Raw genomic sequence first — 72,089 nt, 5'->3', positions numbered from 1 at the left:
AAAACAAAACAGTTTCTTCTGTGTCTTCTCTTGTGTATACTACATTACCTGACTTAATAAAATATAACAAACATGTTGTCTTTTTCAGACTTTACTTTCCCTCTGTACTGGGACCCCATGGCTGCCAATGAGACTATGAAGGTGGTTTCTCTGGAGACTTCTTCTGCAGAGTATCACACAGTAAAGGAGGCTTTCAAACGAACTGTCCCCAAAACTGTGATGAAGGTGGGTGGCTTTTCCTGCACAAGTACAAGTACATATATACACAAGTACATGCATACAAGCTGAAAAAGTTGATTGTGGCATTACAGTGCAAACTGGTGAGCATTACTGACTGTAATGTGGTCTGCTTAACTGGTCAGCTATCATGATACATGTTAACATTCAGGGATTGTATTAAGTGCACCAGACTTTATATCAGCAGCGCATGTGGTCATTATTTACATTTTTTGGTAATATAAAAGGTGTAACAAAAAGGTATTTCTTTTTTTTTAATCTAAAAATGGTAAAAATATTTTTCCATTGGAATTTCTTTTTCCTATATGAAGAAAGAATGTCCTGTAACCCGGGGCAACTGCAGCATCATCACATACCTGCTCTCAAATAAAGATGGCGCCGGTGAGGTCGGCTGCCGTCACGACTGCTCCGACCACTTTTTCTTTGTCTTTGTTTTTTAAGTTAGTTTTCAGCGTTTCTAAATCGGCAAAATCATCACCATTGGGTACATTAGGTATGACAGTGACACTCTTGTTTCTATTGGTATACAATGTACTCACAATTCGAAGTTTTTAACTCCGGATCCGAGCTGGCCGAGTGAGATCTCGAGGGAGAACAAAGGGAAGCGGCGGCGGCCTAGAGGGAAGCGAGCCGGCGTCAGGAACAGACTGAGAGCTCGTGCACACCGCACACCTCTGCCTAGCATCCTGCTCGCCAACGTCCAGTCACTGGAGAACAAGCTTGACGACCTCAGGGCCAGGATAAAGTTCCAGAGAGACATTCGGGACTGCAATCTCCTCTGCTTCACCGAGACATGGCTGAACCCAGCGGTGCCGGACCACGCCATCCAGCCGGCCGAGTTCTTCTCGGTTCACCGCATGGACAGGACACGGGACTCGGGGAAGTCAAGGGGAGGCGGCGTGTGTTTAATGGTGAACAACAACTGGTGCAACAGTGCGAACGTTGTTCCTCTCACACGCTCCTGCACACCAAATCTGGAACTACTGTCCATCATGTGTCGTCCTTTTTATCTACCTCGGGAATTTACATCGGTCATTGTAAGTGCCGTTTATATTCCACCACAAGCGGACACGGTCACCGCCTTATGCGAGCTGCATGAGGCACTCACACAGCACCAGACACAACACCGGGACGCTGCGCTTATTGTGACGGGGGACTTTAATAGCGCCAACCTCAAACGCGCAGCGCCGAACTTTTATCAACACATCACCTGCCCCACCAGGGGTGAAAGGACACTGGACCACTGCTACACTATGGTCAAGGACGGCTACAAGGCACAATCCCGCCCCCCGTTTGGCAAATCTGATCACGCCGCCATCTTCCTCATGCCAAAATACAAACAAAGGCTGAAACAGGAAGTTCCGGTTCAGAGGAAGGTCGCGCGCTGGACGGATCAATCGGTGGCCGCGTTACAGGACGCACTCGATGACGCAGACTGGGGCATGTTCAGAAACAGCTCCGACGATGACGTCAACGTGTTTACGGAAGCGGTTGTGGGATTCATCGGGAAACTAGCGGATGATACCGTGGAGACAAAGACTATCACAACGTTTCCCAACCAGAAGCCGTGGGTGGATAAAACCATCCGCGACGCTCTGAGATCCCGCACCGCTGCCTACAACACGGGACTCATGACGGGGGACATGGACCCGTACAAAGCCGCGTCATATAACGTGCGGAGGGCGGTGAAAGAGGCGAAGCAGCGCTACGGGAGGAAACTAGAGTCACAACTCCAACAGAGTGACTCTAGGAGCCTGTGGCGGGGACTAAGGACAATAACGGACTATAAAGCACCAACAACCGGTATGACGAACGCGGCCGTGACTCTGGCAGACGAGCTGAACACTTTCTATGCTCGCTTCGAGGCTGCAGCTAAGGTCTCTGCTAGTGTTAGCGGCGCTAACGGCTGCAGACAGGAAGATACTGCCAGCACCGGAAACGTGCTCGTCATCTCCGAGCATGAAGTAAGGAGAGCCTTCAAGAGAGTGAACACCAGGAAAGCAGCAGGACCAGACGGCATCCCAGGTCGTATCCTAAGAGACTGCGCATACCAGCTAGCTCCTGTGTTCACTGAGATATTCAACATCTCTTTATCTCAGTCGGTGATCCCCACATGCTTCAAAGAGTCCATCATTGTTCCTGTCCCGAAGAAACCCCACCCTGCTTCTCTCAATGACTATCGCCCTGTAGCCCTCACCTCAGTAGTGATGAAGTGCTTTGAACGCCTGGTCAGAGACTTCATCATTTCTTCACTACCAGACACACTGGACCCACTACAGTTCGCTTACCGTCCAAATCGTTCCACAGACGATGCCATCTCTCATCTCCTCCACACATCACTCACTCACTTGGACACTAGAAGGGGGAATTATGTTAAAATGCTCTTCATAGACTACAGCTCTGCATTTAACACCATAATTCCCTCCACACTCACCACCAAGCTGGAGCATCTGGGACTCAGCTCATCTATGTGTCAGTGGATCTCCAACTTCCTAACTGGCAGACCACAGGCAGTAAGGATGGGCGGACATGTCTCAGCCTCCACCACTCTCAGCACTGGAGCCCCCCAGGGGTGTGTTCTGAGCCCCCTGCTGTACTCTTTGTACACATATGACTGTGTGGCCACTACCAGCTCCACCACCATCATCAAGTTTGCTGACGACACCGTCGTGGTGGGCCTGATCTCTGATAACAACGAGACGGCCTACCTGAAGGAGATTAGGAATCTGGAGAACTGGTGCCAGAGGAACAACCTCCTTCTAAACGTCAGTAAGACAAAGGAGCTGATAGTGGACTTCAGCACTAAGCAGGAGAGGAACTACCAGACCCCCGTCATCAACGAGTGCCCAGTGGAGAGAGTGGACAGCTTCAAATACCTCGGAGTTCACATCACGCAGGACCTGTCATGGTCCTGTCACATCAACACCGTGGTGAAAAAGGCCCGACAGCGTCTCTACCACCTCAGACGCTTGAGAGACTTCCAACTGCCCTCCAAGGTGCTCAGGAACTTTTACTCGTGCACCATAGAGAGCATCCTGGCGGGAAACATCTTAACCTGGTTCGGGAACAGCACCATGCAGGACAGACGAGCTCTACAGAGGGTTGTGCGGTCAGCTGAGCGCACCATCTGCTCCGAGCTCCCTGACCTGCACTCAATCTACAGCAGGCGGTGCTGGACCAAGGCCAGGAAGATCGTGAAGGACCTCAGCCATCCCAACAACAGACTGTTCTCTCTGTTGAGGTCAGGAAAGCGATTCCGCTCCCTGAAGACCAACACAGAGAGACTGAGGAAGAGCTTCTTCCCGCAGGCGATACGGTCTCTCAATCACACCACCCCACAGTACTGACCCACACATATGGTTCTTACACACACACTGGACTTTCTGGACTTTGTTTTTGCACAACACTGGTCACTATATTCTTCATTTCCGGTTAATGCTTGTACAGCTGCTGTTATTGTGTATATATTTATTTATATTTAGATTTCTTCATACATTCTTATATAGTTCTATATTGTGTATTGTGTATTTTGTTGTACAGTTATTTTATTTTCAACTTTAATTTATATATTTTATCTTATTCTTCCCAGTTAAATTTACCCTTCATTCTAATTTGTGTTGTACAGTTATTTCATTTTTAACCTTAATTTATATTCTATTCCTTCCTAGTTAAATTTACCCTTTTTAATTTTTCATATTTATTTCCTATCTTATTCATAGCCTTTTCCTTTTTTGTTCTCTTTAGGTCACGAGCAGTTGTCCAAGCATTTCACTACATATCGTACTGTGTATGACTGTGTACGTGACAAATAAAATTTGAATTTGAATTTCCTACTAACCTCTGTAAATTTTGTATATTTTACTTTATTTAATTTTATATATATGTATACACACACACAGACACACACACACATATATGTATACATACATATTTGGTATACATATTGAGTAATGCGCATACATTCTTATATTTGTACATATATTTATTCTTATAATTCTCAGATTCCCATTCTTATAATTCTCTTTGTTCTTATGTTATTGTATTTTGCACACATCTGTTGCTTGTGAAGCTTGCACACAAGAATTTAACTCGCAGGGTCTATACCAGTGTACCTGCACATAAAAACAATAAAAGTGATTTTGATCCTTTTGTGTCCACACGTAAAACATGATTGGATTTAATTAATTTATTTAGTAAATTTATATATTAAAATCAAAATGAAAAAAGAGAAATACAGGAAATTAAAGAAAACAGAAATCAGTCACATTCTGTCAACAAATTAATTGCCACATTAAAAAAATAAATACATTATATTTTATTTTATCAATCAATTTATCTATCTATGTTGGATATTTGCAGTTTCCGGCCACCATATCTCTGTGGTCCATTGAACCGATGTCAATATATTTGCTCAGAAATGCTATGAAAAATTCAAACTCCCTACCTGAGAAATATCATGTTTCTAAAGTGTTTTTAATTTTTAAGTTTCTAAAGTTTTTAGTTTTGCAGTAAGAAAGTCATTAATTATTAACTGCTGTAATCTAAACTTCTCATACCTGAAACACATGCCTCAGTTTATGGTTACCACCATAAAGACATGAACTAAGCCATCAGATGTAATTAATATCCACACTGCTTTGTTTGGCATCTCTTTGATCCTTTGGCTTCGGTCTCTCTTGTCAGATTGAACGTTTGCAGAACGTTCACCTGCGGCGCGCCTATGAAGCCCAGAAGAAGCACATTTCTGATAAGAACGCACACGAGGGAGGAGCAGCGGAGAAACCTCTGTACCACGGGACGACCCAGGAAAACTGCCACTCCATCATGACAACTGGATTCAACAGGAGTTTTGCTGGACAAAACGGTGATAATTGTTACTGAACAAGACAACATTTTTCTGTTGCTTCAAAACGAATCACTAGTGTTGACTTTGTCTTAGAAATTATTACCTCCTATACACCAAGGTTTTACATATACATGTAAGTCTTTACCGCTCTGATCACTCTGACATTGTGTCTATATTGGTCCACCATTACATGGTGACAGATTGATCATTTGCAGACTGCTTCAAGTATTTTATGGTCTTGAATGTGGTTGTATTTAACCATCATTTATAGACACAAACAGGACTCTTAGGATATTAAATGCAAGACTTACAATACTTACGTAATATATGTTGGAAGTCACCATGTTTTATCAATTCAAATCAATTCAATTCAATTTTATTTATATAGCGCCAAATCACAACAAAAGTCGCCTCATATGATAACCTATTACTAATTCCTTTTTTTTCTTCCTACATTCAGCAACTGCATACGGTCATGGGACCTACTTTGCTGTAAACGCCAGCTACTCAGCCCAGCCCACCTACTCCAAGCCAGCTGCTGATGGTTCTCGGTTAATGTTCGTCGCCCGAGTCCTCACAGGCGTCTTCACTCAGGGCCAAGCTACCATGAAGGTGCTTCCACTCCGAAACAGCCAGCAGCCTCACAACCGCTTCGATAGCGCAGTGGACAAAATTGATAACCCTGCCATGTATATTGTGTTCCATGACAACCAAGCATACCCCGACTACCTCATCACATTCAAAGGAGATTAAGGGAAAAGTATTTTCTACTGTGGAAAAATGAAGGTCCAAAAAGAACAATATTAAAGTTATATTTCTAACTACATAAAGATTTATGTAGTAACTGGAAGTGTGTGGAAAAGTTACATTTGTAAAGGACCCAGAAACTTTATCATAGTTTACACTAAATATTTAAGAAGTTTTGCACACAAAACTAAATTTCCCTGTTGGGTACCTATGTGGTAGGTTTCTCTTACAAGAAGACAATGCACTTTTCATACTACAAGCAATTATATTTAATGCAAGCACGAGTTTATTTCTTCAGTGTTAAAGGATATCTTATCATAATCTAGTTCTGAAAGCTGTAAGAATTATGCCAACAGAAGCTGCTTATATATGAAGTATATGAAATATGAAGAAATATGACACGTACATACATACACACTAAAGGCATGTCACACAATTATGCAGTTTTTAATCTTTTATTTGATTGATATTTGTATCTTACATCTTCACAAGATTTACTGTATGCTTGTCTGGCACTTTCTTGTACAAAGAAAAATTAGAGGAGGTGGGTGATCAACATTCAAATAGAAACTGTATAATTTTAATTGAATTTTGGTCGCATTATGCAAACATCTCAATCATCCAAGTAAGTAAATCCCAAAAAGTTGATTCTGTTCATTTGGATGTAGCATTTTTAGTGGGAGAAACGTTTCGTCACGCATCCAAGTGACTTCTTCAGTCTCAGCTGACTGCAGGTTTCCCCAACCCTTATAAACAGTGCATTTGCATAATGACTGAAACTACCACCAATGAAGGAACAATGGGCTGGCAGGTCAGTTCCTTGTTAATTGCGATTAATTAATTTGAAAAAAAAATAACGCATTTAAACGCACTTTGCATTCCAATCAAACAAGAAATTTTGTCAATGCACAATTTCCTGGTATACCGATTACACTGATGCACACATCAGAGCTACAAAGATGGCGTGCCCAAAACCATAGGCTGCATCCTCCCGAGGACCCGGCCATTGCGGTCTATGTGGGCCGGGTCTTTAGAAGGTCGGGTAGGCCGGAAGTAAACGGCTGTGAAATTGGATGGTCTAGCCTTCAGATTTGCATCACTGCTGTCTCGGTGGAGTTTAATAAACTCAGCCGTCTGCTCCTTGCTATCTAAAATATAACAGGGCACTGGAGTAAATTCTTGACCATCTCACACTTCTGTTTATTCAGTTTTCTTCGTTTCAGCTGTGTGAAAACTAAGGAGGAACCCACCCGAGGGATTAATAAAGTTTTATTTAATCTAATCTAATCTAATAACTTTAATCTCAGCCAAACCGATTTACTCACAAACAAATAAAACACTGAAAAAGCCAAACAGTAACATTTTTAGGTAATCTAAGTGACTTATATATTACGTTTTACCTGAGTAGCGAAAGACTGCGGTGATCTGAAAATGATGTGCCGTTCTCGACGGCTCTAGTGACCCTCGAGCTCCCGGCTGGCTATCGAGCTGGTGGGTAACAGACGTCTCCAACAACGTCGGAGCACTTTTGCAAATATGCGATGTCTTGATAAACCGAGCAGATATTTGAAGATTACACAGCTACATTCTCGCCTGAAAATATATTAAAAGTTTATTTTGTGACCCAGAAAGCGTAATAAGAGTAATATTAAAACTAAGTAGCTGGGCTGGGCCGCGCTATGAATTCTGGGATATGGTGGGCCACGAAAGATACACCAGACTCATCTTCCAAATCTGGGGAAAAGGAGGATGCATTTGTCTGCTGCATTTGGAGGAGTCTATGGTTTTAGACAGCCTTCGTCACCTGGCTGTGACGTAATTGGCCTACAAATGCGTCCTCAGGAGGATGCAGCCCATGGTTTTGGACACCCCCAGAATCAGAGTAAAGCGCGTTGCTAGGACTGGTCAAAGGCAAATTTAATTTCAAAAGAATGGCAGGCGGAAGCCTTGATAAAAGTGTGGTTTTGTGCAAACTGTGCAAAAAGGAGTTTGCATACAAGCACTTTAACCTTATGTTACTATCTAAATGCAGATGTAATGTAATGTAAATTTTAGAATATTATTAGCCTTTTTTACTTCAAAGTGTATATTTACTCCTCTTACCTCAGTCTGAAAGTGTATATTTATTCTTACTCTCTATATTTATTGCTATTCTTTTGCACTGAATGGAACTGGAGCCTCGTCGTCTCCAGTTCTCTATATACTGTACTGTATATAGCAGAGATGACAATAAAGTTTACTTTGACTTTGACTCTGAAAACATGTTGCAGCGAGCACAGAAACTGTGGGAGCTATTAGTGCTAGCAGTTCCAGTTTGAGTACCAACTAAAGGTGTCGGCAGCCCAAACTTGATGAAATGACTGGTTTCAGGACCAAAATTAGTAAGTCAACACCGAACAAACTCACAAATTCTCTTGCAAAATGGACTGTTCTGGACTGTAGAACACTATCAGTGGTAGAAGATAGGGGGTTAGAAAATGTCACATTGTCATTTGACTTTGGGTCCTGAAGAAGACTGAATTTAGGACCCAGATTACTCCGTGAGGCACCTGCCTACGGTAGCTGTAATGCTCCGACAATCCATCAAGTGGCGTGCGGCTTTGTAGCTTACTAAAGTCGTACTAAAACATTTTTTGACAGTTTTTTAAGTGCCGTGTACCACATAAAATCGGTTTGAGGTCAGTAAGCACAACCAGAATTCATACATAAGGCGATTATAAGTAGGGATGGGTATCGTTTAGGTTTTATCCGATACCGGTGCCAAATCGGTACTTTTGAAACGGTGCCGGTGCTCAAACGGTGCTCGAACCGGTGCTTAAAGAATGGAGAACACAAAATTGGTCCAAAAACCTCTCATGTTCAGCTGTTTTTTTTTGTAAAAAGATAACAATGTGTGCCTTTTCTGCAGCTATGTGGCATATATGGCATCACTCTTGGCTGGAAGCAGTGCTTAAACAATGGAAAAAACACAAACTTTGTCCAAAAACCTCTCATGTTTAGCTGTTTCCCACTTTTTCTTTGGTCATTTTAGCCTTTTTGGCCAGGGTGAAGGGAGTATCTGCCATCAAACAAGAGGACAGCCGCATATAGCTATGATGATGTTTGCTAGTTCACCTTACATGCATTAATGTAATAACGTGGTTAGCCTACTCAACGTAAATTACACACGAACAACATGAAGCTACTCATGCAGAGAAGAATGGCTGCTGCTGCCATCATCATCCGTCATCATTTCTGCTACACTGGCAGGGCTAGGGGCCAGGACTCTCCTCTTCGGGTTTTTGGGGGATGTTGCTCCGGGTCCGATAACTGGCAACCCACCCGACGTGCACGGTGTGAGGTCTCGCAGCAAGCTATCAAATACGGCGCATTTCTCGGCTTTTAAAAAAACGCTATGCGTCGCCAGCTGTTTAATCGGATTCTTGGTGTTACCTCCTTTGACAGCATCACAGTATCAGCTTAAAGCACTTGTTGCAGGCTGCTGAGTTTGCATATTTTGCTGTGAAGTACAGCCAGACTTTTGACCCGCTTCGCCTTGGGCATTTTTAATCTGTAGCTCTGCTCTAACAGAACGTACGTACCTGGCCCCGCCTACTATCCTCGGAAACGTAAAATGATTGGCTAGAAGTGTATCACAGCTCAGGAAAAAAAAGCACCGAAATAAAGCACCGAAATGTGCGCTGCTTTTCGGTCTGGTTACTACCGTTTATGTCAGAATTATAAGGTGCACTGTTGCTTTTTGAAAAAATCTAAGGATTTCAAGTGAGCCTTATAGTGCGGAAAATACTGTACATGTCTGGTAATTCCAAAATTTTAAATGTCTCTCTTTTATTTTCTGTTTTCAGTAACTGTATATGGTCAGACCTACTTTGCTATAAATGCCAGCTACTCGTCCAGCCCTGGGTATTCAAAACCAGGTGCTGATGGTTCTCAGACAGTGTTTGTAAGCCATCAATGGTATTTACACTCAGGGCAACAGCAGCATAAAGGTGCCTCTGCCTTGCACCAATCAGCCTGATGAACGTTATGACAGTTTGGTGGACGGAATAACAAATCCAAGCATCTTTATTATTTTCAATGGTAATAATTCTAGAGACTTATTCATCATGAAGAAAACAAGACAATCGATCGATCGATCACTTGCGCAAGGGAGGCCTGTGTCCACCACGAGAAAGACCTCGACTCTGACCTCCTCCTGCACAAAAAACATCAGAACAAAGCCACGCCCACATGGTTCTAAGACAAGGCATTATATGTATATGTGTGAACTTCTGTAAGAATGTGTGTGTGTGTGTGTGTGTGTGTGTGTGTGTCAGACCTCCTGCTGACCAAAGGGTCGTAAACGCAGGAAGCTTACATCAAAAAGCACAAGGATGTGTCTGTAATAAAAGACTACAGCCCCCCACCTAGAACCTCGAGAATCTGGGGGGAAGGACAGTAGAATTCCTTTCATCCCACAGTTAAACAATGTAGAGATGGATGGTAAGCATAAAAATGACAACATTTAACAATCCACTCTAACATAAGGCTTATCCAGATTACCTCATAATCTTCTGTTAGTGCTTCATCATGGGGAATATTTCCTATACAGCTAATACATTTTCAACACCGATTTACCATCAGTGTTCTGAACAGTCAGGCCCCATCTTATGTTAAAGACCTCATAATACTGTATCACCCCAACAGAGCACTTTGCTCTCAGACTGCAGGCTTACTTTTGGTTCTTAGGATATTTAAAAGTAGTGTGGGTTAAGATTAAATTAGGCTTAAAACTTCCATTTTTGATAAAGCATATGTTTAGTGCAGATGACCCCTCAATCCTTCCCATGATGCACTTTATGTTTCTTTTTCACTCATGTTTTTCACTCTCTGTGTGTTTATAAACTACTGTGTATTTAATTGTTAATTAGAATTTCTGGCTCTTCCACAGTGTGTCTGTTTTTCCTCTCTTCCACCATTAACTATTCAACCAGTCACAGCACATGGCTGAGCAGCCAATCAAATAGTCACTCTGTAGGAAAAAATGGATGATTAGCTGCTCAACTACACAACATTAAACAGCAAATAAATCCATCTTCAAAAGTCTCTGTGCTTAAATTCCTGAACGTAAATTCAAAGAAAAGTGGTTTCTCATGATAGCACAAGTTTTACTTTGTGTAACTGCTTCTGCCACAGCGCAGTCTGGGTCCTTACTCAGCAGCTTGAGATGAAAATAGAAGAGGTGGATTTTCCCACCCCTTAATAGGCGGGGCTGCTGAATGGGAAGGACATATTTAAAGAGGCACAGATCTGATTTCGAGACAGTTCAACATAAAATTTATGTGTGGTCACTTTCTCTCAATTTGCACGTAAAATATGACCGTTTCAATAATGTTATTCTAACCATATGTTGAAAAACCATGTAATTATTTCTTAATGCACAATAAACTAAGCTAACTTTAATTTTATGGTAACTTCAGTTGGACACTAAAGATTTGGTTCTGAGCTTTAGATATTTCTAGATTACTGCTTGAAACTACATGTGAGAATGTGGAAGATCACTGTTGGAGATCAAGACAAAATCTGTAACTGTAAACAGACATTCATGTGAAAATTAAAACATTTGGTGATTTATAGGATCACAAATATAAATGCAGTGTTTAATACTAAAATGAAAGATGTGTAATTTCCTCAGCAGTTAATAACAAGGAATTTTGACTTTGTTTAGTAGCTGTAGCTTTACGAAATTTTAAAAGTGTTTTTAAAATGTATTAAATCAGTAATGCTTTTTTGCCCGGTGATTTTTTAGATATACTGTGTTTGTTCTTACAATAAACTATTTGAGAAAGAAAAATCTAAGATGTTTATATAATTTGTTCAGCAATATGATCTTCACAAACTGATGCTTCTTCTCCATTGTTTAAAGAATCAATGTAATGTATGCTATTGTTCATGGCATGACATCTGTCCATAAAGGACCTCATCACATGAATCAGTCACTGCCACAAATCTCCTGAGCTTATTTACCTCCTTCTTAGTAAAAGTCATATCTGTAGATTTTAGTGTGATGTTTTCAGATGAAAATATGAAAACAGCTCGAGCTTGAGTTAATGTCAGACCTCACATAATTACTGGTAAAATGTCTTTCTCAAAACCATATTAAGACATAAATATGATTTAGAGCAGCGGTCCCCAACCTTTTTTGCGCCACGGACCGGTTTATGCCCATTTTCACGGACTTTAAGGTGTCGCGGATAAATACAACAAAATAAAACTAGTACCGGTACCGAAAAAAGGAAGATTTAAACACACGTGAAAAGACCCAGGAAAACCGAGTTAACGATAAAAACGATAACAAAATAACGCTGAAAACCGATAAAAAAAAACCCCCTGAAAACCATACATTTCACGCCTCAACTCTCGCGGCCCGGTACCAAACGACTCACGGACCGGTACCGGTGACCGCTGATTTAGAGTTATACTCTGACAGCTGAAACACCTTGTAAAATACCTGCAGAGCAGGTGAGCTGAAAAAATCCCCTGAGAATTAAATGCGCACTTTTCCCATTGCTGGGTGTGGGAGTGTAAACATGAGGATGTGATACTTTAAAAGTGAAACTGAAAGAAAAACGGGCACTCAGAGCGGCCAAATGTTTGACGGGCTTAAAGTTCTCATGTTAGTGTAGAATTGCAGATAAAATGGATGAATATCCGTATCCACTGTTTTTTGAAGCCACTGACTTTACAGACAGAGAGAAGGAGAAAGTGAGGAGATACTTTCAGAAAAGGCGAGAGTCCGGGGGTGGCGACTGTGGAAATCTTGAAAAACTCGGAGGAAACGTTTATAAAATCTGTTTTAAGGAAAAAGAAGGTAGGACAGTCGGTTATTTGTAAAATGTATTCCTATATTTGTGTTTCAGTGACTCTGTTTATGCTCGTTTTAGATCAAGACAGAGTTTTGCAGAGGAAGTTTCACACCATCACTCTTCCTAGTGGACAAGTGCGGCTGACCGTGAGCCGGACAAGTTCACCACAGACCTCTGACCAGCCAATGCCAAGCCAATCACTGGTACAGTTTACTGCTCTTTCAAACATGACTTTTGGTTACAGTAAAAACTCAGCGTCAGAGCCGGATAATGTTGCCGAATCAGTTTAAGAGTAGCGAGTTAACCTTTTTTTTTTTATCTAACTGTCTGATGTTTGGCACTATTTACACCCCCACAGAGGAGAGTACTCGTTTTTTCACAGGTACACCACACTTATTCTAGGATGGATTATTTTCTCATCAATAATCGGTTGACTCCATGGGTCCAATCCTGTGAATACCAGGCCATAGTAACATCAGACCATACCCCTGTTGTGTTATCAATGAGTTTTCCAGACGTCCTTCAATCCAGACGACACTGGTGTTTTAATTTAACTCTCCTGGCAGATGTAAATTCCCTGGAATTCATGAATATATATATATATATATATATATATATATATATATATATATATATATATATATATATATATATATATATATATATATATATAATGCATGGAGCTGCAGACTAAATTTGATCTTGATCTGTCAACCTGCCTGGAAGCCCCTTAACTGGCTGGCTAGCATCTTACCCGATTTGTCACTATGAATATAAAACAAACTCTTATTCTTCAGCTGCTGACATTCGATTGAGTGTGTTGAGAGTAGAGATGGACCGATCTGATATTATGTATCGGTATCAGTCCAATACTGACTTAAATTACTGGATCGGAGAAACAAAAAATGTAATCCATCCATTAAATATCAAAAAGCACCTCACAAAACTTGCAACATGGCATAACTCGGCTCATAACCATAGCACGTCGGAGCAGTATGCATCACGTGATAGAGGGGCTGTGTGCCAGACCCGTCTGCGGTCTGGTTGAGCAGTCGGAGCCTCGCTACCAAACCGGCATTTCATCTCCGAGAAAGTTATCCCAGAGAGAAGTAAAGCAAGTGTGTAAGTCCATCTAAATGTTTGTAAAGCATTCCCACGGTAAGCTTGACTGATATATGGAGCGACTGCCTCTTCTCTCTCCCTCCCTCTCCTGCTGCTACTTCAGCGTGAAACTGATTAGTGATCAGCTGATCGGCTTTTCTGTCGCCAGTCTGTCTCTCTTGTTTGTTTGTCGCCCAATTCGCGCCAGAAAGAGAAAACCAGCAGCTGAATAACAGCAGCACGTTTAAGCTTGATAAGCAGTTGTTAGAATTTTTTTTTTTTTTTATAAAAAAAGATCCTGGTGTACAAAGTAATTACTTTGTACACCAGGATCTACTAGCTGACGGCTGGTAACTGTGCAGGGGCGGATCTAGCAAAGTTTAGCCAGGGGGGCCGATAGGGCATGAACAGGGAAAGGGGGCACAAAGACATACTTTTCTTTCTTATTCTCATTTAAAAGGTCTAGCTTTCAATAAATAATTATCTGAATCTTACACCCAAATTTTAATCTGATGTAAAAAGTATAGAAGTCCATTATTGTATATAGTTGTTAAGTCTAATATACCCTAGTAAGCTATAGTACTTTTTCCTTTGGGAAGATACCATCTGTGCAGTCTGCACTTCTGTTGAAGAAAGATGTTGAATCTATTTAATTATTCTTGAAAAATAATTGATTTCTGTGCATTTTTTTTCACACTGCATCAAATTAAAGTTGATTACGTCGATTAAGCATCATTAGGTGGGGGGTGGTTCCCTATTTTATATATTTTTTTGCTGGGAGTTTGCAACCCTATTAGTTAGGTTGCTTACTCTTTAAAATACCAGAATAAGAAGGATTGAGTAGGTTTAAGTTTATTAGATTGATCAGTATTGCTGAACTATGAAATATTTTGGGTGCAGTGTATTTTTTGCATACAGGTATAACAGAATAGCTTTAGTGTTTTTTTTCAGGTTTGAACTTATACAAAATGCAGCAAGATATTAAAAAACAGTTTTATTTATTAAAAAACACACTATATTGGCGTCATGGTCCGGAGTCTGTGACTCCGTGTTTATGTTTTAGTTTATTATTATTCTGTGGTTTTGTTTATTCTGGGTTTCTGTACTCTCCTTTTTTCACGTTTCATGTTCCTATGCCATTTTCCAGTGCCTTCTCCCCACATCTCTGGTTCATGTCTTAAGGTTTCATGTTTGTTTTTGCTTAGCTTTTCCCAGTGTAGGTTACTCTTAAGTTTTGGTTTTCGTCCACCTCGTTCCTGTTTGTTTCACCCTTTTGTTAATAAAGCTCGCTCACGACTTAAGCAGTCTGCATCTTGGGTCCGTTAATAATTCACACACGGCTTGCCCCGGCAACCCGTGACAATCGGATTCATATCGGTATCGGCCGATATCCAAATTTATGATAACGGTATCGGATATAAAAAAGTGGTATCGTGCCATCTCTACTCATAAGCAGAGAGTGCTTGCTAGCACTGTCCTTAGACAGTAAATGTGACAAAACTATTCAGGAAAAAACGCAGCGTATATATTGTTTATCATGACTCTGGTTTTACTGGCCTATCAACACAATTTAAAAACCAGTATATATCACCTTGTTGCTTTGTCATCTTGAAGTGGTCATGTGACTGGCTTACCACGACTACTTTATTCTTCCTCAGTCAAACAGCAGCACTCATGTGATTGCCCCTTAGCTCCAGGTGTTGTGCCAAAAAGTGATTGTCTGCTGAACACATCTTCGACCGCCTGTTTGTGGAAAAATAGTAACGCACTGCACCGCACTTTTCTGTTAGTAATGGTAACGGCATTGTAACGATAGAAATAGTAACTAGTTTACTCGTTACTGAAAAAATGTAACGGTGTTAGTAACGTTATTCCTATCACTGGAAATAACGTAGACGATCCAGTAACGAACACAAGAGAACACACACTGTAAATGCACAGAGGGGAACGAGGAAACTACACACATAAGGGAGGCACAATTGACTGTAATTGACAAGACGAAACAAGCAAGTAACCAATGCCATGTATGTTACTCCACCTCCATACAATCAAAGATAGTGTTTTTTTTTAAAAACATAGGTCATAAAAAGCCAGATGGTAACACTCTCACTGGACATTTTATTAGGTACACTTTGATAGTACCAAGTAAGACTTCAGTGCTGTTTCTTTTAAATCTTTGTTGTTAATTTTGGATTGTAATGTTGTGATGTTATTTGAGTTACTGTTTCCTTCCTATCAGCTTGAAGGAGTCTGGCCAGTAAACAAAATTTTAAATTCTTTGTGGAATCCATGGACACTGCTGCTAGCAAACAGATTAAAAAAAAAACAAAAAAACCTCAACATCATGTTTTAACTGATTCACAAACCATTGTATTCTGCTTTCATTTACATTGTACACAATATCGAAACTGTTTTAGAAACTCGACTGTAGCATATTTCTGTTCTAACACAGTGTCATAGTCAGACATAACAACAACAAAAAAAACATATACAGAGAAATATTAATTTTATGTGTTTTTATTTACATAACAGAAAGGACTCTATAAATCAGTACAACTGAAAACTGCTGTGAAATCAACTTTTTTTTTAATGTACGTTGATTAGAGTTTTTGAATGAAGGTTATGATTCGTTTTTGATTTACTACCCAGGCCTATGTGGTACACTCCAATTGTTCATGATAAGTAGTCTATCTTATAGCATTAATTGACAGATTTGTTTGATTTCTTCTCTTCTTTCAGAGCTCTACAAACCCAAACATAAATGGTCTTGAGAAGACTTTCAGAATAGATGTTTTCCTGCTGTTTTTCCTGAGAGACAACTGTAAAGCATACACATTTTTTGAAAAACAACTGTCGTCAATCGGCTGCACAGTGGAGCTAAATTTCGATGAAGAGGAGGTTTTGGTTAGAGGGGAGGTTGACAAGGGTCCAGGAGGAGGATTAGGTGGTTCTGCAGAGAAATGGGAGTATCAGGTGAATCAGGCCTTCGTCCAGCTAACTGAGAGCTACAACTGCTATCATGTGCTTGAGCCAAAACAGGTGAAAATAGTACTGCAGGACTCGGCCTTTAAGACAGATGATATCAAAGTTTACACAGAGAGTGGCTATGCTGTGGTTGTAGGAGAGGTTGATGCCATGAAGGAGAAGATTGCAATTCTGGAAAAAAGCCTACCCACCAAAAAGGAAGTGCCAATTGTGGAGAAGAACTTCAAGCTCATAGAAGAAGACTTAAATCGAGAAATGCGTGCTAATTGTCCAGAGGTTACAATCATCAGAGGTAGTGCCATGATCACTTTGGAGGGCCCTGACAAAGAGGTGCAGTCAGGAGCTGCAAAACTGGTTGAACTGATTAAGAACATAAAGGAGAAGAGCGTTAAGTTCCCTACAGCTCTGCTAACCTTCATGAAGACCAGTGATGCCATCCCAAAATACCAAACTCGCTTCCTGCAGAGCCTCAGAAACCCTGTTTTCTTTGAGGTGGGTGCAGATCTGGTTCTGTCCAGTTTGTCCTCTGATGCTCTGAATGAGGCCGAGGCAGCAGTAATGAGAGACTTTAAAGTGACCACTGTACAGCTGCAGGGTGCAATAGATCTCAACAGGATGAAAGAAATTCTGACAAAAGCCAAAAACGAGGCCAACAGTAGAGAGTTCAGAGTGGACATCAGCTACATGCCAGGCGCCAGTGGAACCTCAACAACCAACGTCCAACTGGTGGGCTACAGTGAAAATGTGGCCAAGCTCAATGAAGTTCTTCATGACTTCCAGTTGAATCAAGTTTCAACTCAAGAAACCATCAATCTGCTTCATCATGACACTGTCTACTGTTTTAATAAAATCCTAGACTTGATTGGCATGAAGCAGACCAAGGTGACCTTACAAGCCTCACATTTTCCAAATCCTTGTGTGTTTGTGTCTGGTCCTCGATGTCATGTTCAGGAGGCCAAGGAGGCCCTAACATCAACTCTAGACAGTGTTGTAGTAGACACTTTGACTCTAGATGGACCAGGGGCTCAGCAGTACTTCCAGGAAGAGGGTAAAGTGACTAAAGAGCTGATAGAGGGTTCCTGTCACGTCATTATCCGAGATAAACAAACTGCAGCCATCCCAAACGTGCAAAGACCACGAAACACCAGCAGACTCAGCGACACACCTAGATCTCTCAGCTACAGCAGCAGCATGTACAGCACAGTTGGAAACTCTGCAATCAACAGAACAAACCTGAAGATCAAACTCAGCAGTTTAGAAAATGAACAGGTTTGATTATTTCCATTCAATTCTATTTCCCATAGTCTCAAAATAAAATATCAACATTCATGTTATTCAATATTATTTCTGCAGGCGGATGTTCTGGTGGTCCCCATGCTCAACAAGCAGCTGACTTCTACAAATATTGGCAAAAGTTTGTTGGCCAAAGCTGGGAATATATTAAAGTTAAAGTTTGATTCAGTCTTAGCCAGTTGTGCCATCACCCCTGGTGATGTTCAGCTGGTTGATGCACCTCCATCTCTGGGCTGCTCCAAGATTTTCTTCATTGAGTGCTTGCCTTGGGACGGAGTAAGAGGAAAGAGTGTTCAGGTAAAATTAAGGACTTTTATTAACACTTCTAGAGATGGATAAGAGCTTATTCATATTTAATTTACCTTCAGAAAACCAATGAAATGTATCAATGAATTTCCTTTGGGAATAGTAAAGTTTTATGAAATTAAATAAATATCATTGCTGTGTATAGTTGAAAGGTTGGAATAACTTGATGTTATATACCACAAACTCCAAGCCAGGACTTATGCAAACAAATTTAAGTTTTTTGTGGAGCCTCAAGGTTTTCCTTGTGTGCTCAGTTGCAGTGTACAATCCAAGAGTTAAGTTTGAAAACATAGTTAAAAATATGTAACTTTTGATTTGCAGGCTCTTGGTAACGGTCTGCAGAAGTGTCTGGAGCTTTGTGTACGGCAGAATTTTGGTTCAGTGGCCATTCCAATCATTGGGCCAGGAATTGTTTTACAATACCCGCTGAGAGAAGCTATTCAAGTGTTGACTGACATCATTCACCAGTTTGGATTATCTGCATCTTCTGGATCTCTTACAAACATCCACATTGTCATTAAACCTGGTTACCCTGATTCTGAGGAGGTAACCCTTACTTGATGGCCTGTATCTGATATGTAACATGCAGGCATCAATTCTTTATCGTGTTATTCTGTGTTTTTATCTACAGTGCTACCACGATGTCTACAGACAGCTCAGCTTAAATATGAACCAGGGAGGCCAAGGTAAACTAGCACTACTCAGACTGTCTTTATTATGTGACATTAATGCATAGTGAGCAGATAAAAAGCATTCAGCCTGTGCCATATTTTACCATCTTCATTAGTACCCTCAGTTATCAGATTAAATATCAAACAATAGCTAATGTGTGGTGTTCTTCCTCTAAGCAATCTTCAGGTCCCTCACCAGTGACTTGGATGACATAACCATGACAGTGGAAAGTGGGGTTAAACTACATGTTGTGTTTGGTGACATAACCAATGAAACTACAGATGTTGTAGTGAACACAACAGACTTCCAAAATTTTATCCTTGGTAAGTGAAACTGAGGATGCACACAAGTACAGTGGGGCAAAAAAGTATTTAGTCAGCCACTGATTGTGCAAGTTCCCCCACTTAAAATGATGACAGAGGTCAGTAATTTGCACCAGAGGTACACTTCAACTGTGAGAGACAGAATGTGAAAAAAAAATCCATGAATCCACATGGTAGGATTTGTAAAGAATTTATTGGTAAATCAGGGTGGAAAATAAGTATTTGGTCAATAACAAAAATACAACTCAATACTTTGTAACATAACCTTTATTGGCAATAACAGAGGTCAAACGTTTACTATAGGTCTTTACCAGGTTTGCACACACAGTAGCTGGTATTTTGGCCCATTCCTCCATGCAGATCTTCTCGAGAGCAGTGATGTTTTGGGGCTGTCGCCGAGCAACACGGACTTTCAACTCCCGCCACAGATTTTCTATGGGGTTGAGGTCTGGAGACTGGCTAGGCCACTCCAGGACTTTCAAATGCTTCTTACGGAGCCACTCCTTTGTTGCCCGGGCGGTGTGTTTTGGATCATTGTCATGTTGGAAGACCCAGCCTCGTTTCATCTTCAAAGTTCTCACTGATGGAAGGAGGTTTTGGCTCAAAATCTCACGATACATGGCCCCATTCATTCTGTCCTTAACACGGATCAGTCGTCCTGTCCCCTTGGCAGAAAAACAGCCCCATAGCATGATGTTTCCACCCCCATGCTTCACAGTAGGTATGGTGTTCTTGGGATGCAACTCAGTATTCTTCTTCCTCCAAACACGACGAGTTGAGTTTATACCAAAAAGTTCTACTTTGGTTTCATCTGACCACATGACATTCTCCCAATCCTCTGCTGTATCATCCATGTGCTCTCTGGCAAACTTCAGACGGGCCTGGACATGCACTGGCTTCAGCAGCGGAACACGTCTGGCACTGCGGGATTTGATTCCCTGCCGTTGTAGTGTGTTACTGATGGTGACCTTTGTTACTTTGGTCCCAGCTCTCTGCAGGTCATTCACCAGGTCCCCCCGTGTGGTTCTGGGATCTTTGCTCACCGTTCTCATGATCATTTTGACCCCACGGGATGAGATCTTGCGTGGAGCCCCAGATCGAGGGAGATTATCAGTGGTCTTGTATGTCTTCCATTTTCTGATGATTGCTCCCACAGTTGATTTTTTCACACCAAGCTGCTTGCCTATTGTAGATTCACTCTTCCCAGTCTGGTGCAGGTCTACAATACTTTTCCTGGTGTCCTTCGAAAGCTCTTTGGTCTTGGCCATGGCGGAGTTTGGAGTCTGACTGTTTGAGGCTGTGGACAGGTGTCTTTTATACAGATGATGAGTTCAAACAGGTGCCATTCATACAGGTAACGAGTGGGGGACAGAAAAGCTTCTTACAGAAGACGTTACAGGTCTGTGAGAGCCAGAGATTTTCTATGTTTGAGGTGACCAAATACTTATTTTCCACCCTAATTTACGAATCAATTCTTTACAAATCCTACCATGTGAATTCATGGATTTTTTTTCACATTCTGTCTCTCACAGTTGAAGTGTACCTCTGGTGCAAATTACTGACCTCTGTCATCATTTTAAGTGGGGGAACTTGCACAATCGGTGGCTGACTAAATACTTTTTTGCCCCACTGTACATAGCATAGTGAGCAGGAGGATCATGTTGTAACTGTGACATTATTTTTTTTAGCCACAATGGTGGCATAGCTCTCTACGAATTTCAAAGGTAAACACATGTTCATGCATGTTTGCTCAGAAATGGGGATGTCTTTTTAAACATGATCTTTGAACATATTACGGGCGATCGTGGCTCAAGAGTTGGGAGTTCGCCTTGTAATCAGAAGGTTGCTGGTTCGAGCCCTGGCTCTGACAGTCTCGATCATCGTGTCCTTGGGCAAGACACTTGACCCGTTGCCTACTGGTGGTGGTCCGGTGGCGCCAGTGTCCGGCAGCCTCGCCTCTGTCAGTGCGCCCCAGGGTGGCTGTGGGCTACAATGTAGCTTGTCATCACCAATGTGTGTGTGAATGGGTGGATGACTGGATGTGTAAAGCACTTTGGGGTCCTTAGGGACTAGTAAAGCGCTATATAAATACAGGCCATTTACTATTTTTACCATCCAAGTTTTCATCTAGTATTATCAGCAGGCCACTTATTTTAAGATCAAATACTTACTTGTATTTTACATCTCGTACCTATCATGGTTGTAGTTTAATATTTTTGTGCAAGTGCTGACCAGGCAAATTCAGTCGGAACAGGTTTGGTGGATGACAAAATGCAAAGCAGAGATTTATGGGCATTGTTGTCCAATGATGACTTGCTAATTTTGGTCCTTAAGCCAGTCATTTCATCACATTTGGGCTGCCGATATCTTTTGTTGGTACTCGAACTGCTAGAGCTAACAGCTCCCACAGTTTCGTGCTTGCTGCAACATGTTTTGCAATTAGATGGTGCCGTAAAGTTGAAGTGCTTCATGGTACGCAAACTCCCTTTTGCACAGTTTGCATAAAACCATGCTTTTATCAAGGCTTCCGTCAGGTAGTCTTTTGAAATTAAATTTGCCTCCGCTCAGTCACAGCAAGTCACTTTATTCTGATTCTTTTTACCTCTGATGTGTGCATCAGTGTAATCTAGTGATGTTCGATTCGTGAACGAATCGTTCAATACTCGAGAATCACTTTACTGACTCGTAAATCATGATTCACAAGCCCAACTGACTCACTGACTCATCCCTGTTGCTGTTAGAAAACTAATTCCATTAGTAGAAATATATCTAGCTTATAATTAAAATTGTGGGGGGGGGAAACAACAGCCAGTTTCTTAACAAAAGCATTTCTGCTCTGAACTGAAAGAAAAAACCCTGAGTGGAAGCTCACATCAAGAAAATAGCTCCTCGGTTCACAGTAGCATCGCTCTACTAACATGCTAACACCCTCCCTTCCTGTGCTGAATCGTAAGCGTAAGCGAATCACTCACTCACTCACTCACTCACTCACTCACTCACCCCCTCCCTCCTGGCTCACAGCTTCTTCTTCTTCTTGGTTGGCAACCAATGTTAAGGCACATTACCGCCCCCTGGCTCACAGCTCAGAGGACATTTAGATGAGAAAATATATATTTGACACATTTATGGAAAATACTAATAAAATACAAATAAAAAAAATAAATGTTTATTAAGCAGTTTTGATAGGAAATTGCTTAATTTTAGAAATGTTTTTGCTCTTTTTTGCTCTATAAAATAGTTGTTGTTTTTTTAGAATCATTCATCTTAGCAGTGGGATTTACATGAAAAGAGAAACAAATTAACTTTGAGTGAAAATGTACATTTTTTGCACTCTCTAGTCAACTAACTCAGTGAATCAAATGACTCAAAAATCCGATTCACTTTGGTGAGTGACTCATCAAAACTCGATTCAGTAAAAAGAATCAAATTTACCATCACTAGTGTAATCGGTATACCAGGGAAACGAGCATTGACAAAAGTTCCCCTTTGCTTGGAATGCAAAGTGTGATTAAAAGAGCTTTTTTTAACGCGTTAAATTTTTTTCTAATTAACTAATTGCAATCAATGCATTAAAATCCCACCCCTTGTAAAAATACATGTAGGGCAGTTAGCAGGTCCAGATTTAATTATTCAGTATTTTTTTTATTCTTTTTCTCTTCTTCTTCTACAGATGGGGTATGCAAAGATATCTTAACTGTAGCTGGACCAGAGGTGGAAGCAGAACTGAAAGCAGGTGAGAAATAGAGAAGTTGCTACTTATCTTCTCATCTTACTTATCTGCCTCTCACTCATGCTTATTTTGTCACTTTCTGTGCAGCATACGTGGAACGAGGAAAAATATTTGTGACCCAGTCTGGAAATTTCCCCTGTAAAGCTATTTTTCATGTATGTGGACAAAGGGATGAAGTCTACAACTTGGACTTCATCCAACTTGTGTGTAATGTCATTTACTATTGTGAGTCGTATAAATACAGCTCAGTGGCAATTCCTGCCATCTTTGCTGGTACGTATTTTGTTTGGCATTCAAGTCTTGTTGTGCTACACACACACACACACACACACACACACACACACACACACACACACACACACACACACACACACACACACACACACCTAAATGCAAGTGGTGTTTCTGCAGGTGCTGGCGAGTTGGACCCTACTATTGTGGCAGGTGCCATCCTTCGAGTGATCAAGTCTTCTACATCATCAATGAACAGCCTCACCGACATCCGCCTCGTCCTGATTAAGATCGATGTCTTCTTGGCTTTTAAAGAGGAAGCGATGCAGATGTATTCCCCAGCTGTCATCAACAGAGGTGACAGAAATATTCACAAAGTGCCATCTTGTGTGGTTATTTAGTGTAGTGATTTTTAAAATAAAAAGCAGATTAAATTATTATTTTACTGAAAATACTTGCTTATTTGTTTGATCCACCTTCCAGTGTCATTTCAAGAACAACAACAGCAACAACAGTCTGCTCCTAGTGTGAGTGCATACCTCAGCAGTCTCCAAATCAGCTCTTCTAGTCATCAGTCTGTCTTCACATTCCTGGGTCTTTCCATATCCGACATTGATGATGCCATGGAAAAGCTGAAGCATCAATATCAGACGCAGTGCTCCAGTAAAACCTTCTCAAAGGAGGAACTGGAACTCCTCAACCAGGATGACATGATGGAGCTGAAGGATCTTGTGGAGGCTGAGGGTTTATTTGTGCAAACTGATCAGTCTGGCGCCCTAACAGTGAGCGGGCTAAAAGACGGGGTCACCCGGGTACTGCAGAAAATGAATCAGTGCCAGTACATGAACCTTGCTAGAGAGGTGAGAGTGAGGGAGGAGGAGGATGTTTACAACAAAGTGGTTTGGTGCATCCTGGCAAATCACGGTAACTGGGAAAGACTTCCCAAATCAGCTAATCACCAATTGGAAAAAAACGAATTAACAGAAGGAATAACAGATGCACAGGGACTTATATGGGAGGTTGATGTACAGGCAATGGTGGCCACACGACCACTGAGCAGACAGGCGACAAAGCTGAAACGACTTGAGAATCTTCCAGGTGAGTAGATAGTTCTCAGAGATGTTACAAAAATGAGCCTGACTGATACTGGAGTTTGATGCTTGAGAGTAATATAAACTTCAATAAACAAATGTTAAGGTTTTGAAAGAAATAATTCTACTAAAAAAGTATTAAAAAATGTACTTGTAAAAATAGTTGCAAAAGTCACTATGAGGAATGACAGTAACAGTAAACAGTTTTGAAACAGGAAATGTCAAAATTTCAATATCAGAAATATTAAAGTCTCTCCTTATCTGCTGATTTCAAATTGCATTGCAAAGCAGTGTTAGATTGGTGTCAGAAGGGCACCAATATAGCAAACAGTGTTAAGACTGATATGTGGCTGGACTGAACCAAATCCCAATTTTAAAACATCTATGCAATGTGTAAAAGTCAATGACAGCTTTATTGCTAAGCTCTTAAAAATACAAAGAAACAGAGGAGAAAAAATACTTTTTCAACTTCTTAGAAAACACAAGGCACAGAGGAAAAGAGCTGAGAGAGAACACAACAAAGGGCAAGGGAAGATTGATGAGACAGAGGAAAGAACTGGACACGAAGCGCAAGAGACGAAATACCACCAAAGTAAAACAGGAAGTAAGAGATGACAGACTCACAACATGAAAGTATGACAGAGAGACAGAAGATAAACATAGAGACACAGCTGAAGGAACAGAATGGGAATAGAAAAGGGCTTTAACAAACTTATCATCAGTTAAAGAAAGCAAGCACTAAAGTCACAGAAAACAGGAAATGCATTCCTATACCAAACCAATAGTTACCTGACTTAATAAAATATAACAAACATGTTGTCTTTTTCAGACTTTACTTTCCCTCTGTACTGGGACCCCATGGCTGCCAATGAGACTATGAAGGTGGTTTCTCTGGAGACTTCTTCTGCAGAGTATCACACAGTGAAGGAGGCTTTCAAACGAACTGTCCCCAAAACTGTGATGAAGGTGGGTGGCTTTTCCTGCACAAGTACAAGTACATATATACACAAGTACATGCATACAAGCTGAAAAAGTTGATTGTGGCATTACAGTGCAAACTAGTGAGCATTACTGGCTGTAATGTGGTCTGCTTAACTGGTCAGCTATCATGATACATGTTAACATTCAGGGAAAGAAGCTAATTAAAATATTAACTGCACCAGACTTTATATCAACAGTGCATGTGGTCATTAATTACATATTTCGATAACATAAAGGGTGTAACAAATAGATATTTTTTATTTTTAACTGACTTACTATAAACACTATTTATTTATTTTTATTTAAACATAAATAAATAGTGTTTAATTTCCTATTATTTTATCTAACCTGTAAAATGCATAAATATTAAAAAAAGATAATAAATGAGTATTAAAAAAAAAATTTGAAAACATTTTTCCCTAGGAACTTTTTTTTCCTATGTAAAGAAATGATGTCTTGTAACCCATGGCAACTGCAACATCATCACATACCTGCTCTTCTTTTTGTGTCCACATGTAAGACATGAATTGATTTAATATATTTATTCAGTAAATGTATATAAAAAATCGAAATCATAAAAGAAAAACAGGAAATTAAAGGAAACAGAAATCAGTCACATTCTGTCAACAAATTAATTGCCACATTAAGAAAATAAGTACATTATATTTTATTTTATCAATCAATTTATCTATCTATCTATCTATCTATCTATCTATCTATCTATCTATCTATCTATCTATCTATCTATCTATCTATCTATCTATCTATGTTGGATATTTGCAGTTTCCGGCCACCATATCTCTGTGGTCCATTGAACCGATGTCAATATATTTGCTCAGAAATGCTATGAAAAATTCAAACTCCCTACCTGAGAAATATCACGTTTCTAAAGTGTGTTTTTTATTTTAATTTTTAAGTTTCTAAAGTTTTCAGTTTTGCAGTAAGAAAGTCATTAATTATTCACTGCTGTAATCTAAACTTCTCATACCTGAAACACATGCCTCAGTTTATGGTTACCACCATAAAGACATGAACTAAGCCATCAGATGTAATTAATATCCACACTGCTTTGTTTGGCATCTCTTTGATCCTTTGGCTTCGGTCTCTCTTGTCAGATTGAACGTTTGCAGAACGTTCACCTGCGGCGCGCCTATGAAGCCCAGAAGAAGCACATTTCTGATAAGAACGCACACGAGGGAGGAGCAGCGGAGAAACCTCTGTACCACGGGACGACCCAGGAAAACTGCCACTCCATCATGACAACTGGATTCAACAGGAGTTTTGCTGGACAAAACGGTGATAATTGTTACTGAACAAGACAACATTTTTCTGTTGCTTCAAAACGAATCACTAGTGTTGACTTTGTCTTAGAAATTATTACCTCCTATACACCAAGGTTTTACATATACATGTAAGTCTTTACCGCTCTGATCACTCTGACATTGTGTCTATATTGGTCCACCATTACATGGTGACAGATTGATCATTTGCAGACTGCTTCAAGTATTTTATGGTCTTGAATGTGGTTGTATTTAACCATCATTTATAGACACAAACAGGACTCTTAGGATATTAAATGCAAGACTTACGTAATATATGTTGGAAGTCACCATGTTTTATCTATGATAACCTATTACTAATTTCCTTTTTTTTCTTCCTACATTCAGCAACTGTACACGGTCATGGGACCTACTTTGCTGTAAACGCCAGCTACTCAGCCCAGCCCACCTACTCCAAGCCAGCTGCTGATGGTTCTCGGTTAATGTTCGTCGCCCGAGTCCTCACAGGCGTCTTCACTCAGGGCCAAGCTACCATGAAGGTGCTTCCACTCCGAAACAGCCAGCAGCCTCACAACCGCTTCGATAGCGCAGTGGACAAAATTGATAACCCTGCCATGTATATTGTGTTCCATGACAACCAAGCATACCCCGACTACCTCATCACATTCAAAGGAGATTAAGGGAAAAGTATTTTCTACTGTGGAAAAATGAAGGTCCAAAAAGAACAATATTAAAGTTATATTTCTAACTACATAAAGATTTATGTAGTAACTGGAAGTGTGTGGAAAAGTTACATTTGTAAAGGACCCAGAAACTTTATCATAGTTTACACTAAATATTTAAGAAGTTTTGCACACAAAACTAAATTTCCCTGTTGGGTACCTATGTGGTAGGTTTCTCTTACAAGAAGACAATGCACTTTTCATACTACAAGCAATTATATTTAATGTAGTGTTGACTTTTTTTTTTCAGTGTTAAATTTCTTAGGTGTTAAATTATATGTTATTTTAATCTTGTTCTGAAAGCTGTAAGAATTATGCCAACAGAAGCTGTTTATATACGAAGTATATGAAATATGAAGAAATATGACATGTATGTACAAACACACACTGAAGGCACGTCACATGATTATGCATTTCTATTCTTTTATTTGGTTGATATTTGTATCTTACATCTTCAGAAGATTTATTGTATGCTTGTCTGGCACTTTCTTGTACAAAGAAAAATAAGAGGAGGTGGGTGATCAACACTCAAATAGAAACTGTGAAATGTAAATACAATTGTGGTAACATTATGCAAACACATATAAAAACATATTCAATTCATAATTAACTAACTGTTGAACATAGCAAACTGTCTCCAGAGGAGTTTAAAATGTTAACTGTGTTAAAATGAGAGTTAAACACATGAGTGATGAGATAATAGCTCCAACGGGATGATAATCTTTCTTGTCACACAGTTAAATGTGGCTTGATATGTTTCCTTGGAAGTAATTCTCCCCCCTAGTGGCCAAAAAATGATTACAATTTAGCTTTGAAATTAAATTTATTTAAATGTGCTTATTTTAGAGCTAAGGATTATTCAGGTTGTCAAAGGGTCAAAAAGATAATTTTACCATATATCATAAAGTCAAACCTCCTGTTGTCATTTACTCAAAAGCCAAATCTTTTTAAAATATGTAATCTAGCAACTAGCTATTCATTTTATTGCTATCTCTGCAGCATTTGAAAGAAATATCAGCAGTGCTGAAGCTAAAGAGCTGAAAAACTGCAGCTACACAACACATTTTTGTATAGCACATTTATATAGGCCTATATAAATGTGCTATACAAACAGTTGTTCATCATCACTCACCTGTAATACCTGGACTTTGGCTCCAACATCCCAGGTCCTTCCATGCGAATGTGGATGTTCTCCAGGTTAAAGCTGAAGGAGTTTATAAACTCCACAGTTGCTATCATCTCTTCACTACCAGACACCTGAAGTACACACAGGAATTGTAAAAATCCAGCTTTGTATATGATAACAGATAACAGTTTCTGGATAGGGCATCAAGCAACTAACGAAAAAAAAAAAAGGCCGTCTGACTGTGTGCCACCAGGTTTGTCTTTAATGTGATGTAGGATGCATACTGCAATATAAGAAAAAACCAGCAAAGAAAAATAATGTGGCAAAAGCACACAAAAAACATCAGAAATAGAAAAAAAACTGTAAGAACTAAAATTAAATAAATAAATTGTGACGATAAAGTGTTTCTGGGGACACACATGAGCTGCAGCAGTGACAGAAACCAAAACATGTGAAAGGTTACACTGAGGTACCCAAACAGAGGGTACAAGTGTTTTAACCACATGAGTCATATAATGGTCATAAATTGGGGCGGCATGGTGGCACGGTGGTTAGCACTGGTACTGCACAGCAAAAAGGTCCTGAGTTCAATTGCACCATCAGGCTGGGGTCTTTCTGTGTGGAGTTTGCATGTTCTCCCCGTGTTTGCGTGGGTTCACTCCGGCTCCACCGTCCAAAGACATGCAGTTAGTGGGGATAGGTTAATTGGTTAATCCAAATTGCCCATAGGTGTGAATGTGCGAGTGAATGTGAGCGCAAATGGTTGTTTGTCCCTGTGTGTTAGCCCTGCGACAGACTGGTGACCTGTCCAGGGTGTACCCCACTTCTCGCCCTATGACAGCTGGGATAGGCTCCTGCGCCCCCCGCGACCCTGAAAAGGACAAGTAGAAGCGAATGGATGGATGGATGGATGGATGGAATCATATAATATTGTAGGTAATACCTATAGTATTAACTGCTGATTGGTTTTGTATTCTGATTTCCCTTTAAATTGATTTCTGATATCAGGAAACAGCTATAAAGTTAACTGGTGTTTGTTTTTGTGTTTGTTTTGGAATATTGATTGTTTTAATTGATTTTGTTATCAGTTGGAATCAATTGGAGATCATCCTGATCTTTTAATTATCAGTTAACACTCTTCACAAGTGTGAAGCAAACTGCTACTACCCTCAGGATGTTGAGATAATTTGGTACAACAAGGATCCAGTCGCTCCACATCCTAAGCCACTGAACCACAGTGTTCTGTTGAGCCACAAAAAAGTCAGGACATGACCTTCTCGCTGTCAGGTGTTTTCTGCCTCCAGGCAGTGCTCAGGGACTCTGGGAAAAGGCTCACATGCAGTGCCCGTTACAAAGAACTTCACCCTGAATGCAGAAGGTAAGTTATTAAAAAGAACTCGGGACTTGTGACTTTGCTAGAAATTATGCTGGACAGGAATGCAGATTTTGTGGCTTTAACAATCTTCTGATATTTTGATAAGCAGTCACATAGGATGCCCAAAGACGCTAGTTCTGCACTAAGGTTGGCATCAAAGAGGACAGAGTTAGTAAAAGCAGAGGAAAAGTGAGCAGCGGTCAGTGAATTTATCATGTGCAACTAACACTCAGGTCCCTCGCTGTTCAACTCAGCATTACACACTGCAATATTAAACATCACTGGGAAATGATCCGATATCCCACAATGCTTGATTTCCATAATACAAACATCCAGACCATATGACAGCACCAGATTGAGTGTGTGACCTTTTTCATGACTTGGATCACTCACCCACTGAGTGAGATTAAAAGTGTCAATACAGGGAGTGCAGAATTATTAGGCAAATGAGTATTTTGTCCACATCATCCTCTTCATGCATGTTGTCTGACTCCAAGCTGTATAGGCTCGAAAGCCTACTACCAATTAAGCATATTAGGTGATGTGCATCTCTGTAATGAGAAGGGGTGTGGTCTAATGACATCAACACCCTATATCAGGTGTGCATAATTATTAGGCAACGTCCTTTCCTTTGGCAAAATGGGTCAAAAGAAGGACTTGACAGGCTCAGAAAAGTCAAAAATAGTGAGATATCTTGCAGAGGGATGCAGCAGTCTCAAAATTGCAAAGCTTCTGAAGCGTGATCATCGAACAATCAAGCGTTTCATTCAAAATAGTCAACAGGGTCGCAAGAAGCGTGTGGAAAAACCAAGGCGCAAAATAACTGCCCATGAACTGAGAAAAGTCAAGCGTGCAGCTGCCAAGATGCCACTTGCCACCAGTTTGGCCATATTTCAGAGCTGCAACATCACTGGAGTGCCCAAAAGCACAAGGTGTGCAATACTCAGAGACATGGCCAAGGTAAGAAAGGCTGAAAGACGACCACCACTGAACAAGACACACAAGCTGAAACGTCAAGACTGGGCCAAGAAATATCTCAAGACTGGTTTTTCTAAGGTTTTATGGACTGATGAAATGAGAGTGAGTCTTGATGGGCCAGATGGATGGGCCCGTGGCTGGATTGGTAAAGGGCAGAGAGCTCCAGTCCGACTCAGACGCCAGCAAGGTGGAGGTGGAGTACTGGTTTGGGCTGGTATCATCAAAGATGAGCTTGTGGGGCCTTTTCGGGTTGAGGATGGAGTCAAGCTCAACTCCCAGTCCTACTGCCAGTTTCTGGAAGACACCTTCTTCAAGCAGTGGTACAGGAAGAAGTCTGCATCCTTCAAGAAAAACATGATTTTCATGCAGGACAATGCTCCATCACACGCGTCCAAGTACTCCACAGCGTGGCTGGCAAGAAAGGGTATAAAAGAAGAAAAACTAATGACATGGCCACCTTGTTCACCTGATCTGAACCCCATTGAGAACCTGTGGTCCATCATCAAATGTGAGATTTACAAGGAGGGAAAACAGTACACCTCTCTGAACAGTGTCTGGGAGGCTGTGGTTGCTGCTGCACGCAATGTTGATGGTGAACAGATCAAAACACTGACAGAATCCATGGATGGCAGGCTTTTGAGTGTCCTTGCAAAGAAAGGTGGCTATATTGGTCGCTGATTTGTTTTTGTTTTGTTTTTGAATGTCAGAAATGTATATTTGTGAATGTGGAGATGTTATATTGGTGTCACTGGTAAAAATAAATAATTGAAATGGGTATATATTTGTTTTTTGTTAAGTTGCCTAATAATTATGCACAGTAATAGTCACCTGCACACACAGATATCCCCCTAAAATAGCTAAAAGTAAAAACAAACTAAAAACTACTTCCAAAAACATTCAGCTTTGATATTAATGAGTTTTTTGGGTTCATTGAGAACATGGTTGGTGTTCAATAATAACATTATTCCTCAAAAATACAACTTGCCTAATAATTCTGCACTCCCTGTACTACTGTTCCAGTCTCACAGCAAACATAGATGTTAAAATCACCAGGAATTAATTCCAATTGTAATGAATTATTCACACATTTAATTAATTATTTAACGGTGTAATTAATTAATTCATTTTGTCACTCCTGGCCCTCCATAAGATCCATGCTTACATTCTGTCTATACCAAATCAAATTCTAACTCTACTGTCTGAAGGATACAGCTGATTGTGCTCTGCAGGTAACATTTTCACTCTCTTCTGTTGTCCAAGTCTTGTGCAAACTATAGCCTCGTGTCGTGGCACTCAGTGTGGCCTTCTACTACTGTTGCCCATTAGCTTCAGAGTTTGTTGTATTGTTCATTCAGAGATGCTTTTTGGGGCAACAGTTTAGCTCAATGACAAAAAGTTTCTGATTTCTTGTCATAAAATATCAGATGTTAAAAATAACAGAAATGTTTTTTGTTTTTTTTTTAAATTTCCATAACCTATAAAACTTTGGACTGTACAATGTTTAAACATGCACCCCTCCCCTCCCCCAAAATGAAAAGCAAACAAAAAACTTTTTCCCGTGAAGACAGATTATCAAGACCAAATAAGACTAAAGCAAATAGAAACACAGTGTGAGGCTGATAGGATCTGAGTGTTAGAGCTTCTTTAAAACCCATTATCAATAGTTTTAAATCTCATGTAAAGAAGAGGGCAAAAGATAACAATCCACACTCTTTTTTCCTGAGAGATATTTTTAAAAAAATTAAATTTAACCAATGAAAACATATGAACACACACTTATAACAGGCACAGTGAAAAAGCCAAGATTGCAAGGATTGTGGAAAAAACCAAAACAAAAAATCTCTCGCCAGGTACTTTGGGATACATTAAAGGGCTTTCTAAGAGCGCAAAATATGTCTTATTCGGTAAACATAAATAAAAACTAAAAACACCAACACAAAATGACTTTAGTTAGCTAATGAAATCAAAGAAATAGATCAGCTGTATGCCTAGGATTAAATACCAAAACAAAAAACTAAATTATATAATAAACAGTTGGACTGCATTTGACCTCCTTTTGACATAGTTGAACATCAGCTTTTGAAAAAGTAAAAGTTTATTTTATATGCATAGTGACAGACCCTGGGCGCTATCCAACCAGTTGAAGTGTATCCAGGCCAAACAACATGTTACAAAAGTCAGAATGAACAGATAGCTGCAGTTAAACATTCTTTCTGCACTGACCAAAAGTATGAAGAGAAGAGTAAATAGAAAAATGGCATGAGACACTCACAAGGCAGCCCCCTGAGCAGAAGTGGACAGTAACAAGGTACAAAAATTTGTTGCAGTACTTAAGTCGAATTTTCAGGTATCTGTACTTTACTTGAGTAGTTGTGTTTTTTGACTGCTTTTTAATTTCACGCCCTACATTTTAAACCAGTGTCTGTAATTTCTACTTACATTTTTAAAATAGACTCCTTACTTTTGGTTTAACATATTTGAGGGGAGTTATTATTTCATGTCACTGTAGGCCTTCAAATACCAAACCGATTTGAGCCTAAACAGTAAGACATGAAAGGCAGTCAGCGGATGTCGCATAAAAAGAGGCAAAACTGGGTGCTGTAGTCAGGGGTTAAAGTGGGACGGTATTTTTATTTTTTTTTGTTTATTTATTTTTTTGTACAACATTGGTGTCCAAAAGTTGCAGCTGCGGTACTTCGGCATCTAGATAGCACTACTAAAGACGAGCAAACACAAAGGGAGTAACATGTGGTAAATCATTTCAAATGCAATGCTTCTATCAGCTCAACGAACATCAGCAAACACACAAACTGTTTGTGTGCAGTTTGTCACACAGTGTGTTGCTAGCTCAAGGTCCAAGGGAGGTCACAGGGAGAAAGAAGGAAGTTCAAATTTCAAATGCTGAGGGATGCCAATTACTCAAGAACTGGACCAAAAATTAGTGACAGCACATCTTATGGAGTGATGAATTCAAGCTGCAGTCATCCTGCCTGCCCTCCTGGACTCCTTTGAGCCTTGGTTTCAGTAACAGATACCAAATAAGCAACCACTTCTTCCAGCACCAGGCAGGGCATCACCCTAGGTCAGGGGTCGGCAACATGCGCGTCTTTAGTCCTTATAGTGCGGCTCCGCGTGGTTTGGGAAAATAAATTAGAAGTATTTAGCTAAAGTGTATTTTATTTATGTTAGTTCTTTTTTAACTTGTAGTTCTAGAAATACAAAAATAAAATTATATTCTATTATTTTTTCATCACTCAAAATAAGCGTCATACCCGCCAAAACGCCGTGCATTTATCGAGACTTTCAACCCCAGGTAGGCCAATTATGGATCTTCGGATTATGTCAGCAGCTATTCTCCTCCGTGAACTATGCTAAAACAAACACCGCTCACAGATGACAGCTTACAGTCCTGCGTAAAGATGAAAGTGACTTCACACAGCCCTGATTTGCAGACGCTGTGCACAGAGGTTCAGGAGCAGAAGTCCCATTGTAAACACATCACGGCAGACCCGACGATGTTTCCATGAACACGCTTTTCAGCATCTCTTTATTGACCACTTTTCACACACGGTTGCTGTACGCATACAGCCGGCTGTAGCTTTTCAGCTCACAGCCCGACACACACCAACAACAGCATAGAGAGCACAGACGTTAAGTCCCCTGGAGCGGTGCTGCAGACCACGCCCCGCCACACACATTAACCAGGTAAAATACATATTTAGGCAGAATTTTGCAAATATCTATTTTCCCTTTTTTTTATTTTTTATTTTTTAGCAACATGGTACTTTTTTTCCAATTACTTTTTAAAAGCCAGGCCAAGGCTTCAAAAGCCCAAAGGCGATTGTCACGAAATTTATGTATTGAAAGTGCTTAATTAGTACTTATTGTTAAGGCTGGCGGCTCACAACAGTTTTTGTTTGCTACATGGATCATTTTAGTTCAGCTGGGTGTCTTTCCTTTTGTTATATTTCGTTAAAAATGTGTTAATTACATAAATAGAGGCCAGAGATGGCGCGATATGGCAGCCTCGCTTCTGTCAGTCTGCACCAGGCCAGCTGTGGCTACAACTGTGTGTGAATGTGAGAGTGAATGAATAGTGGAATTGTAAAGCACTTTGGGTGCCTAGAAAAGCGCTATATAAATGCAATCAATTATCATTATTATTATTAAATAAAATATAATTTTCTCTGTAGCACTTCATGGATTTCATAAGCAACACACCTTAGTTTTTCACACAAAGCATAAAGGTAAAAAGCAATATATACAGTGTTATCTTCATTTTAGATGTCAACAAGTATTTGCGGCTCCCAGTGTTTTCTTTTGTGTGGAAACTGGGTCCAAATGGCTCTTTGGGTGTAAAAGGTTGCTGACCCCTGCCCTAGGTGAATATGAGCAAGCCATGAAATTCTTAGGAGAACAGCATGGATGCCCTGTATTAATACCTGTTTCTGTGCAAATCTTGCCGCGAAACCTGAACCCGTGAGGTCTATTCACATGTGTGCATGCCACTACTGGAAGTCAAAAGCCAAAAATGCCTGCTCTGTTGACTGCTTCTGTTCCCCCTTGCCTAAATCTGTAAATAAACTTGTGGAACCTTTACAGTGCTTTGTGCTCGGGTGACCTTTCTACTAATTTATGACACGTTCTTCATAATTTCATTTCATTTCATTTTTCATTTATTTATTTATTTCACACTTGGTACAACAATTCAAACAAACCAACCACACTTTCTATCAAAAAACACTACAACCATGTGTGAAAAGGAGCAGGAAGAAGAAAATATTCTTATTAAACCCTGCCCCCTAATTCACAACACAGCGATCATCCTGTGTTTCATACTCAGTCAGCATCTGCATGGTGTTACTCTGTATCACGTCTGTGATATGTATGTTATGTATGTTATCTGTTATTTCAGAATGCCATTACAGATCAGTAGTTGTTACAACACTTCACTCACTGCAACCACATTTCCTTCCTGGATTTTGGTAAAATATTAGGAAAACATCAATACTTACAAAAAATAACTCTTCTCTCTCTCCAGTGTTAGCATGAATAGAATGGAATACACATTTGAAAACTAAAAACTTAAAAAAACTACTACTTGCTTTAATTTTGAAGACAGCACCTGGTGCTAAACAAGTCTGTGGATAAAAAAAAACAACTACATCTTAAGTATCTTAAAATTGTTTGAATTTTTTGACCTGTAGAATTTTTGCATGATCAACTTTTTGTGCTTTTAAGATATCTGGAGACCAAACAGAAGGGGCTGGTCATGGGTGTTGGTATCTGTGCTAAGTGGGAGGGGCATGGGGGTTGAGGGGGTGTCTATTTAACAGACGCTGACTCTGAAAATCTTTGCAGTGAGTCATGGGCTGTTCAAGAATTCTGACATGGACACTGAGTGTCCTCCTGAGCTGGATGTGTGTGGATCAAGCGGTGGCTGAACCGTAAGTTTAAGTGTTCTTTATAAAGAAAAATAGAATTTGTTTGTTTTGTGACTTTGTGTGTAACATTTGTAGTTAAAGTTTGCACGAGTACTGGTTTGGGGTTTCCTTCTTTGTCAGTGCTTTAAGCGTTCATCTGTCTGTGTCTGCAGGCAGTACCTGGTGACCATTCCTGCAGTTATAGAAGCTGGAGCTGAGACCAAATTCTGTGCAAGTCTTCTGCAGCCCAGTGAGACTGTGGTCATGACTGTCACTTTGATGTCCAGAGAGGAGAATACAACCCTGCTCACACATACATCCAATGAAGATTTTCATACTTGTACTCAGTTTAAGGTGAGCTCCCCAAGATGGGTTTTGATTCACTTGGTAATTTCTAATATAAAAAAAAAAGACTGCAGGTGAATACAGTCAAGTATTTTAAACACAGCATACAATTATTTATTTATTCTTATAAATAAATAAGAATAAATAAATAATGCGCCTCATTCTCTCAAACACTTCTCTTAAAGGCTCCTTTAGTGGAAGGAGAAAAGATTCTGGATTTTGAGGTGGAGGTAAGAGGAGACACATTTCACTCAAAAGAAGTGAGAAAAGTCATGATCAAAGCCTACAAGGCCAGGACATTCATCCAGACGGATAAACCCCTCTACCTCCCTGGACAAACAGGTAAGAGTGAGCTGATGACCCATCAGAGCTAGATGGACTTATTCTGATACAGATTCAGCCTCTTAGTATGGCTGCCCCCAGCTGCTGGGAGACCCCCCCCCCCCCCCCCCCTTTTCCTGGGTGTATTTAACTTCCACCATGAACACGTCTCTTTCACTCAAAAACAAAAACGTTTATTTCTATAATTTCCAGATATTTTGATAGCATGTCAAGCTGAACTATGATAATTACAAACTATTGAGCAAGTTTTGAAAATGTGAATTGAAGTTAGTCTGGCCATGTTTGTACAAATCACCGAAACTATTTCCAGCAAACATTCATTCATTCATGTTTTCTTTTTAGAATAATCTAAACATTAAATAGATAAATAAAAATGTGTAAAAATACAGCAGTGCTGCACAATCCAAGCACTCTCTGTGTCACCAACACTTTTGAAACACATTATTGTCTTTGAAACACTTAGATTTAAATCTTTTAAACTGTTCTGCTTTTTTAAAACACCTTCTGCCTTCAGTCTGAACAAGTATGCTACAAACTGTTTTTCTAAATTGTTCAGCATTATGATTCTATGATAAATGCAGAAGCCTTGAAAAAATTCATGGATGCTGCTTCACAATGCAGATTTTTATTAACTATAAATTATTTTAAAAAATACCTATTAAATGTATTTAACAGTTTATAAAGTGACTGACTTAAAGCACTACAGACAAAACATAACAGTTGTAGCTGACTGAAGTTTGGCTTTTTGTTATTTCTGTAAAGATACCCCTTGTTCACAAACATATCCTAATATGAGTTTGCATCCTCTTATTGTAGCTGTCAGGAAAGTCTGGTACAGTTTGAAGGTGCAAATACATCATTAACATTAATATGGACCTTTTTGTTAGGTTACAACTCAATATTCTGATTTATCCTATAAAGTTCTTTAAACTCTGACACCGTTTAAGCCAGCTATCATTTCTTTACATTTTGCTTCGGAGAAGTCAGATTCTCATCTGCTGTGTTTTTTTAAAGTGCTCTCCGGGCTTTATGAAAGTCTTTTGCTGCAACCTGATATCACAACAAGGCGTGTATAGACATGGCAGTCCACCATGTCCATTTCACGCTTTTCCTCTACAAAGGATATGAGGATGAACAATATAAAATATATACACATTTAATTTACTTAAAGCTTGTTACGAATAGAAGCAAAGAGAAAATGATGTTAGTACTACTGCTTATTTGGCAGTAATGATGTTGGAGAATGTTTCAGTTTCATTTCTTGGTCAGGATTTATTACTCATTAAGGTGTAAAATCTTTGAACTTCTTCCAAAGTGCATTTCAGGGTTGTTGCGCTGGACCCCAAGTTGAGACCTGTCAGTCAGCTGGTGAGTGTTTCTGTCTCTCCTTTCCTCCTTGACTTTTATCACTCTGAGTTTATCAGTCAACTTGCACTAACAAATCAATAGTACAATGTATTGTCTGTGTTTAGTAATTTGTTTTTTACTTATTCTGTGATAACTCTAACAAGCAAACACTTGGAGTATACAAAATAACATAAAAACATCACATACTGTTGAAATTCATTTTATGTTCAATTGTGTTACGTGTTGAATATTTTTGAACTTCTACCAAGCCTGCAGTTGGATAAAGACATTGGTAGGACACTGTATGAGAAAATCATTTCCTCTAACAATTTTCTCACTTTTGTTCATTTGATTTTTTGATTTTTTGCCTTTTAGTGCAACATCATTGAACTCGAGGTAAGAAAATATCCACACATCATTTTCTTTTCTTTTTTACATTCAGCATGTAAATCTAATAGATTTGTTAAGGGTCTAAACGTTCCTTAAAGCCAACAGCACAACAAAGTGCAGCAACTCTGAAATTTATATGCTGATTCTGATATCAGTGTTTTACCGTGGGACAATTTTGTTGATATATAAACAGTATATATTGTGTCAGGTTATTTCTTACACCTTTACATTAAACACACAGCACTGATAATTAAACTATTTTGTATAATTACAATACAAACAAGTAGAAGAACAGCTAAATGGGAGCCTAACCTTCACCATAACATATCAAAGCTGGATAGAGAAGAACATGGTGCTTTAGCAGAAAACTAAAAGTATAGCTTCAAACATTAGTCCACTGAGGGCACTCATTGGCTACAGTCATTCCAATTTCAGTGCGTGACATGAAGGTGGGAAAGATGGGAACTAAATGGAAGAAATAGAAAATACAGAAAGATCAGGGGGTTTAGGAAGCTATACAACATTATATTATAAGTAGAATGTAAGAATAGCTCAAGTATTGAATCGGTTTTTCAAAAGGCTGAAAATCATAGACAGCATCAAAGATGTCTGTAGCTGCTGTGATGTTGTCTCTAAATTTGTGAAATCCCATTATGAAGCCTTGAGGTGAGCAAAAATCTGCATCTGCACAGGATCATTATCACTGTATAATCTGTCATGATCCTGGGTTTTTTTGCCCAGCATTTTCCATTTTCCTTGTGTTAGTTGTGGAGTTTCTGTCTGTTTATATTTATGTTCATAAGTCGCTTTAGTTTTCTAGTTATCTTTAGGGTTCTCTTGGTCTTGTCTCTGTTTCCTCCCCAGCATCTCCTTTGTTATTGTGCCTCCCCGTGCAGTCTTTCATGTCTGGTTAGGTGTGTTAAGTTCTGTCTCTCGCTCTCAATTTCCCAGTCATGTCTCGGTCCCCATGTTTTTTCCTGTTCCCCAGCCATGTCTCCGTGTCTCTCTCACTCCACCTGTTGCCTGTGTTTCAGTGAGGACAGATTATTAGCAAGAATGAACATGATTTATTGCTGAATAAATTGGAGCTTAGACGCTGGTGGTGGAGATGAAGGTGTCTTGAATGGAGCTTGAGTGATGAGAGGTGGGGATGGGGATGTGTTGGATTGCACAACAGCATCTGCAAAGGAGAAAAACAGATGCACAGTGAGATTTAAAGTATGCACTATGAATGCTGATTGGCCTGGAAAAGGCTGGAGAAGGTGATTGGACTAGACCAGTGATGACACAAACAGCTTGGAAACGTGGGAAAGTGGAAGAATAAAACTTAAGATTCCCAGCACCTGGAAGCAGATAGATGTGAGGCCATCCATCTTCCTTGATGAACTTGCGCATAAGCTTCATTTACTCAGTCTGCATCTTAGTGTGTGTTTGTTGTACTTCCTGTTTTACTTTGATAGTCTCCTATCTCAGCATGTTCACTTTTGCCTCCCGTCTTTTTTGTTAGATTACGTTTAGCTGTGTTCCCACCTTCGTTTGCCCTTCGTTTGTGTGTATTTATGTCTGCATCTCCCCTCTGTTTCTTGTCACGATCTTGCTCATTCCCTGGCTGTGTGCTCTGTCTGTTTGTTTGGTTCTAGTTCATTCCTGTTTTTGTTTTGTATTGCTTAAGTCCAGCAATAAACTCATAAATTTTTGAGTTTAGTTTTTGTCTGAGAGTTTGTGTTTTGGGTCCTCCATCCTGCCTGTTTCACAACACCATATGACATAACCTCTTAAGCCCCAATGCCAAACCGATCTCCTGTCTTTTGCCCCCTTATCTGGGGTGTATGGGCTTAAGAGGATAACCACTTTGCCAAGTTCCAGAAGAAGACCCAAACTGTCACACTTAAATGAAAAAAAATAATTTAGGATTTCCAGGAAACGTTTGATGCACAGATGACACAGATTGAGCTGTTTGGTCACAATGACAAGAAGTATGTTTGGAGGAGTTAAGCTTTCAAACCAAAGAACACTGTACGAGCTGTCAAGTAGCAGTGATAGCATCACCTGTTTTGCTTCTCCTGGTACTGGTACATTGTGCAAACCAGATGAAATAATGAAGGAGGTTTATTGTATCTCCAAATTCTTCAACTTCACCTTTAGTGAATAGCTAGACAGCTGAAACTTGGACACAATTGACTGCTCCAACAAGACAATGATCCCAAACACAAACTAAAACTGAATGGATAAGGCAGGCTTACCGTATTTTCAGGACCATAAGGCGCACTTAAAAGTCTTAGATTTTCTTCAAAAAGTACGGCGCGCCCTATAGCGCAGTGCGCCCTGTGTGTTGTAATGAGGACGTAGTAGAGAACACCATGAGAACGCTAAAGGGTGAAGTGTGTGCGTTGACTTTATCGCACATACCTGTATAAAAGAACAGGTATGTGCGTTATGCAGGACATCGTTGTTTTAACAACCCTGAAAATGGCAAAGAGACACGCTTACGAAGCACAGTTTAAACTGAAGGCCATCAGCTACGCGGAGGAACATGGAAATCGAGCAGCGGCGAGAGAATTTAATATTAACGAATCGATGGTTCGCAAATGGAGGAAGCTAGAAAACAAGCTCCGGCAGGTCAAGAAAACGCAGCTGATTTTCCGCGGACATAAGGCGAGGTGGCCCGAGTTGGAGGAAAGACTCGAGCGGTGGATCATCGAGCAAAGAACGAGCGGGAGAAGTGTTTCAACGGTCACCATTCGGCTAAAAGCAGTTTCACTAGCTGAAGAGATGAACATTGAACATTTCCAAGGAGGTCCGTCTTGGTGCTTTCGTTTTATGAAACGGTGCCATTTTTCCATCCGGACCAGGACTACGGTAGCGCAGCAACTTCCAGCGGATTATAAGGAAAAGCTGGCAATCTTCCGCTCCTACTGCAGCAAACACATCGGCGACAAAAACATCCAGCCCAGCCACATCACAAACATGGACGAGGTCCCGCTCACTTTTGACATCCCGGTGAGTCACACTGTGGAGAAGAAGGGGACCAGCACGGTAGCGATACGCACAACGGGGTATGAAAAGTCTTCTTTTACTGTTGTGCTTGGCTGCCATGCTAATGGACAGAAACTGCCGCCTATGGTGATTTTTAAGCGAAAGACTTTGCCTAAAGAGAAGTTTCCAGCAGGAATCATCATTAAGGCAAATGAAAAGGGCTGGATGGATGAGGAAATGATGAAAGAGTGGCTGAGGGAGGTGTATGTAAGGAGACCAGGTGGTTTTTTCCACGCATCACCATCGCTCTTAATCTGTGACTCTATGCGTGCCCATCTCACAGCCGATGTGAAAAAACTAGTGAAACAAATGAACTGTGAGCTTGCTGTCATTCCGGGAGGCCTGACAAAGGAACTCCAACCGCTGGACATCGGTGTGAACCGCCCGTTCAAAGTAAGGCTGCGAGCGGCCTGGGAGCGATGGATGACCGATGGAGACCACAGTTTCACCAAGAGTGGAAGGCAGCGCCGGGCGAGTTACGCCACAATTTGCCAATGGATTGTAGATGCTTGGGCTAACATGTCTGCTGGCACTGTTGTTCGAGCTTTCGCAAAAGCCGGCATCATTTCCGAGGAGCCGCACGGCACGGAAAGTGACTCTGACAGTGAAGAAAGTGAACCTGGCATGTTTGATAGAGATTTAGCGCAGCTGTTCAATTCAGACACAGAGGATGAGGACTTCGATGGGTTTGATTGATGATAAAAATGTGAGTACCAAACTTTGTTTTGCTCCTGCTTTATTTTTAAATACGCACACTTGTATGCTTGTGTGTTGTTGATGATGACGATTACTGGTAATAAAAATGTGAGTACCAAACTCAGTTTTGCTCCTGCTTTATTTTTAAATATGCACACTTGTATGCTTGTGTGTTGTTGATGATGACGATTACCGGTAATAGAAATGTGAGTAAGGTACCGAATTCAGGTTTGCTCCCGCTTTATTTTTAAATACGCATACGGTACTTGTATGCGCCCTATAATCCAGTGTGCCTTATGTGTGTGTTAAATACAGTAATGGCACACATAACTGAGACTGCGCCTTTTAGTACAGTGCGTCTTAAGGTCGTGAAAATACGGTACATTACTTTCTTAAAGCGTTGTTCTTAATTCTATTAAAAATGTCTTACTTCAACCTTAATTCTACCAATTCTGATAAGAAGAATGGTCAAATAAATGACCTGAAACCCTGCCTCTCTTCTCTACTCCCACTCATCTCTGCTATCATTCAACTTTAACAACCTCTTTCTAATCTAACCTCCATTTCTAAAATACTTGAAAAAACGGTGCAGCTCAACTTCTTTCACACCTGGTTAATAATAATATCTACAAGAGATTTCAATCTGGTTTTCACTCATGTCACAGTATAGAAACTTGTAGCACTTATGTGGGTTTATATACAGTACCATTGGATAATAACCAAGGTGATGAGTAATTTGGGCTGGTATCAGAAGAATAGGAAGGACTCTTGGAGCTCTGGTACATGAATGACAGAGAAACAAAACACAGTTGTGTGGCTTAAAAGTAACTTTAGTAATTTAAGCCATTTTAAGATTTTTTTTCAAGAGATTTTTGTAACCAACACAGAATTACAACATATGTATAAAAATTTCCCCCCAAAGTAGCAAAAAAATACAATAAAATAAAATTGTGCAGAAGTAAAGAATTAGTGTTTAAAGTCCAAATGGTACCGGTGGGGCCCATGACAAATGGATGCATTGCAACAGAGTCCGTCCAGTGAGAAGTGCGTGTGTGTGATTGTCTGTCCTACTGCACTACTTGTACAGCAGAGAATTGTAGTCCATCAATGTGCAAATGTATATCGCCCCCTAGGATCTGGGATTGGCTCGCCATCCAGTGAAAACTGGAACACTCTGGGATCTGTAATTGCTGAACTGGTCCTTGGATTCGTCCCATATAAAAACCTGACCTATAAACAATGGTCAAATATATGTCACAACCAATTTAAGAATAACTCTCACAAATTACAGTACTGTCACGCTGCAGTAACTACTGTTCAGATCAGCTATCATCAATTCAATCATTATCAGTTCAGTCATGTTGTACAACATTAAAATATCAAGGTTCAAAGTTCACAGTATCAATTTTCAAAATTCACAGTTGTAACCTTCAGTAAGATTCAAGATTTTCCACAAGGCTTCAAATATTCAGGAACTATAGTCACCACTTTTATGGTAAACATTCATCACATCCATCAGAAATAAACTCACTGTATATATAATCACAAATAAATAAATATATTACTCCCTTGAGAAATGGAGCAATATGTAAATGCTTATCAGATCTGAACAAAATACAAATAATAACATGTAAACACAAGAACTCAGTCTGTAAATAGGAGTTTTAAAATAGATGTGCTTAATCCACCTTGTACCATAGGCCTTCTAGTACACGTGGAAATACACTAAAAATTACCTCAAAGTATTCAATACTGAGTGTAGTAAAATAACTTGTTTTTCCTTTTTGTTTAGGATGATTTCAGGAACTGGATTACAAACTCCTTTACTTAAAGTTACTAATAATCTTGTAATCGGAGCTGACTCTGGTCTTCTCAACATTCTCATCCTTTTGGATCTGAGCTCAGCCTTCGACACAAACTCTCACTACGTCCTTCTGAGCAGACTTTCCTCTCTTGGCATCTCTGACACACCCCTAGCCTGATTTCAGTCATATCTCCTTGACCGCTCCCAGTTTATTCAAATTAAATCATTCCATTCTCATCTATTGCCAGTCACATCTGGTGTACTCCAAGGGTTAGTCTTAGGCCCTCTTGTCTTCATAATATACATCCTCCCTCTTGGTACCATTATCTGTGAATTTGATCTTCACTTTCACTGTTTTGCTGATGACGCCCAGTTATATTTCTCCTGCAGACCTGGTTCTTCCCTCCCAGCTTCTTCCCTTACAGAATGCATATCTGAATTGAAATCCTGATTCAGCTCTAAGTTTCTTAAGCTTAATGAGGATAAAACTGAAATCCTTCTTATTGGCACTAAATCCAACCTTTTGAAGGCAAATCATATCTCACTCACTACTGATGACTCCAGAGGTTTTCCCTTCACCTCATGTTAAGAGCCTTGGTGTCATCCTGTCCTATAAATCTCACATCAATAATCTCAATCGTTCTGCCTATTTCCATCTACGCAACATCAACAGATTACGTCCTTCTCTCTCCCACCAGTCTTTGTCCATTCTTGTCCATGGTCTCGTTACCTCCCGGCTTTGCTACTGTAATTCTCTCTTACATGGTCTCCTCCAAAAGTCCCTCCACAAGCTTTAACTGGTTCAAAACTCCACTGTCCGCATTATTACCAGAACCTCCTCGTACCAGCACATCACCCCTGTTCTTCAGGAACTTCACTGGCTCCCTGTGAAATTCTGGATAGTGTACAAACTTCTTCTGCTCACCCTCATAACCTTGCTCCTGCTTACCTTTCTGATCTGTTAAGCACTACCTCTTCTGCCTGCTCACTTCGATCCTCTTCTTCTATCCAGCTTACTGTGCCTTCTTTCCGCCTCACCAACATGGGAAGCAGAGCTTCCAGCTGCTCTGCTCCCAGACTGTGGAACTCTCTACTCCCAGATATAAGAAACATTGGTTTAAATCTCAACTCAAAACCCATCTGTTCAAATCTGTATATTCACTGTGAATCAGTTGTTTACTAATTTTATATTGTGCTTTTGTTTTTATTGTTCTTCATTTGATCATTGTTCTGTTATTTGTTTTATTCGTGTTTATTTGTTGTTTGTTAAGTGTCCTTGGGTGTCTTGAAAGGCGCTTTATGAATAAAATGTATTATTATTAAATATCCACCTGGAATTATGCCAGAAGATTCTTGATGGCTACCGATTAGAGAAAATACAAAATAATTTATTTTTTCTGTATAGTCATTTCAATCTGGAAAAATAACAGTCTACAGAAATAATAATAATAATAAAAAAAACGAAAGTCACTATGACATTTTTTCCTATGATAACTTTATGTAACATTTTGATCACAACTTTATATTGCCTATACTGGAGACCAGATGAGATGCAGTTGTCCAGTTCTCTCTTATACCAGGTTATTAGACTTTCATTTGTTTGTTTTTTACTCAATAAGCAGAAATACATACACCAATATATTAGGGGTGCAACGATACACAAAATTCACGGTTCAGTTCGGTTTGATACTTTGGTGTCACGGTTCGATATTTTTTCAATACAAAAAAATGTTCATGCTTTTTTAATTTGTCATTTATTAAAATTATAAATATATATTTTAACTCAAGCGTACAGTTTTTAAATTTAATGTTGCTGAAACAACAAAGGGATAAAATAATAAATCTATCTGATCGAGAAATCAGTCATCTTTGGAAAAGAGAGTTTATTACAGAGAAATGGCTCTTTCCAAAATAAAAGCTATACTATACGCTTCTTCTGGGCTATATTTTTAGCATAAGGAGAATCATGTGCTAACAGCTGTCTAAATGACTCAGGTAAAGTTTGTAGCATGCGTGCTTGTTGTTTTTATCTGCTTCCACTTGTCTTTGCACTAGGATGATGTCAGCATAAATGTGCAGTCATATTCATTTTGTTCCCACTAGTGCTGTCAGCGTTAATCTGAAATGACGTTAACGCCACAACATGGCAAATCTCCGTTAACGAGCTACCACGGATCGCCCCGTGCGTGGGGCTGGATGGCCAACACGTTAACGAGCTAACTGCGCTAACGCAGTAGTTCCCACCCATGTAATTGAGCATTGCGTGGCACATCCGACATACTGTTTTACTTTTGTCCATGACGCACTTACCTTCAGGGTCGTACTTCACATGAAGACCAAGATAGTTCCAAAGGCCAGATCTGAATGAGGGTGGGGGAGGTTCAATTTGCCATGTTGCAGCTTCTGTCTTGCTAGCTTGCGCTGCGCTCAGTGGATCTGCGCTCGACAGTGCAGCCTAGGCGGAGTAGTCGAACGCAGATCCACTGAGCTCTCAACACAGACAGCATCGTCAGAAGAAAAGTTGATAAAATAAATTAAAAATTTTGTATTGTTTGATACATATGCGTACCGAACCGAAGCACTGTATCGAACGGTTCAATATCGATACGAGTATCGTTGCACCCCTACAATATATGCACCAGACAACATTTGGGGTTCACCAACATATTCTTTAATATGCAAACAAGTGCAAACAATTGAAAAGGTTAAGTTGTACACGTACTTCTCTTGTATTTAACAGAATCCCAATAGAAACAGGATTGGACAGTGGTTAAATGAAACATCCAATAATAAAATATTGCAGCTTTCATACTCCTTGAACTCTGAGGCCCATGAAGGAACGTACAAAATAATTGTCTCTGTGGGTGAAGATAGATTTGTTCACAAATTCAAGGTGGAAAAGTATGGTAAGTCAGGTCTTTAAAAAGATCTTTTGACATTCTGTTTTTAAATATTCTTAATATAATGCAGATACTAACTTTGATATTTTGTCCCCAGTTTTACCCAAATTTGACGTAACAGTAAATGTATCTGAAGAAGTGAGTATTGGCCAGGAAGAAGTTGATATTAAATTATGTGCAAAGTAAGTAGGAGTCCTTTCTTGACAAATGGCAATTTAGATCTTCACAAATTGGAGTTTTGTTTTGTTTTTGTTTTTATTTTAATAGGTACACCTTTGGACAGCCTGTTCCAGGAAGTATTACAGTTACGATGTGCCGACTTCTTGGACGCTCTATTTCCTCTGCTAAGAAACACAAGACAGAGGCTCCCTGCCACACAGAGACCAAACGGGTACAGTTGTTCCAGTCTCAAATTTCTCCTGAAACAATGTGCAGATAAAAGCAGACCACATGCCCATGCAGAAGGTTTCTGTATGTCAGGAATTAATGCAGTACTTTATCATTATCTTATCTATCTCCAAATTTCGAGAATATAATGAGTAAAATTTCAAGTTGAACTTGAATTTCAATTAAATAATTTTTAGTGTCCTTAAAGCATTTATTTTTAATTCTGTATTATAAAATACCCGGTTACAGATTCAGTAATATTCACTGTTGTGCCCTCATTATTTATGAATGCTGAATTATAGCTATCACTTTGACTCCATTTTTTTTTTCTGCTGTTATGAATATGTTCTGTGGCTGATGCTTGTGTCAGTGTGTCAGCTCTTAACAAGCTAACTGATTAAATAATGAGTGTAAGTCATTTATTCCATTAGTAACACTGGTAGAGCTACAACTGGCTTAAGCGACTGCAACAAAGTCCAAATTGTTGCAACCTGCTTAACCTCCTAGAACCTGGCGTCCACATATGTTGACATCAAATTTTGGGTTGTCTAGACCACAATACTAAATTTTGCTCTACACGAGCCTGATTTTCACTTACAACAACATTATACTGATACTGTTTTATTGAAATTAAAACGAATATCCTTATATGTGGATATCAGGCCCTTGTAGAGCAAAATCAGTATAAAGATAATTCTTTGTTTTTACATTCATCAGGTCCCAATCAGCCCAAATAGCAAAGACAAATTAAAAATGCATGACATGAAAGACTTCGGGTCTTAGGAGATAAAAGTATGATGTAAGCCTTTTTAAAATTATTTATATTTTATTGTTTTGGAATTTCTAGGCTGATGGGACAGGCTGTGCAGCTGTTACATTCAAGATGTCAACCTTCACCAAAATTAACAAAAAATTCCTTAAAGATCAGCTGAATGTCATTGCCAAAATGGAAGAGGAGGGAACAGGAAAGTCTTGGAGTTGCTATTTTTCATTTTATTTTAATTGTTACATTTTTTAAATTATAGGTTATTGTGCATTTGCGGAAATATGGCATGTGCATTGTTTTAACATTGAGGTTTCGTATTCAGGCATTTCACACAAACAAGAAATGAAAATAAGAATTTCTTTTGTCCTTGGAAAAGCGTCTTTTGTTGATGTTCCCAAGATTTGGGAACCAGGATCAAATGTGGAGGGAAAAGTAAGTTCAAATTTGTGCTATGTAATTTAGAATGTAGTGTAAATAATGTGTGTTGTAGTAATGAAACATTGTGGTTTGAACAGGTTAAAGCAGTTTACTACAATGATACACCCATTTCCAAAGCACCTGTGTACCTGTTTGTGGGAGAACGTTGGTCAGAACGCTTACTAAAAAATCTAACAACTGACAGCAACGGTGTCGCTGAGTTTTCATTCAGCACAGATAACTTTCATGAGGATATTAAACTCCATGTAAGTAGATAATTACACTGAAACAGTAGTTTTTAAGTCAGCATTGGTAAGTTACATGACAATGTTTTCATTGACTTAATATGATTTCTGATGTCGCTTGTCCAATGTGCTACAATAGTAATTAGTGACTATTGTGAAACTGTTAAGATTATTTTACATTAGCTTGCTTCTAAAACCCATTTTCCAGTGTTTTCTTCTTCATCAAATTATGTATGTTTCTTTTCTACAATTCAGGCAGCCCTGACACCAACCCTATACTTCCAAAGCCATAGAACTCCTTTTTATGATTTAGGATTTCACACAGTATATACATCCCAACCTCCTTCTCAAGATGAAAAAACATTCAGCTCGCTGAAGCTGAAGATGAAGGATAAACCCCTTTCCTGCAATGCAGAAGAGGATATATCTATTCAGTACACTATAGTGAGGGAAACCGCAGTTTACATGGATGTGGTATATCTGGTGAGTTATTGCTTGTCACAAGTTCATCCACAGTAAAAAAAAAAAGAAAAAGAAAAAAAAACATTTGAAAATCTACCAGTTTATCGAATGAAACAGAAAGAGTTTATTAATATATTCACCTCAGAGAAAATGGTTTGTAAATGCTGAAGAAAAAGCAACACATCATCTGCATAAAGACTAATTTTATGTTCTACATTCTTGCATTTTATCCCCTTAATTGCTATAGCCTGATTGTTGCTGCTAGTTTGATAAAAATTGCAAACAATGAAGGGGAGAGGGGGCATCTGAGCCTTTTGCCCCACTGGAGACAGAAGCTGGAGGATGTTTGGTCATTTGTCCAAAGTCCAGTCAATTTTCAAAATAAAAGACCACAAGCAGACTGCACTGTCTGTTTCTGAAACATTCCCGGCAGGACTTAACGCTGTGAGAGACGCAAAATGCATAACGTCACGGCTGGATTACACATTTTGTGTCATTTTCTTCTATATTCTTCAGGTGTTGTCCAGAGGAGCCATTGTCATGCAAGGATTTAAACAGATTAAATTTAAAGATCAGTCAGGTATGTAAAGACTGGCTCAAATCATGAGTTCATGAAATTCTTTTGTAATATCAGGTATTAAATCCAGTTACACTTTTAAAAAAAAAGTTTGGTGATTATTAAAATAAAATTGATATTATAGCTATTTTTGGTATGCTTGTTTGTTTCAGTGAATGAGGGTGAAGTGTCCTTTAAATTGAGAATTTCTACTGACATGGCACCAGTCGTCCAGATTGTAGCATATGCTGTACTTTCCAGTACGAATGTGATTGCCCACAGCGCTGACTTCTCTACTGAGAAATGCTTCAGTCACAAGGTATGTGTTGGTGTAAACCAGGGGTAGGCAACTCCAGGCCTCGAGTGCCGGTGTCCTGGAGGTTTTAGATGTGTCCATGATCCATCACAGCTGATTTAAAGGGCTAAATGACTCCTCAGCATTTCTTGAAGTTCTCCAGAGGCCTGGTAATGAACTAATCATTTGATTCAGGTGTGCTAACCCAGGGTGCGATCTAAAACCTGCAGGACACCGGCACTCGAGGCCTGGAGTTGCCTACCCCTGGTGTAAACTGTGTGCAGCTGTACTAGATATATTGATTAGTGTAAGTTAGGTTTAATTATATGAAACCATTTAGACAAGGGTAGCCAAGGACAGTCACCAGAAGTAATTAGGGAGACTGGTCTGGTTTGATGAGTAATATGGGAAAAAATCTGATTGTTTAAAACTGTGGCTAGAATGGGAGGATCAGGTAGAACAGAGGCAAGTGCAATTACATAACCAGCTATGTAGCCTTTTCTCTCTCTCAGGCGATCCTGAGAGAGAGGGAGGAGGAAATAAACCAAATCCTTGAACGATGTGGGCTCATCATGAGAAGCTAACTCATAAATATTCCCAGGAGCACATGATCAGGCCAACCCACCTTGGCAGCTGCCATGCAGAAATCGATGAAAAACTTAGCTATGTTACATCTAACTTGACTTCAAGCTCCAAGCTACGCTGCCCTCAGAGATGGGGTGGGCAAAGGTCTTTTAAGCTTCCCTTGAAACTCATCATAAGAGCAGGATGAAAAGGAATGTGATGACAAACAAGCCTCAACCCATACCAATGCTTTACCCCTCAGCTTGCCTACCACTTACGAGAGCTCAGAGGTGTTGTCAGGGATGGAGTGTGGTGATTGAGAAAACATAAGAGCATTGCAACAGGAAACCCTTACAGCAACCCTGTACCCTGGTGAATGGCTCAGGCTGAGAAGTGCTAATGGCAGGTAAAGATGGGGCAGGTCCTATGGAAGCGGGGAAAGGAGTGGAAGTGTGCGTGGAAGTGGTTTGGCTGGGAGTGAAACTGAGCTGGAGTTCTAATAGTGAGGCAATGATTTTCACTTGAGTGTCACCAATAGATTTGCATTGTATTTTGTTAAGGGTTCAATATTGAGGAAGGATACAAGAGGTGATCGAAGAATAACCACACTGATCCGGCCGGGTGAAGTCAAACGATGATTTTAATACACGCGTGGGAAGATCACCACAGACGGCAATTGATCTTCGACTTAATCAAAGCATAAACAGATATTTTATATCATCAGGGCTTAAATTTAATGACGCCCCCTCAACGTCACAGATACATTTTATACATAGATCAGATCAAAACCACAATGACTTTTAACACAGTTTAAAAAGAACGCCGTCGTCATCTCCATGACAGGTACATCCTGTTACTGCCGGATGCTCGCTTGTCATCCAGACACATCAGCAGCAGTTCTGCGACAAACTGCTCTTTTTGCAACCCCAAGCAAAACATGATTAAACTTTCACCTATAAATGATTCTCTCTAACTGAGTGTGTGTGCGTGTGTCTGTGTGCTAACCACCATTGCACCCTACTTCACCTCGCCGACTAGCTCCTGACCTCTCACCAGACAGAGAGACAGACGCCACTCTCATATATGTAATAACCAAACTGAAACTATGTATATATCATCTACTAAATAAATGTTTTAATCAAGAACCTCTACTAAAAGCTTAATACAAAAATATGAACTTATAAATGATAATAAAAATGACCTGATATAAGTGTTTTGTAAGCATGTATTGCAATTCCTTCCATGTTCTAGTTTCCCTCAGCATGTATCACCTGGACTGTCACGCCAGTGAAGCTTAAGACCCTTAATGAACCGAACATCAACTCAAAATAAGCACAGATATGCAATGTGTATAAAATAATTATAACTGCATCTGAAATACAAGGTTAATATGATAACAGTAAGCATAAACATCTTAAGGCCCTCTTAAAGCTATCTGCTACATTGTTAAAGCAATGATCATACTGCAGATTATATTATGCTGGTAAAATACTTTTGTTCATCCCCACAATTTCTAGGAATTGGACTGACTGTTGATAATTACCTAGTATTGAACCCTACTTCGAGATCGCTGCCTGTATTGGCTCTTCTGGGTCCATTTTTCATTGGGCCAATTGTACTGTCACAAGGGCCTGGAGGTTAGTACATGGATGAGGACCCAAGAGCCGATTCAAGCATGGGAAACAGCGATAAGGTTTTCACAGGTTTTATTTGCTTAAACACATGAGTAAATAGTGTCACAAAGGAGGGATACTTGGCAGGGAACCGAATGTAGCAAAACTGAACAGAGGGAGAGCATGGTTAGAGAAAAGGCAAGGGAAGCTTGTCTGGAGAGGTGACTAATACTGAAATAGTCTTACTTGACAGGTTTGAATCGCTGGGTGTGCGTCTAGAATGGTGAGCTAGTGAGAGGGTTCCGACCTTTCTTTTCTAGAGAGCCAAGAGAGAAGGTGGCAGGAGGACAGGCGGAAGCGGTAGAAGGATTAATCCTGAGTGGCGGATGTGCAACAGAAAATGCTCCTTTAACAAAGAGAATGATAAGGCCTGTTACCAACGTGAGGTTAGCTCGAAAACAGGTGGAGAAGAGATGGGGGACCCTGGTCTTAAATGCTATCTCACTGATTGCAGTGAGGATGAGGGGAGCAGATCAGGTGAGATGACGAGGACGCCACCCCAGGGTAGATACTGGGCAACACAAGAAAAACAGAGGAAAAAACACTTGAGCTCACCCAGACTATGACACAGTGATTATCAAACCTGAACTCCAAAAACTACATAAAAGCTAGTGAATGGTTTCTGTGTGATATAGGCTTGAACTTTTGTTCTTTTAGAACCATTAAAGTTTAGATGGTCTAATTTCTGTGTTAGGTGTCATTGGAGTTCACACCTTCCTCAACTGTCCCAGGAGAAAAAACCAACATGGAGGTGACGGCGCTTCCACACTCTTTGTGTGGTTTAAGTGCCATTGACAAGAGTGTCCTCATCAAAGAGCCTGAGAATATTCTGGATGCAGATAAGGTAAGTGTGGTCTCAACCATCCTTCACTCTCAGGCTACGTCCACACTAGCCCGGATAGATTGGAAAACGGCGTTTTCATCTGAAAATGCACCGCGTCCACACTAGCGTTTTCAGTCGTTTTCACAGTTGCGCGTCCACATTGAAATGGCTGAAAATGCTTACGTTCCAGTCCTGCGCATGCGCAAAAGCGAGTGAGAGTTAAAGAATTTGAAGAAAAGCTATCTGGAGCATGTACAAACTGATATTCATCTTTTTTAGGGCTGTCAAAATTGAGAGCAATCAAAACAACCGCTGTATAATGCACTCCGCTATCTTTGTTTATTTGGTCACATGACTTTGGTCACATGACTAAAATACTTCATCGTTTTAGAAAGTCTGCATTTTTGTGTGTCCACACTGTGATAGGACAGCTGCGTTTTTAAATGTATGCGTTTTCGAGAGCTTTTTCAAAATGCTGCATTTTTCCTTGAGGAAAGCGCAGCATTTCAGTGTGGACGGGGGGCCAAAACAGAGAAAACAATGCGTTTTCAAACGAAAACACATTAGTGTGGAGTAGCCTCAGTCTCTTCTAGTGTCATAAGTAGCAGACATTATATGAAGGCAACATGGATCTTAATTTGTGGGGAAGTTCTATAATTGCCAAGACAGAGATTCTCCTGCATCTGAAGAGCCAATCAAAACTGAATGAGATCAACTATGAGGTTCACAACTGTTTAACCTGTCTCATGGCAGTTCCTTGCTGTGTAACCATAGCATCTATTCAGTTTACTGGTGTGTTGAACCAAGACCTGTGTATAACTTTAAGCATGGTTGGTATAAAATAAACTTTCAGGTGAACAAAAAAGTCTTTAAAATCTTACTTTTGACGTGGAGGTGTTTGCAACTTGCACAGCCTAGTTGTAAATCTTGCTTCTAGATAGGCTTTTTTGGTCATTTAGAGGTTTTGTTCTCTATCTATTTTTCTCTATTTGTTTTCTTTTTTGTATAATACTGCATAAAACTGTATAAAACAACTATTAATACAGTTCAACACTTATTCTGTTATAAAGCATCCTGAGACAGTGATTAAAACATTTATTTGGCTACCTGTCATAAAAAGGGGAAAAAGATAAATATTTTGGAACACTGTCAAATAACAAACTGAATTCACATTTTTATACCCAGATTTCAGCTGGCAAACTGAACTTAAAATGCTTTTTTCTGTTCAGAAATTCAAGTATATAACGATAATTTTAAATGTATTTTCAGAGATAACAATAGTATTTATATTTTAGCATTAAAAATATTTTGATTAAAGAGCTTGTTCATACTGGTATATTAACCATTACTGTCATGGTCCTGGGACTGTGACCCAGTGTTTATGTGTTTTTGGGTTTTATTAATATTCTTATATTTAGTGTCATTCATGGTTCTGGTTCTCTTAGTTGTTTTCTGCTTAGAACTTAGAAGAACTTAGAATTTTTTTATCGTCATTGTGCAGCTGTTGCACGGCAAAATTAGGCAGCAAGACCACAAAGGTGCAAAAGTACAGAAAACAATATTCAAAGAAGAAAAACAATATAAGTTCAGCAATATTAGTACACTATATGCACGGTGTATGAGTTACAGAAACCTTTTGGGGTTATGTACAAGGGCAATAATAGAATATAATAAATAAATAACAGTGGAACGGCTGTGGTCATTAAGGATGGGGTGGTAATTGCACATTTGCTAGAATATTGCACAGGGGCCAAAATATTGCTCAGAAAAAGGAAACACCAAAATATTGCATAGGGAATGGCAACAACAGAGTCAAAAGCAGCGACAGAATGAAGTCTGTTCACACTCTTAATTTGCATTAATGGTTCTGACAGCCCACGGGTATAAGCTGTTCTTTAGTCTGCTGGTTTTGCATCTGATGGATCTGAACCAGGATGTTGAAGAGGTGGTGGTTAGGATGGAGGTGGTCTTTTAAGATAGCCCTGGCTCTGGAGAGACATCTAGAGCTGGCAATAGAATCCAGGGGGGTGAGTGGTCAGCCGATCACCTTCTCTGCAGTTCTGGTGACCCTCTGGAGTCTCTTATCGGCTATTGTGCAACAAGCGTACCACACAAAGATGGGGTGGACCAGCACACTCTCGATTGTGGCTCAATAGAAGGAAACTAGTAGAAGGACACTTATGTTATATTTATAGTTTCTTGTCTTTAATTTTCTTATTCTGTGTTTTCCCTGTGTTCCACGTCTCTCACTTAGTTACTCTTTTCTTCGTGATCTGTGTTCTCTCTCTGTCCCCCCAGTCAGTTATGTCCCCATGTCTATTTCTCCCCCGGTCACAGCTTTAATCCTGCGTGTCTTAGTGTTCGTCTCCATGTTTGTTGTGCTTCCTGTTTTATTTTGACAGTCTCTTGCTTCCCCTGTCCTGTTATGTCTGATTAGTTCCTGATGTGTGTCTGATATGTTCCCCAGCTGCTTCGACTTCCCTGATCATCCTGCTGTGTGTTATAATTTGAGCTTCCCTTTGTCACTTGTCGGTTTCTCTGTTCGCCACTCACGTTTCTGGTCTTGGTTTTAATGGCTTAGGGCTTCACGTTCCATGTTATTTTTCTTCACATCCAGGTACTTAGTGCTTATTTTTTTTCCCCAGTTTAGGTCTTGTTAGTTTCAACTCTATCTCCATTTGCTTTTTGTTTGTTATTTGTACAGCCAAGAATAAAAGGCTCACGTTTGTTAAAAATTCAATTCTGTCTCCGTAGTCTGCATTTGGGTCCACTCTCTCTCTTCTCCACACAGTCCTGAGAATTACAGAACCATAAAAATTGATTTTGGTAATTACCAATCCTGTTCATTTATGACAGCTGTGGTATAAACCTTACATTGAATAGTGATCTGATCATTTGTAAATACTACATATGTGGTTCATATAAGTATAGATCTTTAATCTGATTTTCTCAATTGTTTGAACTTCTTTGAACCATTTTTTTTCTTAGATATTTAACTTGCTGCCTGTCATGAAAGCATCTTTTTTCTCATATCGGCTACGAGAACCAAGAAAATGCTTGAAAGTGAGAACAAGAAGATATAGTTCACCTAAAGGAGATAATGAAGCCTACATTGCTTTTGAGGTAATATATAAATATTTTCCATGAGCATGTGTTATGTGTTTCACTGGATCCACGGATCCAGCTTCTTGATGTTGGCCTTGCACCTTGACTGTTTCAAATGTTCCACATAAGGTGAGTCTTAATAGTTGCATAAATAAATAATATTCTACTACACTATGTAATATATGACAAACAATAGTCCTTCTCTGCAGCATTGGTGAACTTGGTATAGTTACAACAGCATTCCATCTGCAGATTTTGCATCCAGCTAACAGTAAAACTCCAGAGCATATCAGCTGATGATAAATATAATGCTTTTCATGGCTTTAGCTGCAATTAACTCTGTGATGTTTGTGTGTCTAGAGAGTAGGATTAAAGGTGGCAACAAACCTGCTGCTCGAAATTCCTTCATGTCTGAGTTTCATGGGAAGAGAATACAAGTTCATGCCCTTAGGTGATATTTTTGTTTTGATTTGCTTTGCAAATTCCAAATCATAAAAAAGTTCCCAAAATCAAAGCAGTGTGTTACACCTTCTTATTCATTCTGATTAAGTATTTATTTTTCATTTTTCTTTTTTTTTTTCTTTTTTTTAATGATTCTAAATTACAAGCGGGTTCAAGTTACTCTGGAGGATCTTTAGGTCCATCAGAAGGACCGATGAAAACTGTCCGTGCTTTCTTCCCCGAGACTTGGATTTGGGACCTGGTGGAAGTTGGGTATGTCTTAGTTTTTGGAGATCGATCTATCTATCTATCTATCTATCTATCTATCTATCTATCTATCTATCTATCTATCTATCTATCTATCTATCTATCTATCTATCTATCTGTCTGTCTGTCTGTCTGTCTGTCTGTCTGTCTGTCTGTCTGTCTGTCTGTCTGTCTATCTATAGTGAGTCTATTTTATATATAAAATGTCTATGAACGTGGTGACTGCTACACTGTCATTTGCATTGTTGGCTAATCTGTGTTATCACCACCTGACAATGTGCATATTTTGAATCTGCTGATTCAGAGAGTCTGGATCAAAGGATGTGTCCCTCACTGTCCCTGACACCATCACGACCTGGGAGACGGAGGCTTTCTGCTTGTCCTCTCAGGGTTTTGGTTTGGCTCCTCGTCAAGAAGTTGAGGTCTTCCAGCCGTTCTTCCTCGAGCTCACCATGCCCTACTCCATCATCCGCGGGGAGCACTTTGAACTGAAGGCAACTGTCTTCAGCTACCTGACCAGCTGCATCATGGTGATCAATATTTCTATATCAAAAATTACAAATGTCAACAAATGTTAGCATGCTGATAGACTTTGCAGATGGTTTTGAAGTGGCCCCTGATGCAGGACTCATCAGACAGAATAAAACTCAAAATCTCAGCTTTATTTGACTGGGCAGGATAGGAATTCACTAATTTAATAGAATACATCCACAATGAAGGACGATGCAGTGGGGAATAGAAGGGTGATTAAGGGAAGTGGAGACACGTGGAAACACAGCTGACTTGAATCAAAACTAATAACACAAAGGAAGCAAAAGTCAACATCATACCCATGAGACAAGACACTATCAAAATAAAACAGGAAGTAACAGAAGGACTGCAGAAAAATAGACATATCAACTACATTAGATAAGGAACACAGACAGCCATTGAGACAGAACCCAGAGAGACCAAAAAACACTATCACAAGATACTGACAGACTGGACAAAAAGGGGAACAAACACGACTGAACAAGAGGTGAGAACTAAAAATAACACAGAAACACAAGTCTAATCCGGAACGCAAAACTAACTAATAAAAACTCTGAACATCAGTCCAAGGTCTTTCAAACAAATAAATAATTCCAGAGCATAACTAAAAAAAAAAACTGGGTTGAAGAGCCAGTACCATGACATTAGTGGTGTACACACTTCCCATCAAGTATCAGGAAGGATATTCAGTGCAAAATTATACCAAATCAAAACATGTGAAGCAACTCTTGGTGAATGAGGCAATAACTGAAAGTATTCTGTCCTCACAGAGTAACAAGAAAACACTGAATTCCTCTTTTACTTAGAAACTCAACCCACTGTTTTGTTCTTTGTGCAGGTCACAGTCTTTTCTACGCCTTCCTCAGATTATACCCTCACCCCTCTTTCCGGTGAGCAGTACACATCCTGTTTGTGTGCTAAGGAGCGCAAGACTGTGAGCTGGACCATGATTCCAACAGTTTTAGGTAAGGATCAAGTTTTTATCCACACCGGTGTAAATGTCCTTTCAGTCAATGCCCCTTCTCTTTTCAGTATCTACAAAATCAGTGAGATTATCTAATTAACAGTATTTTAATGTGCAAGACTTTACAGGGTTGAGAAAAATGATGTTTGTTGTCCTTTTTTAGGGGCTGTGAATGTGACTGTGTCTGCTGAGGCAGTGCCATCCCATGTTTCATGTGATAATGAGGTTGTGAGAGTACCAGAGAGAGGCCGCATTGATGTGGTCACAAAATCCTTCATAGTAAAGGTTGGTGCCATTAACACAAGATGAAAAACATTCTGCATTTGAAAACTTGTTTTCTCACGAAGGTGAAACTGTAACTTGTTCTTTCTCAGGCTGAGGGGACTGAGATGACAAAGACATCCAACTGGCTGCTTTGTCCAAAAGGTTGGTGTGGTTTATACACCAACCAAATACACGGGGAACACAGCTGACACAAATAAACATGACACCGCAGGGGATGCAAAACTAAACACACCGAACATGGAAACGTGAGACTGTCAAAATAAAACGGGAAACAAAGGAACGCAAGACTGACATACGAGCTTGGCACAGGAGTGGGAGAAAGTCAGAGGAGAGTGAGTGAGGAAACAAGAGAGGGCGAGAGAGCACAAGAGACAAAGAGGATGAGAGAAAGGGGAACATGGATAAACAAGATGGAATGAAACACAAGGAGGGCAAACAAAACACACACACAGACACACAAACTCACATAAACACAGACACACAGACAGGGACACACATGACAACAACACAAAGCGAGACTAAATGGACAAACAGACTAAACTTAAGACTACTAATGTACCTAAAACATAAACCACAATACACAATAACAAAAGCACTGGGTCAAAATGACCCAGAACCATGACAGCTAAATATCCCTTGTCAAGTTGCACCTTGACCACATGCCTTTGGTAGTCATCAACAAACTAATGGTATAATTCTGGCTCGACATTTAGACACAATCTCTTGTGTACCCAAGTCTTGTTTTTTAAAGTCATTAAAGATGTGTGCCATGTAGTCATTCCAGTTTTGAGTTTTTGTTGAGGGGTGTTTGTGGGTGTCACACCAAATTTTGATAATTCCCCACAGGACATTTAGTTGTTACAGTATATCTCAACTATATATGAGATATTTATAGTTATATCTCATATATACACTATTTTACAAACTTGACACGCTTGGTAAGAGTCAGTCTGGACACATCTGTGTGGAAATATTAGGTCACACTCATAGTACTCTTATTGTTGTTGTTGTTGTTGTTGTTATTGTTTTAATAATATTTTTTTGCTCATACACTCAGAAAAATTATGGTTCTTAAGTGGTTCTTCAGATGTCTTCATGGTTCTTTAAAGAACCATCATACGTCAAAGAACCTTTTTATTTTGTGGATGGTTCTTCAGCTATTACAAATGGTTCTTTAAAGAACAAAAGGTTCTTTATCCTTAGCAATCTAAGTTTGATGGTGTAAATGGCATAAATATTTATTCACTATAACGAGGCTGTGAATTATACTGTGTGTTTTCTTTGTGTGCATGTGTGTGCGAAGGGGGAGGGCGGGATACCTGGCAATTACCCTTTAAGAGAAGATGGTAGGAAACTGAATATTCAAATAAAAGTTAGAAATATTTGCAAACAATAGACACAATACACACATTCAAATACTGTACTTTAGTTTTAAATTTTAATAAAGCATTACTATTTTCTACTCCAAGGCATTACTTTTGAGATTATTATATATTTTTGAAAATATAGCATAATGATAATACTAGTTATTGTAAACTTTACAAACCACCCAGCAGTATGTAAAGTCAAATTATAAAATACAAGTAAATAACAATTGCAGAACAGAATGTCAGTGTAATGAACACAGACTTCGTTTTGACAAAGCGCACTGCTTAGGTAAATGATCTGAGTAGTTGTTCATCACTGATCAATTTGTTAATATGTGTTTCGAGCCAAATAAATGACAGGGAGAGAGAGTGACGTCAGAACAGGTCATACTGTAACCTCCCGGGAGCGGACGGAGGGGGTCAGTCGTTGGGATGCGCATGCGCAGACAGAGTGTGCGAGCGGCGGGCCTTGACCTTCGGGGAAAAAAAACTCACGGACTGTGACAGCGAAACGGATAACAGTCTTCAGTACCTGCTGGACTTTGAAGCTGTGGATTCTGGGATTGTTAGAAAAGGTAAAACATTTCCATTAAAACCTTATTACTGTTTTGTTTTTGTTACTCGTCATTGTAGCTTGCTGTTAATGTTGTGCTAACAGTAGCGATTAGCTAGATACGTTAGCCGTTGAGGTCAACGCAATTTAGTATCCAACTGTTTTCCTAACAAAACCACTGTTATAATTAAGTGAAGCTGCTCCCAGCTAATTTGAACCTTTGGCTTCTAAAATATGTGGTTCAATTGCGTGCTGCGTACATAACCCAATGTCAGCTAGACCGAAATTAAAATTTTATATATTGTTAAAGTCACTAAAATGGCGCCTGAAGCCTGTTGTGGCGTGAGCTCTGTGTCTGCTCTAGAAACTCTGAAATTCTGTAGATCTGAGCCGTACATTAAATACTCACATGAACCTGTACTTTGAATTCTGTATGAGCTGTATAAAATGCAGCTATGCATAAGTGTTTTGAATGAATAATTAGATAACTCTTTATTGTCTAATCGAATTATATAGAAATGAATATAAATGTGACATGAGAAGGTGTGTCTTTGACTGTTCCTGCATAACTTAGTTTCGGACTAGTTGACAAGTTATGCTCCGGTCATTTGATGTTTCCAAGGTAGATGTTCTTTTGTAATATAGTTAATTTTTTTGTATATTTCATTTATCCACCATCATACATCATACATACAAGCTAAGAAGAGGTCGTTATACTAACAAGAGGTATCAACGCCGGGCCAAAGTTCAGCACATGGTTAAAGTTTGTAATCCAGCCAGGGTGTAAATATCACTCAGCAGCCAGAGCTGAAGCAGGTAGCATCAACACATAAATCTACTCTACCCGGCTTAAATCACAAGAGCACCTCTGACCAAAAAGCTGTAGATTTTTCTTGTTTGCACAAATTAATCCAGATTCACATTAATTGTGTTCACAGCTCCAACAAAATGAGGAAGAGGAGGGGGAGAAACACAATTAGGTTGAATTACAATTGGATGGAAGGCGAGGACAAGGAGAAGGAAGCTTAGGATGAGGAGGAAGAGAAGCAGCAGGAGCATCTTTAGGGATCCCTATGATGTCATTGAGGTTGGTTTCATTAATATGGTCCTCTCACAAAGAACGATGACTTGTTTTAGTTCACGTACTTCCTGTATTAAATAGTGATGTGCAAAATGTTGTGAAAAACCATGGAGCAGGTATGTATAGTGCATCTGCAGGTAAATGAACATCAAATCTCTAAGACAGACTGAAATTTGTATATTTATCACCCTTATGATAAAACCCATGTCAGCCATTGGTTTATGGACTTTGTATTTTGAAGCCTCAACATTTGCTTTCTTGCTGTTGCTATGTTGGGACCATATTAGGATGAGGGATCAGAATCTGGAGTCATGCACACTATTGTTTCATTTAGTGTGTATCCATAAGATTCGTACAGCAGATCCAAGTTGTGCCTTGAAAACAGGAAAGTCGTCTGCATAGAGGAGAACTGTAATAGCAGGCTTGTACAAAGTGAAGCTTTGTGCTCTCGTTTTACTTCTGTCACCCTGTTTTGATGCAGAATTCACTTGAAATCAGGCAAGAACTGGACTTATTTTTTTATGTGTTCTTGTGAATTGATTGTGTATCGCATATGTTTGATTTGACTTTCTGCAAGACAACAGTCGTCCGCTGACCAAAAAAGTTTTCCAAATACCTCCACTTGATCTAGCCTGGATTTAGAAAAGAATAGCAAAAAAATCTGCACCTCCTGCTTCAGATGCAATTTGTGTTTCTGTGTTCAGAGGCAGCGGCGAGAGGGGAGACCTCGGCTCATCCAGCTGGAGAGCCTGACCAGGAGGAGTCGAACATTAACTGAGCTCTTCCAGGGCACCCTGCAGACTCGGCTGCTGGCATCGGCGAGGGATGACGTGAACGCCAAACTGGAGTCCATCACAGGTCAACTGCAGGTATGCGAGTCAGACCTTCTGAGGAGGGTTTCACTTTTCTCTTCTTTATAATTGACTCTTTTCTCGATCTCTTTCAGCTCCTTGTCTCAGAGTGGGAGGGATTTGAAGCACAAAGGGAGGAACTTGTCATTTGGTTGGCTGATATGGATGTGAGGTTGACCAGCTGACAGGAAACACCAGTGAAAAACTGAAACAACTGCAGGTGTGGGCTTGTTTTGATATGACATATACAGGGAGTGCAGAATTATTAGGCAAGTTGTATTTCTGAGGAATAATTTTATTATTGAACAACAACCATGTTCTCAATGAACCCAAAAAACTCATTAATATCAAAGCTGAATGTTTTTGGAAGTAGTTTTTAGTTTGTTTGTAGTTTTAGCTATTTTAGGGGGATATCTGTGTGTGCAGGTGACTATTACTGTGCATAATTATTAGGCAACTTAACAAAAAACAAATATATACCCATTTCAATTATTTATTTTTACCAGTGACACCAATATAACATCTCCACATTCACAAATATACATTTCTGACATTCAAAAACAAAACAAAAACAAATCAGCGACCAATATAGCCACCTTTCTTTGCAAGGACGCTCAAAAGCCTGCCATCCATGGATTCTGTCAGTGTTTTGATCTGTTCACCATCAACATTGCGTGCAGCAGCAACCACAGCCTCCCAGACACTGTTCAGAGAGGTGTACTGTTTTCCCTCCTTGTAAATCTCACATTTGATGATGGACCACAGGTTCTCAATGGGGTTCAGATCAGGTGAACAAGGAGGCCATGTCATTAGTTTTCTTCTTTTATACCCTTTCTTGCAGCCACGCTGTGGAGTACTTGGACGCGTGTGATGGAGCATTGTCCTGCATGAAAATCATGTTTTTCTTGAAGGATGCAGACTTCTTCCTGTACCACTGCTTGAAGAAGGTGTCTTCCAGAAACTGGCAGTAGGACTGGGAGTTGAGCTTGACTCCATCCTCAACCCGAAAAGGCCCCACAAGCTCATCTTTGATGATACCAGCCCAAACCAGTACTCCACCTCCACCTTGCTGGCGTCTGAGTCGGACTGGAGCTCTCTGCCCTTTACCAATCCAGCCACGGGCCCATCCATCTGGCCCATCAAGACTCACTCTCATTTCATCAGTCCATAAAACCTTAGAAAAACCAGTCTTGAGATATTTCTTGGCCCAGTCTTGACGTTTCAGCTTGTGTGTCTTGTTCAGTGGTGGTCGTCTTTCAGCCTTTCTTACCTTGGCCATGTCTCTGAGTATTGCACACCTTGTGCTTTTGGGCACTCCAGTGATGTTGCAGCTCTGAAATATGGCCAAACTGGTGGCAAGTGGCATCTTGGCAGCTGCACGCTTGACTTTTCTCAGTTCATGGGCAGTTATTTTGCGCCTTGGTTTTTCCACACGCTTCTTGCGACCCTGTTGACTATTTTGAATGAAACGCTTGATTGTTTGATGATCACGCTTCAGAAGCTTTGCAATTTTGAGACTGCTGCATCCCTCTGCAAGATATCTCACTATTTTTGACTTTTCTGAGCCTGTCAAGTCCTTCTTTTGACCCATTTTGCCAAAGGAAAGGACGTTGCCTAATAATTATGCACACCTGATATAGGGTGTTGATGTCATTAGACCACACCCCTTCTCATTACAGAGATGCACATCACCTAATATGCTTAATTGGTAGTAGGCTTTCGAGCCTATACAGCTTGGAGTAAGACAACATGCATGAAGAGGATGATGTGGACAAAATACTCATTTGCCTAATAATTCTACACTCCCTGTATTTGATATGAAACATACGTCAGAGACATTATCCTAAACTGGACTAACAAAGGACCATGAGTACAACATGAAACGTACATTACATAGCGTAATGCTAAAGTTCATTGATCATTTTAATCATAAACTTGTTGTTGAAATATTTTTACTGAACATGCAAACATCTGCTGATGAAAATGTGTTGATTTATTGGTCTGTTATGAAGCTATTGCTATTTCTAATGTGTTTTATCACTTTCTGATGTTTTATTAATTAAACAATACATGTATTGTTGTGTTATCTGTAGCTATAGTATTTATATATATATTTATTTATAGTATAGCAAATATATTTAATTATTACTGTTTAAAACACTAATATGTGACATGTATTAGTAGTGATGTTGTGCTGAGGGTTAAAATGCCTTTTTGTCTTTTGGTAACTACAAAATGACAATAAACCATTAATATATGTCTATGCTGTGCTCGTATTTATTTTTACCCTACTCAAATTCAATTTATGATGCATTTTATTTTGAAAGATTTAAAATGTTTTTTTAAAGAACCACTCAAAAAAGGTTCTTTAAAATGGTTCTTTTAAAGAACCATTTGAAGGACCTTTTTAAAAATGGTTCTTTAAAGAACCATTTTTAAAAAGGTTCTTTGAAAAACCATTAAAGGTGCCCCAAAGAACCATTTCTTGATGGTTCTTTGGGGCACCTTTAAAGGTTCTTCAATGAACCACTGAAAGAAATGGTTCTTCAAAGAACCATTGTTTGAAAGGTTCTTTGTGGCACCAAAAAAGGTTCTTCTATGGCATCAGTCTAAAGAACCACTTTTGGTTCCAGTTGGCACCTTTATTTTTCTGAGTGTAGGTTTAATTATAGGTGTCTGATTTCTTATATGACCTGTTACAGTTCATGATGCTGTGACCACCTGCTGATTTGAAACTATTTTGGTACTGACATTCTGATTAAGCTCCTCTCTGTATGGTGATTGTTTGTCTGTACACAGGAGACACACTGACAGAGGAAACTGAGATACAGCTGCCTGAGAATATGATTGAAGGATCTGCCCGCACTTTTGTATCAGTCCTGGGTAAACCTGATCATTTTTAATTAAATGAGTTTAGATTAATCCAGAAAGAAATATAAGAAGTTTATTTTTTCAATCAATAGTGAATTAATATAAAAGACAAATACAACTGGACTGGCATTGTTTTTGCCTAGTTTTGAAACACGCTATTAAATGACACTCCAACAGTTTTGTAGTGTAGAAAATAGTTTAGAAACTACATTCCAATAACAAAGTGCAAAATATTATAATTTAGTATATACAGTTTTTTATAACCTGCTGTATTTTTCTAAATATTTAACTTCTTTACTAGTTTTAATCTATTTGTAGTTCAAGTGTTCGAACGTTGTATGTTCTGTCTCAGTGACTGAGTGCCTCTGATCAGGTGACATCCTCGGCCGGGCTCTGAAGAACTTGGATGGACTGCTCCGGATGCCATATGGATGTGGAGAGCAGAACATGGCTCTTCTAGCCCCCAACATCTACATCCTCCAGTACCTGAAAAGCACACAGCAGCTCACCCCAGCCATCATGGAAAAAGCTGCGAACTTCCTGACCAGTGGTGAGTGTGTTTGTTTCATAGTGAGACTAAAATCAAAGGTTTATGAATAGAATATCTATTTAAGAGTCATTTTCCTGTTGTTACAGGTTACCAAAGACAGCTGAACTACAAAAGTGATGAAGGCGCATACACCACATTTGGAAGAGGACCAGGAAACACTTGGTGAAAATAATAATTACCTTATATTCCATTTGCCTCAGAAACAAAACTGAGCCTGTTGGTGAAATTTACTCCTTAAATCTCCCATCCTATTATCATTTTATTTCTGGACATGGAGAAAATCAACTCACATTATAATGGCATAACTGTGACACATTTTGATATAATTTCGAAACATGAGGAAGTTTTCTTTTGGGTGCTTTTTTATGTCAGGCTGACTGCCTTTGTGATGAGAAGTTTTGCCAAAGCTCAGTCTTTTGTCTACATTGATCCAAAAATCATTGAAGAGTCTAAGACATGGCTGGAAAATAAACAACAAACAAATGGCTGTTTTAAAAAGTCAGGCGAACTCTTCAACAACAGAATGAAGGTAAGTCTATGCTTTAGCTGGACACTGATACTAATTCTGTGTGGAGAGAAATTCTGGCAGCACACAGAAATAACTTGGTTTCACTCACCAGGGTGGTGTGTCTGATGAAGTGACTCTCAGTGCATACATCACTGCTGCTTTCTTGGAAATGAATATATCCCAACATGTGAGTAAATTTGAGTGATGTAATCAAATTTGTACAATGTAAAAAAAAAAAAATACAACACGACTTGTATATGTTTATTTCATTTTCTTCTTTTGACATCCATTTTCCCCTCATTTTAAAAATACATTTTTATGATAGATTTCTAAGTCACTTACGTCGATACTTTCTGTCTGTAGGTGAAAAGGAAATATGTTAAAGCATTATTTCTATTTCCAGTCATGAAAATGAAGTTAAACAAATAATTACATAAAGGAAATGATCAACTTTGGTGATATAAGATAAGATAAGATAAGATAAGAAGAACTTTATTTATCCTGAGGGAAATTCTTTTGTCATACACATGCTCAATGCTGCAAGAGAGACAAAGGAACAGAGGAATAAGATATACAATATATACAATAAGAATAGTAGTATACAGTAATATGCAGTAGGATAGTGCAAAATATAATATCAAATAAATCTAATAAAGTAACAATATAACTATATCCTGAAAAATAAATAGCTTAGCTATCAGTGCAGGTGATTCTAAAAAGTGACATAGTATTGTGCAATTGAATAAAAGAGAGTGGCAGCGTATGTCCTGTCCTGGGCAGGGTCAATAGTTTGTCTTCATAGGGCTCTTCTTTTGATGTTTTAAAGGATCCTGTGGTGAATAATAGCTTGGCTTGTCTCAGGGAGTCCATCAATGACCTCAGCAACACCTACACTACAGCTCTGCTGGCCTATGTCTTCACCCTGGCAGGAGACACGGAGACCCGCACTCACCTTTTGCAGCACTTAGACACAGTTGCAGTGAGGGAAGGTGAGTCACCATCTAACAGGAAATCATTCAGGTGTTATTACCATAAGTGTAACTTTTATTGTATGTTTGTAGGAGGTTTCCTGTACTGGTCTCAGACAGCAGCAGAAACATCAGCCTCCCTGTCAGTGGAAATCAGTTCTTATGTGCTGTTGGCCAAACTCAGTGCCTCCACAACTGCTGACGACCTGGGTTATGCCTCTGGCATTATTAGGTGGCTGACTGACCAGCAGAACTACTATGGAGGCTTCTCCTCCACTCAGGTGCTACACCACCCAAACAGCTTAAATCTCACCTTTGAGTTCATATAAACTGGGATAAATAAAAACGTATCTGAGAGAAGCTGAATACTGAAGTTTTACTTGTCCTGTAAAATACAAAATATAAATATATATGTAAGTATGTGTAGTAGCTGTGATTTTGTTTGTAGGACACAGTGGTGGCTCTTCAGGCTCTGGCTCTCTACTCCACTCTGGTGTTCAGTCCTGAGGGTTCAAGCACAGTGACAGTTCAGTCTGACAGCAGTCAGCTGACATTTGATGTAAATCCGGGCAACAAACTGCTCTACCAGGAGGAGACGATGCAGGGCGTGTCAGGAAAATACAGCCTGGAGGTGAAGGGCACTGCATGTGTGTCAGTGCAGGTCAGTGACAGCATCCTGCTTGTTCCTTTTTCCAAATAGAGAAGTATGATGAAAAAATGTGTTTGCACTCAGAAAAGCACATTTGCTTATCCATCTATGTATTTGCTCAAATTATCCAAATTCAGGATGCAGTGGCTTCCCACTAAGGAAATGATTTCAAACATTCCTTTTCCTCCTATGTATTTTTTTTTTCTTGTTGTTGTTGTCGTTGTTCTTCATCATGGATTTCACTAAGGCCAGATGACATGTATAATATGTATAATATCTCCAGGAAGGTCTAGCTACACTGTGTGTATCCTCGCAGTTGGATTTGCCTGGAAAATCTCCAGAGGGTAGTGTCATAAAGGCATCCTGCAAACATGCCTGCACCATCTTAGCTGGCATATTTTAAGTAAATAACCAGCAGTTCTATTTCCAGATCCCTTCTCATGTCCAAGCCTTTATCTCAATTTTAAATATTTTGATGAAAGAAACTCCAAATCAACATGACATTTCTGCCCACAATTAGTGTACATATTATTCTGGCCACAACCACCAAAATAATTTAATAACTTTAATCAGTCCCCTAAAATGTGACGCCACTATATTTTGAACATAAATGCAAAACAAACATAAAAACATAAACAGATTTCTATTCTTCTTATTATTACTATTATTATAAACTGCAAACCTCTTTTGGTTGACTATTTCGCAGATTTCTGTTCACTACAACATCCCGAGTCCCACTGATGTCACTACTCTCAGCGTGGAGGTCAAATCAGGGGTTGATGCAACAAGTGAATCCAGACGCAAGCTCACTCTGACAATAAAATCCCTGTAAGTATTTAACAGATTAGATATGTGCTAGGGGAATTTTATTTACCACTGTGGGATAAGTGTTGGAAATGTGGCATCTATGGATACACATCAGTGCAATCACTTTTTAACTGTTCAAACACAGGTACAGTGGAAAGGAGAATACTACCAACATGGTGATCCTGGATATCAAAATGCTCTCTGGATTTGTCCCAAATGCAGTGTCTTTAAAGATGGTGGGTTGTTGCAGTTGTTAGCTGAATAGAAATGTTGCTACCATGTGTCAGTTTATGATGAGATAAAATAATAATAAGGAGACTGTTGTCTCCTCACAGCTCGAAGGTGCCCCATTGGTGGATCGTGTTGAACAAACAGAAGATCATGTTCTGGTGTATTTACAGGAGGTGAGAGATAATCACAGTGGGGATACCAGATGATGATGTTTGTATTGTTACAGAGTGTGTCTCCTGTTTTTAAATCTGTTCAGTTACCAAAGGACATGCCCATGAACTACAGCTTGACAGTCATCGAAGAACTTCGAGTGGAGAACCTGAAACCAGCCATGATCAAAATCTATGACTACTACCAGCCAAGTACAACTCTAACTCGCTTCACTGCAACAGCACACTGACACACTTTGCTCCTTAGTGAAGCTGTACAACAAACAGCAGTTAACAGAATTTGAAGGATCAAATTTAAACGTGTTGTAAAAACACAGCAAGTCACATTTTTCCACTTTGTTTTCTCTCTCAGGTGACCAGGCTGAGACTGAATACATTTACCCATCAGCTGCAGGTAACAAACTGTTATAGCAAGAACACCACATTTCACACAAAATTGAATTGAAGTTATTTTTAAAATATTTGTTCAATCTCAACACAATACAATATTTGACAATACAGTTAATTCAGTACTTTTTTAGGCCTGAATGAAAATTAAATGTACAGTCTCGGTCGTTGCGTCCTTGGGCAAGACAGTTCACCTACCGCCTACTGGTGATGGCCAGAGGGGCTGATGGCGCGATACGGCAGCCTCGCCTCTGTCAGTCTGCCCCAGGGCAGCTGTGGCTACAATTGTAGCTGCCTCCACCAGTGTGTGAATGTGAGAGTGAATGATTAGTGGCATTGTAAAGCGCTTTGAGGGGTCCCGAAAAGCGCTATATAAATGCAATCCATTATTATTATTATTCATTACTAAACGATTATTTTAACACAATTGCATCCTTACGTTTTATTCTTTTTTTGCAGCTTAAAGATGTGCAGTCAGTCCTGAGGTTGTCACTCAAGTTATACAACTTGCATTTTAATAAAGATGTTTTTTAAACACAAATATGCCTCCATATGTTTTGTTTTCATCTACAAATAGGTCTTCTGTATAAAAATTTCATCCATCTCAACCTGACTCTACCATCCTATTCTGTCACACTAACACTCTGCATGTCTTCTTTCACTACATCCATGAATCTTCTCTGGTCTTTCTTTTTTCCTTCTGTCTGACAGCTCCATGTTCAACATCCTTTGTCCAGTATGTCCGCTATCCCTCTTTCTTCCACCAACCTGTCTCTCATGTACACAGATATATTCTGTCTCCATTCTACTCACTTTCATTCCTCTTCTCTCCCGTGCATACTTCCACCTTTGCAGGCTCTCTTCCACCTGCTCCATACTCTCACTACAGATCATAACATCTTGAACCCATCTGTATGTTGATGGCTAAAGGACATACTTGTGGCTTTTGATAATGGCAGCACTGACAGAGTTGCAGAGAAGGGTATCTCACTGAAGAAATTAGTGTTGTAAGTTGAGAAACGTCTATTTTGTGAAATTATTCCTAGTATTGTATCTTTTAAACAGAAAATGTGATTAAATGTTATATGACAAATTACTGCATTTCCCTTTTTGTACTATTTATGTACTATTCAGCTTCACCATTGCTTTAAGGAATTTTCCCAAATATGTGCATATATTTTAACTTTTTGGTTCTGTGTACACGGATAAATAGAAATCCAAAGTTTTCTGGGCTGTAGATCATTTTAAGAAATATGTATCACAAATTAAATATTTACGAATAATTTATAATAGTGTGCTGTTGTCTTTAAGCAAAAAAGTTGCATGAAAGTGTGAAACGAAAAATAGATTGGTTATTTTGAATTAAAATAGTTGCTTTGGTGACAATCAGACTGCAGGCTGCATATCACATTGGAAGTCTGTAATTACATTTATTTGTATTCATTTAATCTGAAAAAATAAAATCACGATCAGAGCGAGGCCACGGAAAGAGAAAGAGAGACAGGTGGATGTTCACAGCCCTGCAGCTCTGTAGTTAATGAGAAGAGCCAAGACTCAGGGTTTAAGACGGCACTTGGAGCTCTTCCTGAATTAATGAGGAAACTTATGATCAATAAAGTAATTAACTGCTGGTGCTAAGACTCTCCTCCTCCTCAAGGAAGAGCTCAGAGAGAGACCTCAAGTTTTCACCTGCCTGACTTTCACCTCCTGGAAAAAGCCCCTTTAATCTAATTCAATTCAATTCAATTCAATTTTATTTATATAGCGCCAAATCACAACAAAAGTCGCCTCAAGGCGCTTCATAGATACAGAGAAAAACCCAACAATCACATGACCCCCTATGAGCAAGCACTTTGGCGACAGTGGGAAGGAAAAACTCCCTTTTAACAGGAAGAAACCTCCGGCAGAACCAGGCTCAGAGAGGGGCGACCGGTTGGGGTGATAGAAGGAAGACAGGATAAAGACATGCTGTGGAAGAGAGACAGAGGTTAATAACAGGTATAATTCAATGCAGAGAGGTCTATTAATACATAGTGAGTGAGAAAGGTGACTGGAAAGGAAAAACTCAATGCATCATGGGAATCCCCCAGCAGCCTACGTCTATTGCAGCATAACTAAGGGAGGATTCAGGGTCACCTGGTCCAGCCCTAACTATATGCTTTA

General features: G+C 39.6%; 3 protein-coding genes across 4 annotated transcripts in view; all 3 read left to right on the top strand.

Moving 5' to 3' along the window:
• Positions 1–5,836, top strand: part of LOC308407936 (protein mono-ADP-ribosyltransferase PARP14-like) — a gene marked incomplete at both ends in the record, with an annotated part of 15,247 nt that extends 9,411 nt beyond the window's left edge. The window contains 3 exons of the mRNA XM_080899917.1: positions 89–225; positions 4,921–5,101; positions 5,544–5,836. Coding sequence (XP_080756043.1) covers positions 89–225; positions 4,921–5,101; positions 5,544–5,836 — 611 coding nt within the window. The remainder of the gene's footprint in view (positions 1–88; positions 226–4,920; positions 5,102–5,543) is intronic.
• Positions 5,837–36,236: 30,400 nt separating this feature from the next.
• On the top strand, positions 36,237–70,098 carry LOC308395090 (alpha-2-macroglobulin-like; the record flags this gene model as incomplete). The annotated part of the gene is made up of 35 exons (XM_080879758.1): positions 36,237–36,316; positions 36,466–36,646; positions 36,823–36,979; positions 38,295–38,347; positions 38,702–38,722; positions 46,993–47,158; positions 47,250–47,334; positions 47,420–47,543; positions 48,387–48,516; positions 48,628–48,737; positions 48,821–48,988; positions 49,223–49,450; positions 49,946–50,009; positions 50,159–50,304; positions 53,212–53,361; positions 56,329–56,463; positions 56,806–56,896; positions 57,054–57,159; positions 57,458–57,683; positions 58,523–58,649; positions 58,812–58,933; positions 59,023–59,074; positions 65,585–65,668; positions 66,030–66,206; positions 66,293–66,368; positions 66,579–66,735; positions 66,827–66,901; positions 67,541–67,703; positions 67,776–67,963; positions 68,131–68,343; positions 69,038–69,159; positions 69,284–69,374; positions 69,474–69,542; positions 69,626–69,731; positions 69,892–70,098. 35 exons carry the CDS (start codon positions 36,237–36,239, stop codon positions 69,948–69,950), a joined length of 4,302 nt encoding a protein of 1,433 aa, XP_080735884.1. The 3' UTR covers positions 69,951–70,098.
• On the top strand, positions 60,661–64,978 carry LOC308395068 (uncharacterized protein). Of its 2 annotated transcripts, none has more exons than XM_080879727.1 (4): positions 60,661–60,875; positions 61,792–61,940; positions 62,639–62,803; positions 62,881–64,978. In XM_080879727.1, the coding sequence occupies exons 2-4, from the start codon at positions 61,884–61,886 to the stop codon at positions 62,968–62,970; spliced, it is 312 nt and encodes a 103-aa protein (XP_080735853.1). In that variant the 5' UTR covers positions 60,661–60,875; positions 61,792–61,883; the 3' UTR covers positions 62,971–64,978. The 2 variants fall into 2 exon arrangements, with proteins under 2 accessions (XP_080735853.1, XP_080735854.1); XM_080879728.1 differs by lacking the exon at positions 60,661–60,875 and adding an exon at positions 61,448–61,669.
• Positions 70,099–72,089: the final 1,991 nt, after the last annotated feature.

The sequence above is a fragment of the Rhamphochromis sp. 'chilingali' genome (genome assembly GCF_963969265.1).
Source record: "Rhamphochromis sp. 'chilingali' genome assembly, chromosome: 1".
Lineage (NCBI taxonomy): Eukaryota > Metazoa > Chordata > Actinopteri > Cichliformes > Cichlidae > Rhamphochromis > Rhamphochromis sp. 'chilingali'.
The sequence above is the reverse complement of the archived record's forward strand: the minus strand, read 5'-3'. Positions and strand labels throughout refer to the sequence as shown.

Excerpts from the sequence above, each read along its gene's own strand:
- LOC308395068 (XM_080879727.1), top strand. The coding sequence starts at position 61,884 with ATGAGGAGGAAGAGAAGCAGCAGGAGCATCTTTAGGGATCCCTATGAT. Across the intron at positions 61,941-62,638 it reads ATCCCTATGATGTCATTGAG|AGGCAGCGGCGAGAGGGGAG; the intron begins GTTGGTTTCATT and ends TTCTGTGTTCAG. Across the intron at positions 62,804-62,880 it reads CCATCACAGGTCAACTGCAG|CTCCTTGTCTCAGAGTGGGA; the intron begins GTATGCGAGTCA and ends GATCTCTTTCAG.